Below are 72089 nucleotides of genomic sequence, written 5' to 3' on the forward strand. Positions count from 1 at the left end.
GAGGGGCAGTACCATAAGTCAACTTTTAAAGAATCCTTAAAGGTTCGTGGTTTGTTTGTGATGAAATTTCTTTAGAAAAAACAACTTTACATCCATGGGATGGGAAGAGAAGGGTCAGGACTATAAGCCAGCTCCCAAATACTCTCGAGAAACTGAGGGAAGCTATTGATGATGAGATGGAAATTATAACTCAAGTTTTCGTAAAATTATTGTTGTTAGTTCCTTCTGCAGACAACATTGCAGCTATTCGCGATTGTTTGATATAAAAGCCGTCAATTTTGATTCGCTGTCATACTCAACATTTCACGAACATCAGTGATTGTAGAATTGGATCTAGTCAATCATAACTCCTGCCTTCCCAAAAGATTATAGTTTCATTAGACAAAAATCGATTTATCCAAACAACCAGAATATGCGACAATTAGACAGATTCGTTGCAGAAAGAGGTCGATTTGAAAGGAGAATCGTGTTGTGTGGAATTATAAAAATTTAATCTATGTCGAAATGATTCCACATGGTGTAGCTATCAATTCCGGGGTATATAATGGACATTTGATGCGAATGTATGTGGTTTGATGGAAGAAATATTTGGGTTTAGTTAACCGAAAGCTGAGATCTACTCACAATTTAAAGCGTTGTAAACACATCTATGGTTGGTTCGAGAGACATTAGGCGATTTTTCGAAACGAAACGCGTAAGATAATTTTCATTGACTATATTGAAAAATAAAAAACTATCAACGAGTATTATACAAAATTATTTCAACGTTTGAGCGAAGTAATCAAGCAAAAACAGCCGCATTTGGTTAATATCCGTAGTTGTAATTGACAAAATTAACGAAATGAAGTTTGAACTGCTCTTTTTCTGAAAAAACGGCCAAAGATTTTCCTTCTTTTGATGAGCTTAATGAAGAAGAAACATTTGAGTTTATTATATTATAAATTATATTAAAAAAAGTATTATATTTGTTTTTTTTTTTTCAATTTCATCATAAGAGTAGTTGGTTTTTAATGATACATTGATTAAGCGTTTAAAAACATAAACAGTATCCTAAAACATCATACAATCTTTATTTTGATCCTGCAAATGTGCTTTAAATTTCACTTTATTGAATTTTGAAAATAGAGGGTAGTTTTTACCACTTACGATAATTTGTACGTATCGGTATGGGGTAGATTTTGAAGTAAAGTAACTTAATTTCGAAATTTCTTGCAAAACCATGTGTTTTGATGGAACTCTGAGGTGATGATGCCACGTTGAAAGTCCCTGATGCAATGAATTATTACCATAAGGTATTTCAATATTAATTTTTTTTACGTTACTAACAAAAATTCCTGCTACATGAATAACTCGGTATTTAAATTCAGTTAATAGTGAGAAAAATGAATGAAATATTTAGAAAAAAGTATAAACTTTTGACTGAAAGTGTACAGCAAAGTTAGCGTAGCGTGTATTTCTCTTTTTTATTCGTTTGCTCAATTTCAAGGACCATCCTGTGTGATAATAATAAAGCTGAAAAGCATTTCTGGAGCTCCTATAGAGCAGTGGAGTATGAGAACAATGTACTGTAGAAGACGGAAGCTAAAGCGTAACGTTGATGGCGCCAGAAAATGTTGTTTAAATTGTTATCATAATACTTCAAGGCGAAGGTAGAAAATGAGATACTTTGTTGTTATTTAAAATACTCCCGTTTATTTTATACAGAAAACTTTTTGATTATTATTCTTTGGATGGATATTCCGCTTGCTTTTTTCATCTTCTAATTAGAGTCACTCTCAAATTAAGTATTCTAATGAAAACTATTATTAGTACGGTTTTGTTTGTCGAAAAACAAAAATTGAATTAAACATGTTTGCCCACTAATAAGTAATTAGAACAATTTACTTTTGAAGTTTCCAAACGCTGAGTATCACATTGTTTTAAATCTGATTCTACGAGGGGCGATTAACAATCCAGAAGTAATTCAGTGAACGAACAAGATCAAATACTTAGCGAGTTGAAACTAAGAAGATGGTTCCAGAAGTAACTGGGTCCCAAAGAAGGCAGAGATCATCAAGAAGAAATTGTTGTTTCACCAGCTCACACATTCGTTATTACAATGGCCAAAATTGTTGAAGTAAAATTAGAATTGACGATCTTGACGATTCTTATCATAAAAAGGGTATCTACCTATGAGTTAAGTTAGTAAAAAATATCTAGAATTACACAACAATTCACGAACTAGAAAAAGAGATTCTAAAACTTGAATCAACCCACAATAAAACACATCAAGACTTGGATTAGAGGCTTTCTTATACAAGAAATTTTTTAATCGAGGCAATGAGAAAGATTTCCGAGAACCAAACAAAAAATAAGACTTTCCACAGAATTAAAAGACACCACGCGCTAAAAAACTCTTCGAAATGACAGGTAATAGTGAAATGTCTTGTCCAGGGGTTGGTATTTACAAGCTAGAGTGATTTAAGCTGTTCCCATCATAACCAAATAAATATTTGAGGTTAAAATATATCAACAGAGGGTTCAAAGCCTTTGAAATCTTCTGTTATAATTGATCAATTCATAATATCGATTTAAGCTTGGTTTGAATGAAATACAGGCTCAGATACAGGGTTATATCACTACATTAAGAGAAAAAAATCGATTAAAAATCACCAAATAATCACATGTATATAACACATAGATTAATCGCAAATTAACAATAAGGTTTAGCCAATCAAAGCTTGGGGAACGCTTAAGTTCCTCCCTATCGAGCGGTCGAGAGAGCCATAAAAGTATTTAGCTGCTGCCGCATTTTTGAACATTGCGGTTAAGTTCTTTAGACGCTGCATCTTTCTGACTGATGAATGCTGAGTTGCTTAGACCGCTTCATCAATGCGTGCAACTATTCCAAACCTGGATGGTCCAATTTCAGCTAAGTTATTTTCTTGAAAGTCTTTTTTACAACTATAAATTGGAGCGAACTTCAAAATGTAGTGCTGGAAGTTCTTACTGCTGTCTACCTTAAAGTGAGTGAGTTTTTCTAGTTACATATTTTTGTCACGTGTTTGGAAGCTTTTTGATGCCGGTATCGAAAAATTCCTTAGGCAATTTTGACAACCACGTGCGCATTAATCGCTGTACCTCATAGTTGTGTTGAATTTTTTATCCCTAGGGCTTTCTTCAGTAGTCCAAGCATTTGAAAGTCGTAGTATCTTTCACTTGCATGAGACACGGGTTATCCTACATAAGAATCACACTTTACGCTGGAATCCTTCTCCTTTTTTACCAGTAAGCTGGTTTCACGTGTGTTTTTAGGAAATTATAGTCAACATGTAGCATTCCCATCGATTTCCAGAATACAGAACTCATAATCTTGTTTGCTGACTATTTGGTAAAGATTTGTTTATGATACTGTGAATAGTGAGAAAAGATTCTATAGAATTAGTTTTATATTTAGAAATGAACATAAAAAAATGGGATCCTTACAAATCTAGCATCACAAACACTTATCAAACGGTCTAGAACGTTGGTTTTAATGCCACAGACTGTTACCTAGTTTATTTTGCGATAGTCAGCAAGCGACCCGTCCAAAATCCATAAAACACAGGCCAAGTGTTCGTATTATCCTGGCATCGGGGACTTAACTGCTGGACGTGCATCTCTACTGGAAGGACGAAGGGGTCAAGAAAAACAATAAAATATATTTTATGGTCCGTAATCTAGAAACAAATGAAAGAGAAACTTCGAAAAATGATGGTACTAAACGTTTGTATAGGATTTATTCAGCAGTTAAATATAAAGAAGATTTTATATCACTATCATCATGAATAAAACTATTTCTAATCGAAATCAAATAAAGAAAATGTAGTAGAATTAACCTATTAAAGCCTAGTTTCTTTTATGTTTGAAAAAAAATGATTATTTAAATTTTTTGACATCATTACGATTAGAGAGTTTGAGTTCCTATTAGTTTTTTGATTTTTAGTAACCTAAGGTGACACCAAACGCGTTTACAACCTACTTTTTCGAAAATTATGAAAAAAATTGCTGAAAATGTATATAAAAATGATTTTTTGTAATTACTGGGACTTAAACTTTCCTTTCCAATATTCCTTTCTTCCATAATTTTCTTAATAAACTCGAAATGGCTTTTTACGGTAAGATGGACCGTAGTGTTGATGGTTTTATTTCGATTTCGTAGGCCCGGGGCTGCGCGCTGACGTAATTCGCTCACTAATTACACTGTAAGACTTGCATAGAAAGGATACGAAAATATTTTTGAATTCTGGCGAGTCTAAACAGATATTTTGAACAAATTAATGCATCGCCATCCGTTTTCACAAATATGCCGAGTTTAAATTGAATGTAGGACAAAATGGACGTAAAAAGTCAGTTGAAAGCATACAGCGGAAAGTAATAGAAGTAGAGATACAGCAGAGGTCCTCTGTGGGCTGATTTGAGCTCAGTTACAACAGTATAATGCGTCTTTTATATTTGAAAGTTCTAATAGATATTTGAATCCACAAAGCTTCGTGGTTGCGTGTTTACTGCTTATTTTTGTTTATTTTGGTGTTGTCGAAAATATTTCCAAATATTGAGGAAAGGCACTAAACAGCCTACAGTGATGACGAACGATCGAGGGTTCAAATTGATCAAAAATTTGCATTTTAGTACTATTAATCTGAGGCAAAGTTCACGGTAAATCAGTTCAAGCAACTCCTACACAGATCCACACACTCCAAACTAAACAAGCTGTAGGTCAAAAATCATAGAAATGTTTTGTGATAATTAGTACCCTAAATCATGATGATTTAGAGTACTAATGAGATGAAATTTTTGTTTGCTTTGGTATTGTGAAGATCCCTATTGAAAAACTTTGTGAAATGTTATCAAACACATAAAAATTGTCACAAAATATTAGAAGAGGGGTCTATATATGCATTAGTAGCAGCTTGTGGTAAAAAAAATTCCAAACATGTCCTCGGAGATCCAATTTTGTGAATATTTCACCTTTAAACAGAATCTAATTGAACCAAAATATTATTAACCTAATAATGATCAATCCATGAAATTATGAAGGTGATTTGTGAAGTTCATAGTTGACAAAGAGCTGACCAAAAGCTCAGAGCATAAAACCTGATCCTGTTCTACAACGACAGATGCTCTTCCGAGCTGTCTCACCTAGAGCAGTTTTTGCACAATCTATTTAGCAGACGGACATGGCTCATGCACATTGAAATAGCCTTTTTGGAAGTGCAAGCCTGTGGAAACAGCTACCAAGACACTAACGAGCACTACAACCTGCAGAAGTTCAAATATAATAGATGCAAATCGAATCAATTTTGACATAAATATATTCAGTAAATTTTCTTGTGTAGCTTTTTATTTACTTACTTATAATATTATTTGATAATTGCCTACGTTTCTTTATTTTCTTGGTTTGAATATTTACAAAATAATTTTATCTATAAAGTTAAAAAACGGCTTCCATAATGCACAAAATCTGGTCTGGTCTGATCCTAAGTGCGTGAAATCTAAGTTTGTATCATACCTTTTGATTAGCTTAATTTTCAGAATCCGGAAAGTTTTTTAACACGCTTACATTAGACTGGGTTTTTGAGCTTGTTTCTTTAGAACTCTGCTGTGCATTAAGAGCAAGTGACTTGACAACTACACCGTTAAGGCTCGATGCAAGTTTCGACGAGATGTAAGTATATAAGCAGCAGGGCTATCATACGATAATGATTCCAATTAAGAAACTAAACGCTATTTAACATATGTATTTACGCAAATGCTTACATACCCATATGATTTGTAATTATACATAACCTATATAAAACATTTCTATCAACTCAATAACTAATTGACTATTTTTTTGTGAGATATAGTAGTTAGAGTTAAGCAACTTTTGTTAGTTTCAAGAAATTGATTGAAAATAATTTTATGTGTTGATAAATCGTAGATTTTTGGCAAAAAAATTATTTCAGCCATTGCTTGACTTCATAGGTAAAATTAACACGAGATAGAAGCACGCAACAGACGCCCCAAAAAGGTTGTAAATGACGAGAACATCGTAATGTCCACAAAACGTGAATAAAAATTAACTAAGAGACTCTAAACATATCGAAAAATCATGTTGGATATATCGTGAATTACTTGGGTATGCGTAAGCTCATAATCATCAACAATTTGATGATTCTGAGCAGTATTTGGAGCTACTTAAACGTAATTAACCAGAATTTTTCATCCTTATATGATGATGGAAGGAACAAGTCTCCATCATTTCATACCAGAGTCCAATTGATAGTTGAATCGACTGTACGTGATGAACCTTTTCCAAATGGTAGCTAGTCAGCTGAAAAGGTTCTAGCACCAGTATTTTGAATGCTCATGGTATAATATTCATCTAAAATCTTAAAAAGTGAAATATAATAAACAACAATTATTGTTTAGCGCTATTGGAGAGTTTAAACGACGCCGATATTTCGAGGCAATAGGTTAAAAATTAGGAGTTCAGAGCTCGCTTGTGCAGCTTTAACAATGCACGAATTTTCATTATTTTTACCTCGAAATAGGTCGAAAAGATCTGTTATTACTTGATAAATAAAAATAATATATATCACAAGGGCAATAAACCTTATGAATTATTCGCATTATTCGCTAGCCTACTAGCTTTTAAGCTGTTATCTATTCGTAGTTGAAGGATTGTGAAAAGTTTCTTATCAACCAATATTGAACAAGAACAAGAACAAGAAGTTTGAATTATTGGAGACAACAAGAAAGGCTTAGAAATATAAATAGAAATATATTTATGTAAGGTATCAGTTTGTATATGCCTTTTTGTGAATGTGGTAGATAGAAATTTCAGTGAAAGCTCTTCAACTAACTTCCTTTGAATTTACCAGTGTCAATTCAAATAGAAAGTCCATTTGAATTCTCATCTTATTCCTTGTGACCCCTAATCATTATTAACGGAATGAAATTTTGCATACGAATGATGGATTATTAAAACTGAAACGAAATAAAATTTGTTTTTCCAATTTGGAATATATAAATGGGCGCCTACGAGAATTTTCGAACATACGTGGAGTAAAGATGATTCAATTAGGAAAAATTTGATGCAAAAATACTCAATTACGTATTTTAAATATGAAATACGAGTAAAATTTTAACCGAGTAAACAGAAATAAAAATTATCTTGATTGCGCCATAAACGATAATATATATACGGATATAAATAAACATCAATTCGCTATAATTATGAAATGAACATCAAAATATTTATTGTTATCACTATAAAGGTCAATTTTTATTAGATTAGTTTATTATTATTCGCTGCAATATTATACACAGTGTACCGTTTGATTAGTACGATCAAAATTATAAAAAAAATTGATGAAAATGTTTATAAAAATATTTTTTTGTGATTACTGAGAATAGAACTTTCCTTTCCAATATTCTTTTATTTCATTATTTTCTCAATAAACTCGAAATGACTTTTTATGGTAAGACCGTAATGTTGATGGTTTTATCTCGACTTCGAAGCCCTAGGACTGCGCGCTTACGTAGTTCGCTCTCTAACTTTATCTGTAAGACTTAGTTTGATTAGTACGATGAAAATTATGAGAAAAATTAATGAAAATGTATATAAAAATGATTTTTTGTAATTATTGAGACTAGAACTTTCCTTTCCAATATTCCTTTCTTTCATTATTTTCTTAATAAACTCGAAATGGCTTTTTACGGTAAGATTGATTGTAGTGTTGATGGTTTTATCTCGATTTCGTAAGTCTGGGACTGCGTGCTGACGTTATTCGCTTACTAATTTCATCTGTAAGACTTACATAGAAACGATACGAAAATATTTTTTAATTCTGCCGTGTCTAATCAGATGTTATAAACGAATGAATGCAACGTCATCCGTTTTTCACAAATATGCAGAGTTCAAAATGAATTTAGGACAAAATGGACGTAAAAAGTCAGTTGAAAGCATACAGCGAAAAGTAATAGAAGTAGAGATACAGCAGAGGTCCTCTGTGGGCTGATTTGAGCTCAGTTACAACAGTATAATGCGTCTTTTATATTTGAAAGTTCTAATAGATATTTGAATCCACAAAGCTTCGTGGTTGCGTGTTTACTGCTTATTTTTGTTTATTTTGGTGTTGTCGAAAATATTTCCAAATATTGAGGAAAGGCACTAAACAGCCTACAGTGATATACGAACGATCGAGGGTTCAAATTGATCAAAAATTTGTATTTTAGTACTATTAATCTGAGGCAAAGTTCACGGTAAATCAATTCAAACAACTCCTACACGGATCGTGTCCAAACTAAACAAGCTGTAGGTCAAAAATTGATAGAAAAAGAAACACCAAGAGTGATTTCTTATATTTTATGATAATCGGTAGTAATCAATTTATTTATAAAGTTAAAAACGGCTTCCATACTGCACAGAATCTGAGAAGTCTGCAGAGCCCCTATGAAACCTAATTTATTCAATATTAAAAATCGTTTAAGTCTTAGTACATATTCATAAGTTATTAATTGTGTTTAGATGTTATCAATATCATTAATGTATGGATTTTCACTAAAAATCTAAGAAAATTCGTATTGGAAACACATTTACTAGTTAATTTTATCAACGGAACACTCTGTAATAAATTATCAAAGAAATAATTGGTATCATTGAATGATATTCATATAATCACGTGTTGATTATTCCATTGCCTCACAAGTGAATTTGAAATCAATAAAATTAAGAAAAACAAATTGGTAACAAAATAAATAACCTTGAACTACACCCTATTAATTAGTGTCCAACAAGTACAATTCGTGAAAAATGGTAAGACTTGCATACATCGTTTTTTTAATATAATTTCTTGTTATTTGATCGTGGACGCAAAATTTCTGTCCAGCGAGAGTTCTTGAGGTCTCAGAATAGGAAAAAGTCACTGGAGGTCAGATCTAGAAAATGCGGTAGATGCGGAAGGAATTTCAAGCCCGATTCATACAATCGATTTTTCACACGATGCATTGTCTTGATGAAACAACATTTTTTTTCCAAATTTCCGCGATTCGGTTCTTAAAACGATTCAATAATCGTCCCTGTTGATTATTTCGATTTATCACGTGCAGTTACTGTTCGATTTAATTCCAGTGTGAAACTATGGAGATATTTTCCACCAATTGTCACAAATCAGAAGAAAAATTTGATTTTTTTTATGCAACATCCACGATATCTTTGGGGTTTCAATTTACGATGCGTTTCATCTTCGGCGCCCGTTTATCCTCGGTCGAACGAACTAATCGTATGACGTGTCTCTTTGAGGTTAGAACTAATTGAAAATAACATGAATTCGATACTAGTTGCGCCATCTATGTGTCAGTTTATCTCATATACTTAAAAAACGTTTTGTGAACAGTAACTTGGCGTCATGGTAACCCCATGCTCTTCTTCTGTTTCTCAATTTGTATCGTAAAATATTTGTGTGCATATACATTTTGTTAGCTTGGGGAATGTTTTTCCTCCATAAGTTATTTAAGAAATATTTTGTAGAAAACAAAATCTAATGATTAGAGTGGATTCTATCATCGTCGTCGTCGTCATCTTCAATCTTATTCATAAGAATTTTCACGAAGTGGCCTCACTTATTCATCTTCAAGTCCATTGTTGACTGTTTAGGTCCATATTAAGTATTTTTATATGTTTTAATCATCACAACTTTTGTGCTTTTTTTCTATAATAATAAGATTCGATTTTCAGTTATCAAAACTAGCGGCGTACCTGTTTGTTTTGATGATACTAAGTTTAACGGAAGCAGATGGATCTAAAAACGACTTAGAAGATGAAGTTAATCGAAAAAGTGAACCTATATTTTGTTGTCTAGTTCCTCAATGTCAAGGTGCGAGGTGTATCGATTTCTACAGATGTGGAACAATTTGTGCTTCGGGAAAATATCCTAATGGCAATATAGTGAAGACCCCAGGATATAATAAGCCTTATTATGTACCATTCTTTCCGTGATACGAATTATTTTTGTATTTGAAATTTTAATAAAGACTGAACTGCGTAGTTTTAGTTTGTTTCTAAATAAAAAAATATAAACAAACATAACATCAATTTAATCGTTCAAAGTCGCTGAATAGAAATATTTGGGATAAACACGAGGTTTTATGTGACTAATGCGATGGGAATAACTTTGAGATTGCATCAACACCCAATTAATTAAAATGAGAAGATATTCTCTCATTAATCTTACATTTATTTGAGTATTTACTTACTTCATATGATCAGAACAAGATATTCATTTGGGATTCAATATTGAATAGTTAAGGCACACCAACAAATTACTAGAGCTTTGACCGGCTCCTCAGTTACAATGGAAATCGTCCGCGGCGATAAACCCCCACCTAGCTGCTGCCGTTTCACTCAGGGAGTTCCCTTCATCGTCTGCGGCGACAAACACCCACCTAGCTGCTGCCGTTTCACTCAGGGAGTTCCCTTCCTCGTCTACGGCGACAAACACCCATCTAGCTGCTGCCGTTTCACTCAGGGAGTTCCCTTCCTCGTGCGTAGCGATAAACACCCACCTAGCTGCTGCCGTTTCACTTGGGGAATTCCCTTCCTCGTCTACGGCGACAAACATCCACCTAGCTGCTGCCATTTCACTCAGGGAGTTCCCTTCCTCGTGCGTGGCGATAAACACCAATCTAGCTGCTGCCGTTTCACTCGGTGAGTTCCTTTCCTCGTCCGCGGCGATAAACCCCCACCTAGCTGCTGCCGTTTCACTCAGGGAGTTCCCTTCCTCGTGCGTGGCGATAAACACCCATCTAGCTGCTGCCGTTTCACTCAGGGAGTTCCCTTCCTCAAAGGGTTCAGGTACACACGTGTTACACGATATTTTACATCGATGACATCATTAGAATGAATCTAGGTAGCTTTTTCGGAAAGGCAATCACTTAGGCCTTGTATCTTGGCCTTGCATGACGTATTATTAATTTATACGCCGTTGAAGAGCTCACCATTTGTCTATTTCTCAATATAGTCTCCACTTTTGAAGACAACGCTGCAGCTTTGGTATTTCAAGGTCGAAGAATCTCAAAGGGTCCGTTGAGAAAGCATATGACCTCTGCTCGGACTCGTCGGTCATAAAGTATTTGTCTCCTAATTGCTTCTTTAGTAAAGAGTCGCTCTCTCCGGAGGTTCTTGATTGCTATCCGGGGTTTGGACAATGTTTCACAATATCTTTGTAAGTTTATGCACGAAATCGATAAGGAATACTCCCTTTCGATCCTAAAACAAAGTCGCCATAACCTTTCCATAAACGATCGAGTTTATTTTGAATTTCTTTGGAGGCGCTGAATCTGAATGACGCCACTGATGACATAGGCATGAAATGAATTATCTGTGGCGATAAAACTCAACAATTCCTTAAACAAACTTGGAAACACAGCCACAGCTTCTTGTGTCCTTCAATCAGGATCCGAGGAATCCAATTGGCGATAACAACAAAGTTTCTGCTGCGCCATGGAAAGATTCGGAAATGCGCTCAACAGTGACGCTCCGATCTTTGAATAGTTAGCTATTGATCTTCTAAATGGCTCGCAACAGAAAATGGCGGTTGAATTTCCGTGCGATACTTAGCAAGAGCCTTGCACTATTTGCGGATATGCTGAACCTTGACCATGAACCTTGGTTAGTTCTTGATGAATATCCAAGGGCAATAACTTATTTACGTCCAGCCGAACCTAGCGGGAGAGGTAGACCTTCCTTCCACTTCCATCTCTGGTGACTGATAAGCAAGGCGATCAGAAATCGATTAATCGAAGAATCGATTCCTCAGACAAATAAATCGTTTTTATATAAATCGATATATTGTACTCTAGTGAATCGATACATTTTTTCGTAAAAATCATAAAATCGGATCCTTGTAGACTTGACATACAGACAGTTGTTTTTAAAAACCCTAGATATCAAGCATTGGGAACTATTAGCTGTATTTTCTCAACTTTTTGATGTAACAAATAAATAATCGTCTTCTTTTATACCTAATCTGATATTTTCGAGTTCCCTGAATTAACAAATCCCTGATTTCACTGACAAGAGATCCCAGAAATTGTTTCTTACAGTATATTTTTCGTTTTTCATAAAATGGATTCATATTTAGATTGTAAATACAAACTACGAAAACAAATTTTTCTTTTAGACCTCGATTTTTTCATGAATCGATTCATCGGATTGCGATTCGAATCGATTTAAACATCGATATTTTTTGGAAAGAATCGTTATATCTACTGAGCGATTATCACATCGCGGTCAGGTGGGTTTGAACATGGATAAGAAAATTTCAACTTTTTGATTAAAATGAGACTCCCTGTAGTATATCAAATTGAAAAAAACAAGAGAAATGATGAAATAACATTAAATAAACAAAATTCGGATTCTGCGTTTTTTTTTTAATAAATAAGATACATCAAAACTGGAAAGTAATAAAAATAAATCTAAAATCGGGGATCAATAAATTCATTTGAACCAAATCGAATTAATTAGTGTGATTAAGACAATTGGCAACAAGTGAAAATGGTGAGTTTCATTTTATTAATTCCATTTTATTTTTCATCCTCGCTATTAATAGTTATTTGAAAGATCTGAGTGATATATCTCGAGATGGAATTCTGGATTTCATCTATCAAGAAAAACCCGAAGCAATCAAGAAAATTTCGTGTTGATTCATTTGGAGGAAGCTACTGCTTTTTGCATTTTTGATTATCATATAAAGCGATCACTTTTTTATCTCTAATGATGTGTTGCTATCAAGTTTGATGAGACAAACATTTGCTTCGTTGATTTTTCCAATCTGCTGCAAATGTTTTTGGATTCTGGACCAAATCTGACTAAATGTGTTGTCTGACATTAATTAGCATCTTTTTGTCTGTAATTTTTAGTCTTTCTAGTCGTAGAGATAAAAATTTGGCACCTAAGAGAGTTCTAAGTACATTACATTGTGTTTTTGGCCACAATTGTTATATTACTACCCTTATAAAACTCAAAAAATATATAATTTCGCTAGATGTTTACCCCAAATTGAACAAAAACTTCATGGTAATAATAATCTTGAAATGTTTTGACACTACTTCGAAGTATACAATGAGATTACTACGTTTCATTGCTTTTGGCAGTAAATAACGTTCTTTATTATCCAATATTTTCTTATCATGAAATATTTACAAAGATTATAATAAATAAAAATAAGTTTGAAAGGGTCCAAAAAAGGTTTAGGCCTCCTTTTATAATAATAAACAATTCCTGAGCTTATCACTATAACTGTGATGAGTGAAATGAAAAAGTTCTTTGAGCTGCGAAAAAATTTTTTCACATGAATTAACTCTATATTAGTAGAATGCAGCGCATTGCTGTAATCTTTTAAAGCAACTTTAAATCAAAATTACCAGGTGTATACAAGGAGAAAATAATGTTTTTACACAGTTCAAAGAACCCTTTCATGCATCTAATTCATATTGATTTCTGGTTATTCTTAAACATGCTTCAAATACGATTTCAAATAAATCTATTCTTTCTTTGATCTATCTGATTCGTTAGTTTCTTTTTCGTAGTCATTCTACCTGCTAAATTTGAACGCATCGTTCAAGGGGGTGTCCTAAACTTCTACAAAGTAATGGTGAGTTGTCATCATCTCTCGTCAAACCTGCTGATGTTATTTCATATTTTTTTTCACCCGGTATTCAACCGTCTTGTACCTAGCATGTTTTTCTTATGTTTTTACTTCGTTTTACATCAAGGTTCACATTTCTATTGTTGTATAAGACTTTCTCTCATGTGGATCTTATTTGTTTTTAAGAATTACGCTGGAAGATTATGTTTCTATTTTAGAATATCCATCACTTTATATTGTGAAATATTAACAATTTGCTTTATTGTCTTCGTTATCGATTCCATTATATACGCCGCAAACGGCATGAAAGTTTGGTATTTTCGTTTCTGAATACTCAGCTTTTATCTTCTGCTGAATAACTATAACGCTCATGCAAAATATGATAATGAGTGTTTATGGTACCAGCCTTGAGGCCCAAAGTTTTAATAAATGTAATAACCAATGAATGCCAACTAATCTAGTTTTGTTAAAAAAAGAAATGAAAATTTGGTGACTTAAAACAATGAAGAATGAAAAACAAAAACACAAATATATGAAAAACGGAAATTTCTGCCAAAATCCAGAATAGTGAAAATTGAGAATTCACACAAATGAAAAATGAGAACTAAAATCTGCCAGTTTTGGACAGACATGGGAATTTGGTAATCCAGAATAGTGGAAAATGAAAACTAAAAATCCATCGAATAAGAAATGGAAATTTTTTTACTAAAATCTATCGGTTTCGGACTGAAATGAAAACCTGGTAATCCAGAAAATTGAGAAATCACGCAAATTGAAAATGGAAACTATTAACTAAAATCTATTAACTAAGAATCCATCAATTGAAAAATGGAAATTTTTTTACTAAAATCTATCGGTTTCGGACTGAAGTAAACATTTGGTAATCCAGAATAGTGGAAAATGAAAACTAAAAATCCATCAAATAAGAAATGGAAATTTTTTTACTAAAATCTATCGGTTTCGGACTGAAATGAAAATCTGGTAATCCAGAAAATTGAGAAATCACGCAAATTGAAAATGGAAATTATTAACTAAAATCTATTAACTAAGAATCCATCAATTGAAAAATGGAAATTTTTTTACTAAAATCTATCGGTTTCGGACTGAAATGAAAACCTGGTAATCCAGAAAATTGAGAATTCACGCAAATTGAAAATGAAAACTATTAACTAAAATCTATTAACTAAGAAACCATCAATTGAAAAATGGAAATTTTTTTACTAAAATCTATCGGTTTCGGACTGAAGTAAAAATTTGGTAATCCAGAATAGTGGAAAATGAAAACTAAAAATCCATCAAATAAGAAATGGAAATTTTTTTACTAAAATCTATCGGTTTCGGACTGAAATGAAAATCTGGTAATCCAGAAAATTGAGAAATCACGCAAATTGAAAATGGAAACTATTAACTAAAATCTATTAACTAAGAATCCATCAATTGAAAAATGGAAATTTTTTTACTAAAATCTATCGGTTTCGGACTGAAATGAAAACCTGGTAATCCAGAAAATTGAAAAATCACGCAAATTGAAAATGAAAACTATTAACTAAAATCTATTAACTAAGAAACCATCAATTGAAAAATGGAAATTTTTTTACTAAAATCTATCGGTTTCGGACTGAAATAAGAATCTGGTAATCCAAAATATTGAAAAATGAAAATTGAGAATTCACACAAATGAAAAATGAGAACTTTTCACTAAAATCTGCCAGTTTTGGACAGAAATGAGAATCTTGTATTCCAAAATAGTGAAAATTGAAAATTGAGAATTCACACAAATGAAAAATGAGAACTTTTCACTAAAATCTGCCACTTTTGGACAGAAATGGGAATTTGGTAATCCAGAATAGTGGAAAATGAAAACTAAAAATCCATCAAATGAGAAATGGAAATTTTTTTACTAAAATATATCGGTTTTGGACTGAAATAAGAATCTGGTAATCCAAAATAGTGAAAAATGAAAATATAGAATTCACGCAAATTAAAAATGCAAACTATTAAATAAAATCTGCCAGTTTTGGACAGAAATGAGAATCTGGTAATTCAAAATATTGAAAAATGAAAATTGAGAATTCACACAAATGAAAAATGAGAACTTTTCACTAAAATCTGCCAGTTTTGGACAGAAATGAGAATCTGGTAATCCAAAATATTGAAAATTGAAAATTGAGAATTCATACAAATGAAAAATGAGAACTTTTCACTAAAATCTGCCAGTTTTGGACAGAAATGAGAATCTGGTAATCCAAAATATTGAAAAATGAAAATTGAGAATTCACACAAATGAAAAATGAGAACTTTTCACTAAAATCTGCCAGTTTTGGACAGAAATGGGAATTTGGTAATCCAGAATAGTGGAAAATGAAAACTAAAAATCCATCAAATGAGAAATGGAATTTTTTTTACTTAAATATATCGGTTTTGGACTGAAATAAGAATCTGGTAATCCAAAATATTGAAAAATGAAAATTGAGAATTCACACAAATGAAAAATGAGAACTTTTCACTAAAATCTGCCAGTTTTGGACAGAAATGGGAATTTGGTAATCCAGAATAGTGGAAAATGAAAACTAAAAATCCATCAAATGAGAAATGGAAATTTATGGAAATTTTTTTACTAAAATATATCGGTTTTGGACTGAAATAAGAATCTGGTAATCCAAAATATTGAAAAATGAAAATTGAGAATTCACACAAATGAAAAATGAGAACTTTTCACTAAAATCTGCCAGTTTTGGACAGAAATGGGAATTTGGTAATCCAGAATAATGGAAAATGAAAACTAAAAATCCATCAAATGAGAAATGGAATTTTTTTTACTAAAATATATCGGTTTTGGACTGAAATAAGAATCTGGTAATCCAAAATAGTGAAAAATTAAAATTGAGAATCCACGCAAATTAAAAATGTAAACTATTAAATAAAATCTGCCAGTTTTGGACAGAAATGGGAATTTGGTAATCCAGAATAGTGGAAAATGAAAACTAAAAATCCATTAATTGAAAAATGGAAATTTATTAACTAAAATCTATCGGTTTTGGACTGAAATGAAAATTTGGTAATCCATAATAGTGGAAAATGAGAATTCATGCAAATTAAAAATGAAAACTATTGACTAAAATCTGCCAGTTTTACACAGAAATAAAAATTTTTTATAGTAATGGTAATTTCATTGTATTATTCAACTGTCATTATTATTCAACCTTTCATTTCATCAATAATCACTTGCTTTTAGGTCAGTAGAAGACTTCAGCTTGAACTTCATTTCCTTCACATTTATTTTTAATTTTTTCAATATGGTTTGTTTATTATAAATCATTTTGAATAGATTTTTTGTTTCAGATTCCCAAACTTCTGAGTGTTTTTCTTATTCTAATACTATTTAATATCACAGACGCTAAAAATAACGTACAATTCGACATCAATGGAGACTATAAGCATAACGAATACCACAAGTACACCCCAGATTGTTGTCTTATAACGTCATGCGATCGTGGAGGATGTTTAAATTCTATAAAATGTGGACATATTTGCTCTACGGCGAATTATCCTAAAGCCGTTGTCGATAGGACACCGGGATATGTCAAAAAATCTTATTATACCACTTATGAATGTCATTTTGGAGAATGTAACCATTTTCAAATATCCTGTGATCATTGTCCGGATCCCAACGAAAGTGATTTTAGTATTTATACTATTAGAACGGACTGTATTGAATGTTATCAATAAAGTTTTTTTACAGACCGTACATTTTGTTCTTGAATAGTTTAGTTAACTACCAGATACATATAGAATATCACCTAAAGAAAAAAAAAAACCAAAGGAAATAGCATTAAGTTTGAAGAAATTGGTGTTTATTTATCATTAGATTGGCGATTGATTTCTGGACGCCCTGTATGAAATAATATCTCAAACCTTGTAGAAAGTATGATACTTGAAATGAAGTTTTCGATTTCCTCAATTTCCTGCAAATAACATCATAATTTATTATCTGTTGCCTTCGTTTTCCAATATCTGCTATTTGTTCATTCCATCTTTTTCTTGATCTGTCCCTTCTCCTTCTTTTCCTTTAGTTAATCATCCTTATTAAATGTCCAAACCAGAAGATTCTATCTATCTTAGTCTTTCTTTCTTATTGAACACTGTTTGCTTTTTTAATTGTATTTGTAACCTCCTCTTATATTTTGGCGATCTTCTTTTTCTAAAAATTCCTCCCTATTTTGTCACTTTTTCCATCATAAAACCTGAGATTTGTCCATTCAGATATACTATATATATACTATATCAAGTTAATTTGGATTGAGTCGAATGCTATTCTCAGATCTATGAACGTTAAGTGCAGGGTTTCTCCTCAGGTCTTCTCCTTTTCTGAACGCTGCTTCTTCTCTTAGTCTTCGTTTCTTCTTCTTTCTCATGGATTTGAACTGGCTTCCTTAATCATCTCGCATGAACATGTCTTAGTTTTTCTCCCAGATATTTGACCATTTCTGGATTTATCTTAATTGTTCCGCTCGCTTTTAAACGTATTGAAAATATAGGTTATATTCAATGAGGAGTTTAAAAGTGAAAATAAAATTAAATAATGTTATTTAGAACAAAATTTTTGAAACAGATAATGTTTATAAACATAGTTTTCAATAATGAAAACAAAATGTTTTCGTTTCTTGAGATAAATACATTTAATTCTGAAAAAAATACTCACGCACTCAGGTCAAAGATAATTATTGTCTACAAGCGTATAAACAACAAATTATTAATCAATTCTCTTGTAATAAATTCTTGTTATAACAATTCTAGTGTTCAAAATGGTGAGTTATATAATTTAGTATCAATTCATCTCTGAAAAATTTTAAAAATATATAGAACTATAGGATTCCAGTTTTCATTTTTTATTCAATTTCTTACTAGTTTTGTGTTCAGTGCCCTAATTGTGTCAGTACAGTTTGCTGCCGATAAACCTTGTATCAAAAAAAATATTGAAAATAAAAAACTAGTGCTAGTTATAATCCTTCAAATATCAATTGTTGATTGACTAATATGAATATTTCGAGTAAATAACTCAAATAGCACACATTCCGAGTATGTTCATAACTAAAAATGTCAAACTCCATTATGACATATGTCAGATTTGATATATTCACAACAGTGTTGCCAAAGTACAAGTACAAAAGTAAACATGCTCAAATTGTGTCACATAACCTCTATTTAAGGTTAATATATTTATGATATAATAAGTCGAGGATTTCACCCACAAAGTAAGGTGTATTTGATCGCCTACACTGTTTAATTTGTATAGCAGAGCTATACTGAGGAACTTCCTGGTTTTCGTAAACAGGAAAAAGCGGGAGAGAGGTCTAACAACAACTAGAATCAAAATAGTGCTATCATTCAAGTTAAAAATGGTGTCAAACCTCAAAATTCTTTATTACAGCTCCGATTTTCCTGAAAATTGAGAATTGAGCTCATCGTACTCTCCTCATCAAGATTTACATAGCCGCAAGGTGTACAAATTGTTTTTAAGGTGTGAAAATAACCCCTTATCTAAAAATACCAATATTATAGTTTTTCCTATTCTTTTTCAATTCAAATGTTTTCTATTTATGCAGCATAAATATCTTAACATATTGTATAATAGAAAATTCATATATTTTGAAGTATCAACCCTTAAAAATCTTTAAAAACTACCCTTCTGATGATGATAATATAGGAAAGAATCTTTTAACGATATAAAACATTGCAATTTCATTTTTACTGTGAAAAATTCATAGCATTTTAATAAAATTCAATTGGTTATTAATTTTTATTATTTAACCTTTAAAAACTACCCCTTTGCAGAGATCGAAATGCTAATAAATCTAATAACAACTTTTAGATTTTGCATTATTTTTGGTATTAAAGTTTCTTGTCTCTACTTGAAGTAATTTTCAATTTTTTATACCCTGTCAACCCTTAAGAACTATCCCTTTGATAAAAAAAGGAAAAAAATTCAATTTAATGACTGTTAATGTTTTGATTTTGAAATCTTTCGGTATTCAAGTGTATTTTCCAAATACGAAGTGATTTTTTATTCTCTACACACTGACACCCCTTAAGAACCACCCCTTTAACAAGATTATAAGTATATCATCTCTTGGTACTCTCAAATGTATCTACAGGCAACTCAGCATCAACAGAAAAAATCCGTGCGCCAAAATTTGAAAATTTTTCATAACCTATAATTCACAAAAAAATTTCAAATTTTTATTTCTTATGTAACTCCATTAACTTTGAAGCTATCACATCTTGCAAAAAACCATTTTAAAGGTAATTTTCAGGGCTATGAGCCTATGTATGTTAAAAGGGTTTGAGATCCTACACATTTTATTAATAAAGGGTCAAAGGGCTGTGGATAAGCAATTCTTGCAATATAGTGACGGAATAGTTTGGTTATAACTCCGTCAATTTTTATACTAAAAAAAGAATAAAAAAACAAAATAATTGTTATAAAAATGCTTAAATTTGATTGTTGTTTGTTTTTGTATTAATATAGTTATGAAGAAAAAATGAGCAAATAATTTTTTGGAAAAATAGAAAAAAAGTATTATTTAATGTTGTTTTTCCTCAAAATTATGCATCTCTAATCATTTAAACTTTCAGATGTCATGAATAACATCCAAATAAATTATTTAGCATAAGAAATAAGTTTAATTTTGATTTTCAATGAAATAGCATTAGTTTTAGTGCAATTTTTTTAGCTTTAATTATTTTACATCATATCTCACTGAAATTCCAGTCGAAACGACTTTTAACAGAAATCATTCGAAAGGTCTCTTCAAGCTCTTGAAAAAGTATCCTATGACTTTTTGTCGAAAAATGTACCCTTTTCCCGTTATTTGAGGTTAAAAATACTCAATTACGTAAAACAAATTCAAGTATCTATAACTTGCTTTAGGTAGAACATTAAGATCTTTAAATATATATTAATTTCTTTGTTTTTTTATAAGCTTAATTTTTGTTCTTTACACTTTTTTCGATAAAATGCATCATTACAGAGTTATACGTAAAAAACTATTGAAAAGTTTTTTTGACGAAAAATCGTACTTCCCAATTGCGAATAACTCAAAAACTATTGATCTGGCGAAAAAACTTTATACGACATTTTTTACTTTAAATTTGCTGGTCTTTCGATATCTGGGGTTATTTTGGGTGAAAAATTTTCCACTCCCGAAAAGGGGTGGCGTTGCACATTTCGGCACCATATAGATCTCGCTTACCAATCATCTGTCGAAATTTCTAATAAATCGGTACTGCATTAAATAATTCTGAGAGGAAATGCTTCAATACCTGGCCTAAAACAAACATAAGCGTCAAACCCATCAACTTGACGATCTCGAAAGGGAAAGCAGTTTTAAATGGAGTCAAGAATAAGCAACATGAAATTCCGAATCCTCTCATATATCTTCGACTAAAATAAAGAGTAAAGAACTAACCTCCCTGAAGCAGCCTCTATTAATACTCTGTACTGATCCAAAGCTCAGCTATTTCATGAGTACGATGTCAGATAAATCCCAGAATAAATAGAAATATTTATGCTAGAAAACTCTTACTGATCTCATCTCATCACCTTACTCCCAAATACAGAAAGTTGATCAGATTCTGAAGATGGAATGATCCCTTTCCACTGAATTCTTATGAAATTACGTGGGATATAACTACTTCAAGGACAAGTTGATCAACATAAAAATTTCTGATACTAAAAAGTGTTTATTAGATGAAACTGTTGGTATAGGTTCGTAAACTACATATCCCCGGCTCAGATGTGATTGAGCAAGATCTTGTATAAATCAGAACAACATGAGAAAACCCAGAACAAGCGTTTTGTTTTCATTCTATAATATAATTTTAATAAATTCCAGATTACCCACCAAATTCTCCTTCTCCAAATATGTCTGGTGATGGTGGCATTGGGAGCGCCCCTGATAGATTCAGATATTAAATCAAACACAACATCATGTTGTACTATATCTCGTTGTAAAGAAATTCCAATGAGTGACGAAAATCACGATATCTTCCAATGTTATAAAAAAGAAGTTTGCGGTGAAGAATGTACGGATTACAAGAAAAGACCTCTACCTCCAGTTCCTCAATACCAAAGAAAAAATTACTACCTAAAAAAAATATGCAACATGTACGGATGCTATGACTACGCTTTCGACTGTAGGATATGTTTAGATCCAAAACGAGGCGATTTCAATCCGTATAACATCAACGAGAATTGTATGAATTGTTACTATTAGAAAATATATTGTAAAATTTATGTTTCTGAGTTTTTTATAGTTACCACATAGCACCCTTCTTCAATTTTGTACAAACTTAAGAAGAAAGCCATAAAAATATAAAAATTGAATGAAAATAGCTATATCTAGTCTCTAAAAAGGACAAGATTTGTATTACAAATTACTGAAAACTATTCCATGTACTAAGCGAAGAAGCCTACTTATATCTATATCCTTCTATAATTCCCAATTCCCTTCCAGATCATCCTGGAGAAGAATGCAGTTGAACAATACATGGATTTGACTTTCCTCCTTACCATTGTAGTTGTTCCAGATTTTGTCCCAGATGACCAGTTCAAAGTTCGAGACACAACTCAGTTTTAGTTATGAGAACCGTATTGGAAGAACCCCAATACCAAGAAGAGTAAAGAACTGTATAACTTACAGGAAAAAAGATCTCTTTTGGAAGGCTAGGTTTGGTAGGTTTCTTAAAGCCTGTTTGGATACTCTATCCCATTCGAGAACAGTTTCTTCCAACGTTGCTAACTGATTAAATAACTTGATTGAATATGTCAAGTCAGTAGGTCTAATAAGGTTTCCATATCAAAGTGATTTCGGTAATTAACATTGTCTCTAAAAGGACAAATTAAGATTTGGACCACAAATTAATGAAACCTATTCCATGTGCTAAGCGAAGAAGCCTACTTATATCTATATCCTTCCATAATTCACAATTCCCTTTCAAAATATCCTGGAGAAGAACTCAGTTCAACCATACGTGGATTTGTCTTTCCTCCTTCCATTGTAGTTGTTCCAGATTTTGTCCCAGATGACCAGTTCAAAGTTCGAGACACAACTCAGTTTTAGTTATGAGAACCGTATTGGAAGAACCCCAATACCAAGAAGAGTAAAGAACTGTATAACTTACAGGAAAAAAGATCTCTTTTGGAAGGCTAGGTTTGGTAGGTTTCTTAAAGCCTGTTTGGATACTCTATCCCATTCGAGAACAGTTTCTTCCAACGTTGCTAACTGATTAAATAACTTGATTGAATATGTCAAGTCAGTAGGTCTAATAAGGTTTCCATATCAAAGTGATTTCGGTAATTAACATTGTCTCTAAAAGGACAAATTAAGATTTGGACCACAAATTAATGAAACCTATTCCATGTGCTAAGCGAAGAAGCCTACTTATATCTATATCCTTCCATAATTCACAATTCCCTTTCAAAATATCCTGGAGAAGAACTCAGTTCAACCATACGTGGATTTGTCTTTCCTCCTTCCATTGTAGTTGTTCCAGATTTTGTCCCAGATGACCAGTTCAAAGTTCGAGACACAACTCAGTTTTAGTTATGAGAACCGTATTGGAAGAACCCCAATACCAAGAAGAGTAAAGAACTGTATAACTTACAGGAAAAAAGATCTCTTTTGGAAGGCTAGGTTTGGTAGGTTTCTTAAAGCCTGTTTGGATACTCTATCCCATTCGAGAACAGTTTCTTCCAACGTTGCTAACTGATTAAATAACTTGATTGAATATGTCAAGTCAGTAGGTCTAATAAGGTTTCCATATCAAAGTGATTTCGGTAATTAACATTGTCTCTAAAAGGACAAATTAAGATTTGGACCACAAATTAATGAAACCTATTCCATGTGCTAAGCGAAGAAGCCTACTTATATCTATATCCTTCCATAATTCACAATTCCCTTTCAAAATATCCTGGAGAAGAACTCAGTTCAACCATACGTGGATTTGTCTTTCCTCCTTCCATTGTAGTTGTTCCAGATTTTGTCCCAGATGACCAGTTCAAAGTTCGAGACAAAACTCAGTTTTAGTCATGAGAACCGTATTGGAAGAACCCCAATACCAAGAAGTGTAGAAAACTGTAAAAATTACAGCAAACAACATCATTTCTGGTAGGTTGGGTTAGGTAGGTTTTTTAAAGCCTGTTTGGATACTCTATCTCATTCGAGAACAGTTTCTTCCAACGTTGCCAGCTGATTAAATAACTTGATTGAATATGTCAACTCATTAGGTCTAATAAGGTTTCCATATCAAAGTGATTTCGGTAAATAACATTATCTCTAAAAGGACAAAAAAATTAAGATTTGGAGTACAAATTAATGAAACCTATTCCATGTGCTAAGCGAAGAAGCCTACTTATATCTATATCCTTTCATAATTCACAATTCCCTTTCAAAATATCCTGGAGAAAAACTCAGTTCAACCATACTTGGATTTGTCTTTCCTCCTTACCATTGTAGTTGTTCCAGATTTTGTCCCAGATGACCAATTCAAAGTTTGTACCTTGAAGCAAGAGATACAACTCAGTTTTAGTCATGAGAACCGTATTGGAAGAACCCCAATACCAAGAAGTGTTAAAAACTGTGAAAATTACAGCAAACAACATCATTTCTGCTAGGTTGGGTTAGGTAGGTTTTTCAAAGCCTGTTTGGATAATCTATCTCATTCGAGAACAGCTTCTTCCAACGTTGCCAGCTGATTAAATAACTTGATTGAATATGTCAAGTCATTAGGTCTAATAAGGTTTCCATATCAAAGTGATTTCGTTAATTAGTATTGTCTCTAAAAGGACAAAAAAAATAAGATTTGGAGTACAAATTAATGAAACCTATTCCATGTGCTCAGCGAAGAAGCCTACTTATATCTATATCCTTCCATAATTCACAATTCCCTTTCAAAATATCCTGGAGAAGAACTCAGTTCAACCATACGTGGATTTGTCTTTCCTCCTTCCATTGTAGTTGTTCCAGATTTTGTCCCAGATGACCACCTCAAAGTTTGTACCTTGAAGCAAGAGATACAACTCAGTTTTAGTTATGAGAACCGTATTGGAAGAACCCCAATACCAAGAATTGTTGAAAACTGTGAAAATTACAGCAAACAACATCATTTCTGGTAGGTTGGGTTAGGTAGGTTTTTTAAAGCCTGTTTGGATACTCTATCTCATTCGAGAACAGTTTCTTCCAGCGTTGCCAGCTGATTAAATAACTTGATTGAATATGTCAAGTCAGTAGGTCTAATAAGGTTTCCATATCAAAGTGATTAGTATTATCAAATATAGAGAAGTCGAATTTTGAGCTAATTTTGAAAAGTTCTGACATAACCATCATAAAATTTTGCTATTTGATTTGTTTACAGTTGCTTTGAACATTCACCAACAGGTTAAAAAATGAAATTAATTCTTGCGATGATTTCCTATGACTCTCGATGTGGATTAAACCAACAGCAATGTCTTGTATAACTAGTATCGACTTTTGGTGATGAAGCACCGTCTGAAACTACTCGGTTTTTCCAAATTCAATCATGGCTGCACCTCGATACAGACGAATTTCGTCCAAAATCAGCTGCGAGATTGCATCAACATTTGGTTGTCAAAAAGATTTTTTCCAGTTGGATACAGATTATTTAACAATGTTCGTATCGATTGGTGCAACGGTATTTCGAAAGAACGAGCTTAAAACTACATTCGACGATATGTTTCTTTCAAGATGAGCCAACTCCAACAAAAGTTGTTTCAACACGAAGCAAATGGTTACCTGTTTTTCCCTGTCAGTAATATATATTTTGGACTTTGTTGTCTCATTTATCTCATATTAATTTTTTGAATCTTTCTAAGTGAAAAAAATATAGATTTACTCCAAAACAAAATTTTCTAAACCTCGTTTCTAATTGAATACGTTACGATTCATGTTTTTAGTAGCTTCATCTTTATGTTTAACGTTTATTTTATAAACTCCTAATGCACTAAAAACTTTATAACGTATATCTATGATGTACTGTATGTTTTAAAATTCGTCTACCGTTATTTACATGGTAAATATATTATAGAAAATAAGGTTGTTTTGGTTATTAAAACTGATTACAATATTGTGTCGAAAATTATTTATCTAAGACAGTAAATATGCATTTCTATGCAATTAATGGTTAACTGATAAGAGTACAAGCTAGCTGCAAAATTTCTATGATAAAGATTGTTAATAATTTTGTTAAGTAAGTTGTTGTACGTGATAATTATGGTAAGTATTTAATTAAATATTTGTTGCAGTATTATAATAGACTCTAGATAAATAAAGGTATATATAGAATGTTTTGTTGGATTGTATGTACAGCATTCTATAAATATATGGAGAATTAGGTACTGAAAAATATAAAAAACAAGTTTTAAAGGTCACCTGTTCGGAATATTACCAACTACCCTTACTTTAAGATTACAATGTTTAAAAGTTGATAGCTAAAAACAATAATCACACAATGGTAAAAAGTGATGCAAAAAATCCATCTTTGTAATGGCATGGAATACGCCTCAATATGAAAAATATTCAGGCTCAATTAGAATTTTGATTTTAAGTTTTATTTTGAAAAAAATCATTCAAAAATAATAGGTGGAAATTTAGACATGATACTCTCCGTTTAAAGTTTTCCTAATGAGATTATCAACATCTAGAACAGCTCTTGTTCCATTTTCCTCAATTCCTCACCTCCACTGCTCCAATATCTTCAGTTGTTGCCCCCAGCATACTTTAGGTCGACCTCTTAACTGTCCTATGGTTGACGAAAGTCCTTCCGTATCAGGACTTTCTAATCTCTTCTTCATTTATACAAAAACTATTCCACCCCTTGCATTTTTTTCACTATATCACCCTCGTCTTTTATTTCATGTTTCAATAACCTTCTTAGGAATCCTCTATTAGTTTCAACCAATCCCAGTATCTTCCTGAGGATTTTTCACTCCAATATTTGAAGATTATCTTCCTTCTTCCCTGATAGATACGTCATTTTGACTCTATATCTAGTGACTGATCCATATCCTGTTCTGTATATTCTCAAATGAGTGTCCTCCACTTTTTGGAAACTTTAAATACCTTCAGTACAATCTAGGTTTCTTTAGAAGTGACAGAGTCACTTAGAAGGCATGTTAAACATCTTTTTCTATTAGAATTTCTTTTGTTAGCTCGTCCTACGTCAAAATTTTGGCCGTAAAGTTAATCACTTTGAGGTGATTCAATTTTTTCTTCTCAATTATTCCCAGCGTTTCCTGTTAACTGCATCACATGCTTTTTTAAGTCTGCAAACATCACATGCAGAAATAAACTAACCCTTTGTATAAAATAATACCCTTCAAAGAGATACAGAGTGTCCTCTATCAATGTTAATTTTGATCTTTGTAACGTTAATATGAACCCTTTCAACCTAAACTATTTATTAGCAAAGTCAATCCAGATTTCTGACAGAAATATTTTAATGGATGCTGATTATTCAACTTTGCACTTTCTTATATAATATAATTCATGATATGTTAAAATTTAATACGTTGCATGTTTGAGGTTAGAAACTGTAATGGTGTTTTGTCGTGCCATCTATTGAGTTTAATTCACAACGAGAGGACACGTGCTGCACCACTACAATAATCAAGTGAATAATAGACAAGTTTGACGTCACGACTGTCATATTTTAAGGTTATATTTCCTTTTCCAAACAAAGTTTGTGAGGTAGTGTGTTTAAAGTTATTGAAACAGTGTTTTGTACTAGAAGGTAATTTGTTGTAAAATTTATTTAAGGAAATCACTACGATCGTTAACGCAGTTAAAACTTTGGAGAATAATCCCTGACCTGCGGTAAAAATGGCGGTGTGTGACGTCAGTACTCCCGCAGTCTATTATAGATGTCATGTTGGATGTCTAGCTCAACCAATTTACTCATATTATATCTCAAATGAAAATGCTTGATATCGTATAGAACAGCCATTAGATTCATATAATTTTTTTCAATATATGTATAGATATTAACTTAATATGATATTTAATTCACGTATCGACCTTATTACATTAAACTATAATTAATAGACCTGCTTTCGACATTTTCAAATTAGAGTATGAATTATTATAGAGCGTTCAAATTTGACATTTGACGTTTGGTTAGGTAGTTCGTTCCTCTATTTGTATGTCTAGTTCGTTACTCATTTGTCTACAAGTAGTTAGAGTTTGAGCAACGTCGGAAATGTTGTTTCAATATAAATTGTTAGTAATCGTTCTATATGGTTTTGTTGCTTGAACCATTCATCAAAATCCCACTCTAAACTAGAGCTATAACACATTTATTGACAAAATTTTCATATAATTCCCATTGTTTCTTTTTCAGAAGATTAAAAATAATGTAATCATTATTATATTATCAACTATGGTGATATTTTATGTATCCATATCGGTAGTTGATTCTGGATCGGTTTTTTTGAAAAAAATAACGGTTAGAGCGAAAAGAGAACTCATAAAAGAACCATGTTGCGTCATGCCGTTATGTACCAGCAGTTTTCGTTGTTTTCAAACCATAAGCTGCGGACATCTCTGCAACAAACAAGATTTTTTTGATAAAATGTAAGTAGAATCAAATTTGGAGAAAATAAAACGTTGTACTTGTCTTATTGTGTCATGATTCATATCAAAAGAAAGTCATGGTCAAAATACTTAATTGATGAATGTTAGTGTTAGTAATCACATGTCACATGTATTCATTTTTTTCAAAAACCACTGTCACTGATACTTCAAAATGTTCCATTCAATGTGAGGTGAATAATCACAAGATGGTGGTCAAGTTTATCATAATTTGATAGTTGATATGTTTAGGCTTCTAAATCTTCTTGATTTTAATTTACTTCTGATTCAGAATTATTTTCATTTATAGTTGTTCAGACAGATGAAAATTTAACAACTGTCACTGTTGTTACTTCAAAATGTTCCATTCAATGTGAGGTTGATAATCACAAGATGGTGGTCAAGTTTATCATAATTTCTTTCTTATTTCTTAGACCTTTTGACATGTTTATGATTTTAAATCTTCTTGATTTTAGGTCTCTTCTGATTTGGAATCAATTTCTTCTACAATTTTTCAAAGACAGATGGAAATTTGACATCTGTCACTGTTACTTCAAAATGTTCCATTCAATGTGAGGTGAATAATCACAAGATGGTGGTCAAGTTTATCATAATTTCTTTCTTATTTCTTAGACCTTTCGACATGTTTATGATTTTAAATCTTCTTGATTTTAGGTCTCTTCTGATTTGGAATCAATTTCTTCTACAATTTTTCAAAGACAGATGGAAATTTGACATCTGTCACTGTTACTTCAAAATGTTCCATTCAATGTGAGGTGAATAATCACAAGATGGTGGTCAAGTTTATCATAATGTCTTCTTATTTCTTAGACCTCTTGATATGTTTAGGCTTCTAAATCTTCTTGATTTTAGGTCACTTCTGATTTACAATTAGTTTGTTTTATAATTTTTCAAAGACAGATGAAAATTTGAAAACTGTAATTAGTACTTCAAAATGTTCCATTCAATGTGAGGTGAATAATCACAAGATGGTGGTCAAGCTAAAGGCTGAGGTACCTCGAAGAAGTAGACTAAAACTAGGAACTAAATAGTCTTCGTTGCATGTATAACAAAGAAATAAGGAATCATACCAATCAGATGGCTTCTTCAGGTGTTGACTTCGTAGTTTATTCTTGATCCGCGGAAATAAGAAGAAATCTTTGCCAAACGACGAATGACTCATCAATTGACAATACTGTTGTCAATAAAATGTTTTTTTTTTTTATTTTAAGGCCTGAAGATATGAAAACTCCTGGGTATAGAATAAGAGTAAGTTATCGAAGATGGGACTGCCGCTTGGAAAATTGTTTTGAACTAAACTTTTCATGCAACGATTGTCCTGATCCAGACGACATCGACTTTAAAATAAATTCAGTCTCTACATTATGTAAACCTTGTTATTATAACTAACTTATATAATTTATTATAATAAAATTGTATAATACAAAATGGGGGGATAAACTTATTTGAATCACGGAACTTGAAACAATTTTTATACAAAACAAGACTTCCATTGCAGGGAAAGAGACGTGAACCAAATTATGATACTACACGAATTTGGCGGGCTCACATACTTCTCCATTTCACGAGTATCTCGTAGTTTTTCAGGTTTATTCAAGGTTGACAAGTTTGAGTTGGCATTCAACAGCTAATATTTGCTTTGACTTTAGTTTTGTTGTACAAACTCACAAGATTTTATGAAAAAATATTGTCTTGAAGCCTACAAAATTAAATTTGTAGAGAAATTAAGCCATATAAACATAGTATGCGGTGCTTATTCGGCATAAATTTATTTCCCGACTATCTCGTCGTTTTTCCAGTTTATTCAAGGTTGACAAGTTTGAGTTGGCATTCAACAGCTAATATTTGCTTTGACTTTAGTTTTGTTGTACAAACTCACAAGATTTTATGAAAAAATATTGTCTTGAAGCCAACAAAATTAAATTTGTAGAGAAATTAAGCCATATAAACATAGTATGCGGTGCTTATTCGGCATAAATTTATTTCCCGACTATCTCGTCGTTTTTCCAGTTTATTCAAGGTTGACAAGTTTGAGTTGGCATTCAACAGCTAATATTTGCTTTGACTTTAGTTTTGTTGTACAAACTCACAAGATTTTATGAAAAAATATTGTCTTGAAGCCTACAAAATTAAATTTGTAGAGAAATTAAGCCATATAAACATAGTATGCGGTGCTTATTCGGCATAAATTTATTTCCCGACTATCTCGTCGTTTTTCCAGTTTATTCAAGGTTGACAAGTTTGAGTTGGCATTCAACAGCTAATATTTGCTTTGACTTTAGTTTTGTTGTACAAACTCACAAGATTTTATGAAAAAATATTGTCTTGAAGCCAACAAAATTAAATTTGTAGAGAAATTAAGCCATATAAACATAGTATGCGGTGCTTATTCGGCATAAATTTATTTCCCGACTATCTCGTCGTTTTTCCAGTTTATTCAAGGTTGACAAGTTTGAGTTGGCATTCAACAGCTAATATTTGCTTTGACTTTAGTTTTGTTGTACAAACTCACAAGATTTTATGAAAAAATATTGTCTTGAAGCCTACAAAATTAAATTTGTAGAGAAATTAAGCCATATAAACATAGTATGCGGTGCTTATTCGGCATAAATTTATTTCCCGACTATCTCGTCGTTTTTCCAGTTTATTCAAGGTTGACAAGTTTGAGTTGGCATTCAACAGCTAATATTTGCTTTGACTTTAGTTTTGTTGTACAAACTCACAAGATTTTATGAAAAAATATTGTCTTGAAGCCTACAAAATTAAATTTGTAGAGAAATTAAGCCATATAAACATAGTATGCGGTGCTTATTCGGCATAAATTTATTTCCCGACTATCTCGTCGTTTTTCCAGTTTATTCAAGGTTGACAAGTTTGAGTTGGCATTCAACAGCTAATATTTGCTTTGACTTTGGTTTTCTTGCACAAATTTACAAGATTTTATGAAACAATATTGTCTTGAAGCTTACAAAATCAAACTTGTACAGAAATTAAGCCAAATAAACCTAGTATACGGTGCCTATTCGGCATAAATTTATTTCCCGACTATCTCGTCGTTTTTCCAGTTTATTCAAGGTTGACAAGTTTGAGTTGGCATTCAACAGCTAATATTTGCTTTGACTTTGGTTTTGTTGTACAAACTCACAAGATTTTATGGGAAAATATTGTCTTGAAGCCTACAAAATTAAATTTGTAGAGAAATTGAAGCCAAATAAACATAGTATGCGGTGCTTATTTGGCATAAATTTATTTCATGAATATCTCGTCGTTTTCCAGTTTATTCCAGTTTATTCAAGGCTTACAAGTTTGAGTTGGCATTCAACAGCTAATATTTGCTTCTACTTTGGTTTTGTTGTACAAACTTACCATTATATGGAAAAAAAATTGTCTTGAAGCCTACAAAATTAAATTTCTAGAGAAATTGAAGCCAAATAAACATAGTATACGGTGCCTGTTCGGCATAAATTTATTTCACGAATATCTCGTAGCTTTTCCAGTTTATTCAATGTTGACAAGTTTGAGTTGGCATTCAACAGCTAATATTTGCTTTGACTTTGGTTTTGTTGTACAAACTCACAAGATTTTATGGAAAAATATTGTCTTGAAGCCTACAAAATTAAATTTGTAGAGAAATTGAAGCCAAATAAACATAGTATGCGGTGCTTATTTGGCATAAATTTATTTCATGAATATCTCGTCGTTTTCCAGTTTATTCCAGTTTATTCAAGGCTTACAAGTTTGAGTTGGCATTCAACAGCTAATATTTGCTTCTACTTTGGTTTTGTTGTACAAACTTACCATTATATGGAAAAAAAATTGTCTTGAAGCCTACAAAATTAAATTTCTAGAGAAATTGAAGCCAAATAAACATAGTATACGGTGCCTGTTCGGCATAAATTTATTTCACGAATATCTCGTAGCTTTTCCAGTTTATTCAATGTTGACAAGTTTGAGTTGGCATTCAACAGCTAATATTTGCTTCTACTTTGGTTTTGTTGTACAAACTTACCAGATTTTATGGAAAAATATTGTCTTGAAGCCTACAAAATTAAATTTCTAGAGAAATTGAAGCCAAATAAACATAGTATACGGTGCCTATTCGGCATAAATTTATTTCCCGACTATCTCGTCGTTTTTCCAGTTTATTCAAGGCTTACAAGTTTGAATTGGCATTCAACAGCTAATATTTGCTTCGACTTTGGTTTTGTTGTACAAACTCACAAGATTTTATGAAAAAATATTATCTTGAAGCCTACAAAATTAAATTTGTAGAGAAATTGAAGCCAAATAAACATAGTATGCGGTGCTTATTCGGCATAAATTTATTTCATGAATATCTCGTCGTTTTTCCAGTTTATTCCAGTTTATTCAAGGCTTACAAGTTTGAGTTGGCATTCAACAGCTAATATTTGCTTCTACTTTGGTTTTGTTGTACAAACTTACCATTATATGGAAAAAAAATTGTCTTGAAGCTTACAAAATTAAACTTGTACAGAAATTAAGCCAAATAAACATAGTATACGGTGCCTATTCGGCATAAATTTATTTCACGAATATCTCGTCGTTTTTCCAGTTTATTCAAGGTTGACAAGTTTGAGTTGGCATTCGACTTTGGTTTTGTTGTACAAACTTACCAGATTTTATGGAAAAATATTGTCTTGAAGCCTACAAAATTAAATTTGTAGAGAAATTGAAGCCAAATAAACATAGTATACGGTGCCTATTCAACACAAATTTATTTCACGAATATCTCGGATTTCCACTGAATTGATTTCCACTTAAAATTTAGTTACGCTACGATGATACTAATTTTTAGTCATATAGGTAAAAAAATAAGAAAAGTTTTTTAGTGAGGATAATTCAACAATCTTTCCAGTGTTTTATAAGGAGAAACGATCACAAACAGTTTTATAGTTTTTATCTAGTTTATCTATTCTATTCTCCAAAACTAATTTGTTTAATAACGAATTTGATGTATCTTCCCATCGAAGTTATAAAATGTGCTAAATACCATAATCTACGAATGTATTTCATATTTTGTAATAGAGTTGAGTTGATACGAGGCTTCGAATGATGGAACCGCATTAATAAAATCCTGTCAGATATAGCCGTTTAACTGAAATCCGGAAAATGGATCAAACGTATATCGAGACCGATACGAAAAAGAGAAAAATTTAACTCCGTATCGAAAAACACGAAATAATTTTTTAATCATCAATATAAGTGATTGGAAATTGATAATTTTTTGACATTTTACATTTTTGACAACTCATTTTAATAATTTTAGCACGACTGAGAAGATGAGAAAGCGATTTAAAGAATAGTGACTGTTTAGAGGTATTTTTCTAACTTATATTGTGATGGACGTACCAATGTAGTTAGAGATTTAGTTTTAGCTCTAAAAGATGAAATAAATGAAGATGCAGATGTTTGTGAGGTACATGACCTCATTTAGAATAATCTTCACGCGTGTATGAAAAGTTTGAAGCAGTTTCATAATAAAAGAACACACAAACAATGGACTGAAAAAAGAGAACCGCCTCCAAAGAAGGCAAAGACCGTTCCAGCTTCAGGCACGGTCATTATTTCAAAGTTTTGGTTAAGAAGAAATTGTTGTTTCATCAAGACAATGCATCACCTTACATATCCGTGATTAGAATGGCCAAAATTGACGAATTAAAGTTTTTTAATTGCTACCTCAAGCTTCCTTTTTGCTAGATTTAGCCCGCTCGGACTATTTTCTTTTCCCAGAATTAAAAAAATATCTCGGTGGTCAAAGATTTTTCAACAACGGAGAGGTGATGTTAACAATTAATGGCTTTTTTGAGGAGCTTATCGATTCTTATTGTGTATGGAGCTAAAATGAAATTACGAAAACCAAAATGGAGGCTGTTTGCGTTGACTTGTGTCCATCATTTTGAACAATTGAACATTGGTCCAAACTGGAACTAGATTCATTAGAAAATTATCCAATTGCGGAAGGTCCTGAGACGATGACTGCTCCATAAAGCATTAAAATAGTGGAAGGAATTGGTCTAAGTGAATTAAAAACGAATTAAATCAAAGCACAGAACTGTATTTCTGAAACAAGTGTTTCAAGGTTCTTCATAAGGACTTAAAAATAATAAAAATTAGTGCAAAGTGGATGCAGAATCAACGTCAAGTGAAATGTTTTTAGAGCTTTGTCATGAGGATCAAGAAAGTGTTATCAGCTCAATTATAACGGGTAATGAAAATATGGTTCTTTGCTAAGATCCGACATCCAAAAGAGAATCGATGGAGTGGCATCAGAAAGGAGAGTCCTTTCCAGAAAATCAAAGGTCACGAAAAGTACCAAAATAGTAATGGGTACAATATTTTGCATCTGCGAGGTTATACTTTTGATTGACTTAAAGGAATCGATTACAACCATCAACGTGGCATATTACTCTGTGTAGTTGCGTCGAAGAATAAATAAAAAAAGAGCGGTAAAGTCATGTAAGACGCGCGCTTACTTCTTGATAATGCTTCAGCCCATACTGCCCAGCTTTCCAATGCTACTGTACCAGAATATGGTTTAACAAAGATTGAACACCCACCTTATAGCTCTGATCTAGTTCCGTTCGACTATTTTTTGTTTGAAAAGCTGTAGATCAAGTTACGGGGTGAAATATTTAACAACATTTAATATTTTGATTGTAAAGATGTATCACATTTTTATAGTGGTAATGCAGACGTTCTTAATAGGGTAAAAATGAGAGTTTGATGAAAAATAAACACAGTTTTTTTTTATTTACGTCTTTAACTTTCTATGTTAAGAAAAACGGATATATTCAATATCCTTTAGCATATCTCAGATCTCTATAATTGCTAATCATACCGCTGAAATCAGCTCTACGTTGCAAAAACTATAATTATTTTTCGTTTAGCAGTGAAAATTTTTTTAATTGAATCCCTTTTCCATAGTTTCACTTGCAGTTTCTTTTAATTTCTCACTTCTTAGACCTTTTTTATATCTTGACGTTTCCACCTACTCATTATTTATAAATCTGTTTAAATAAAAATAGATTTAATCATGATTTACAAGTACCTACGTACATTTGGTATTATTTTTTTTTGGAAAAGCTCTCAAAATTACTTTTACAGAGAATCGTCTAGTTAGAAATAGAAAAAAGCTCGTTACACCAGTCCGTTTCATTTTCTATGTTATGTGCTATCTCAACGTTGATGGTAGTGGAAGCAATCAGCAGATACATCACGTCATTTAGTTAATGGTTTCGGAAATGCTAATCCCGCTTCAGTTAACCCTCGATCACTAATATGGGTTTTATCTGGAAGTCACTACCTACAAACTTGTAAAGATACGGGGAAATTCCGGCACTAATGATTTTATAATGAAACAATTTATCAAAACAATCCATTTACTTGAAATAGATAATCCATCGGAAAATCTGGAGTGGAGATTAGAATAATATTAACAAAATCTACCAGTTATTGATAAATATTTATTTCTAGCTGCTAATTTTGATACATTCTCATTTTATCATTTAGTTAAAAGGTTTTACAGTATAAAAATGCAACCAATATATCAAAACAACGTTGTCAGATTTATAAAAAAATATAGAAATCAATGAAATATGATATTCAACTTTCTAGTTGAATGTTTAGAATATAGAATAATTCGTTATCGATCTCGATGATGAGACATTCTGTATATTATTATCTATCGTACCATATAAAAGGATTATTGAAGCTTTCGTGTATAAAGGAAACCTATTTTTGTGGCTTGATGCTAATGGTTGTATCAAATAACACATCCTTTATAGATTCTGTTTCACTCGAATCAGGAAGTAGCACGGAATATATCTTTCCGTTTAGTATAAAGGATAAGTAGAAAGAGTTTAAAGGATCCTTTATACAAGGTATCTCAAGAATACAAATCATAATGTGGTTTTCTCCTCGATATCTCATCGTTACTTTTTGTTATTTATTGAAACCACATTCAGATCAACTAAAATTTGTGGTTAACAGTTTTCGAAAAAAAAAATCAACTAAACAAACTTCCAATTAAAATTCGATTGATTGTGAGTGGATATCAAAAAAGTAACTTCACTTTTTTAAATCTAGAGTGACGCACAGCATTATAACCAATCAATTCTCACAAATTTTATTTAGAAAACTTCCCATTCGTTGTCCTATGAGTTGCCAGTATTTGAATCGGTTTTTTTAAACGGGCGTAATCAGGTTTTAGTGGTTTTGTAGTCTAAATATCAGAATACATCGATTTTCGTTACGATTTCAATTTTTTTATTTGTTTTAAAAGGGCGCAAGTCCACTATGGTTTCCGTTGTTTGGTTTCTGGATTTTCGTCTATTATCTGCAGTCAGCTGTTACTAATCATTTTTGTTTATAGTTTATTATAACCTCCAAATATTACATGAGATAATTGTCAGTTAATTGATTTGAAATACACAATCTTAAGATCACAACATTATTCTTGTACCACGCGGGTATAGCACGAAAAATCCTTATGAGGTTCGCTGAATAACTGAGCTTCGACTGTTTAGTGGTAACTGTTCACGCCAAAACAAAAACCAAGCCATGTCAAGGCCACAAGGTCACCCAGTATTTCCTGTTCCTGACAGGGATTTCGGAAAAACATTAAAGGCTTTCAAGAAACATGACAGCATTTTTGATGTTGTTGAAGCTTTAACAACAATAATTTTTTCGCACTCAAATATATCGAACTTTGTTCCTGAAAAAGTGTTTTTGCGGGGAATTCTTCTTCATTACTTTAATATGAACAAAAATGCTGCCGAAAGTCATCGTAATTTGGTGGAAGTTTATGATGAACAATGCTCTATCTGAGTGAACGTGCCAAAAGTTTACGTGCACGATTTAAAAGTGGTGATTTTGGTTTGGAAGACAATGAACGTCCTGGGCAGCGAAAAAAGTTTGAAGATGAAGAACTGGAAGCATTACTCGATGTAGTCAAACACAAAAAGAGCTCGCAGAATCTTTGGGTGTCACCCAAGCAGCCATTTCAAAACGTTTCAAAGCAGCTGGATATATTCAAAAGCAAAGAAATTGGGTTCCACATGAACTCAAGCCGAGAGCTGCTGGAACGCCACAGAAGAAAGTCATTTTTGCATAGGATTGTTACTGGTGATGAAAATGGATCCATTACGACAACCCCAAGCGGAAAAAATCATATGTGAAATCCGGCTAAACAGCCAATTCAACGACAAAGCCGAATATTCATGTCTCGAAGGAATGCTCTCTCTTTGGTGGGATCAGAAAGGTGTGCTGTATTATGAGCTGCTAAATCCGGGTGGAACAATAAATGGAGAACGCTACCGAATACAATTGGTCCGTTTGAAGAGAGCAGTAGCCGAAAAACACCCGGAATATGCGACCAGACACGAGGAAATAATTTTCCATCATTACAACGCTCGGCTCTAAGTTACTATTCCGGTTAAAAACTATTTGGAAAACAGTGGATGGGAAGTTTCACTTCGCACGCCTTAACGCCCAGACCTTGCTTTTTCTGACTACCATTTGTTCCGGTGCAGAACGCCCTCACTGGAAAACGGCTTACATCAGAGCGAGGTATCAAAAATTGGCTTGATTCTTTCTTGGCTGCCAAGCTGGAGCAGTTCTTTTGGGATGATATCGACAAATTGCCAGAAAGATGGGAAAAGGTCATATCTTCAGATGGACAATACTATTGTACATGTTTCTCTTAAATAAACGATCAAATTTTGAAAAAAAAACCACACGAATTGAGTTATAGACCACAAGGTTGTACAAAAAATCGTGTATGTCACAAGAAACGAAATGAAAAAACACAGATAAGAAGGATGAATGTACTTTAAGATTAGTATTCTACAATAGATGGTATTATTCATTACTGGCTAAGATACTCTCTCCCCACCTTCGGTAAGGCTTACCAAGTGCCAATCAAAGCTGCAAAAATTGGAGATATTAAAAAAACTGAGAGCATCGGGGATTTTTCGAAGAAATTTGTGACTCGGATCTTAAAAGATTACCAGCGATTTTGAGGTTGAAAAAATCAACGATGAACTATAAATCAGAAAATTCTTTAATTTTTTAGACCTTTTGATATGTTTATGTTTCTAAATGTACTTGATTTTAGGTCTCTTCCGATTCAAAATTAGTTTTTTTAATAATTTTTAAAAGATAGATAGAAATTGACGTTTTGTCTTTATCAAAATATGTTATTGACACAGACAATGTGCATATTTATATTGATCAAAAAATCACCTTCACCATGGATATCAAAATAAGAATAAAATCAAACTAGTAAGTTGTCTTATCGTTTAATAATTTCATTATTTTATTATTATAATTTTCTGATTTCATGATAACTGTTTCATTAGATTTATCTGCTTTCAAAATTTTGAGATTTCTATATTCATTTATGAATTCTTTGGCTTTAATTATATTTTGAGGTTTGATTTGACTCTGTTATTTGTTTTTCAATTTATAAATTGTATCTATCTTTTAAAAATTATTAAAAAGACTAATTTTAAAACAGAAGAGACCTAAAATCAAGAAAATAAATCAAAAATATGACCTCAAATCTACATCTTTGATTTTTTTTCTCTTTTAAACTCATTTAAGTAATTTCACTTAGCGCGTTTAAAAAAACCCAATTCGGTTATTCAATTATATAAAATTTTACACTATTATTCATTATTATTACAACAGTCGTAATATGATAAAAATTACACCAAGATAACTTCTACAATGGTAATTTCAAAAAATATAATTTTAATAAGAGGGATGTACTTGAAGGATCCACAGCAAATTATCAATAATTAGCTTGAGTTCTCCAAGGTATAAACGCAAATCTCTCCGTTTGGTGATATTCAATCTGTTCCTTATTTTTTTTATAACTTTTGTAACTTTTTTCGACAAAATATGATGAGAAAAACGCGATCAAAAGCTTTGTAATATCATATCAGTTTCATCAAATGGATTTATGATCAATGATCATCATTTAGGGCAATCAAATTTTGAACGTATGTTTGGATATATTCATCAAGGCATTATACCTGCGATGAAATTTGTAAAAATTCTCGCCGACCACTATTTTTCTTCATAAATTTCATTCCACCAAGAATTACAATCTTCGTTTTTATTAAATTGAGGCTGTTCATTTGTAATTGGGAGTTTAGGTCTTTAAAATTGAATAAGTTTTTGTAACAGCAATCGTTGGAAGTCTCCATCATTTTCATCTCACAAATAAACGCATATTCAATGTATTGCCTCTTATTTTGTTAACTTCATTAATCATAAATTTTGCGATTGGTGCAATTTAACTCTCAAAATTTTCGCTACTGAATGTTGTCGGTGGAAAACACAATTACCTCTAGTGTAATTCTTTCAAAGTGGCTTATAAGCCCACGAAATCGCCCGACCATGGGGAACTCCATCTCTTACTACCGAAATAAAATTAATAAACATAATAGAGCTCAAGAAGTTTTTGCAAGCTTATAATCCCTCTGTCCAAACTAGCAACTAATCTTGATAAGAAACAATTACCAAAACAGAGAAAACGAAGTGAATTAATGGGAAAAATCCTTCATGGTACTTACCCGAAATGTAATAATATTTATCCCACCATTTTCAGAGAAGATTCGTTGACCTGAGAAACATCGATACTGTGACTGTTTCAACTCCAGAAACAGTGACCAAAATCAACCAAATTGTGCTTGCAGAGCATCCGGATGATTGCCGAGGCTGTAAACATCTATAAAGAAATAGTTGGAAAAATTTTACACATGACAAAAGTTTATGCGAAGTTGGTGCAAAGAAATCTGACTCCCGACCAAAAGCTCTTGCATCAACGGGTCTGCTCCTAACCTAGAAAGATTAGAAAAAGATCTGCTTTGAAATGGACCCGATTCGAGTCTATGGAAGCGATAAAGAAACAAATAGCAGAGCTCCTAAAGCTATATCACCAAAGAAGACTTCCAGCACTGCTTCGATCAATGGAAAAAACGTATGGAAAGATGTGTAGCGAGGGGAGGTGGTATATTGAAGGGAAGCATTCGAATATAGAATAATTTTCATAATAAAACCTTTTTTCGTAACCAATCTCGTTATTTAATATCCAGATCACGTATACGAGTGTATAAGATGGATTATATTGTTGATAAAACGTAACAGAGGTAGCTAAATCCGGACCTGGATTATTGTTTAACCGCCTGACACTGTATGATTTGTTAGTTGTGCATTGTTCGTAATAAAGTAATTGATAGAAACTTTACGAGTAAGCAATTTTTACACCCGCCGAGCACTGTTCAATTAATAAATAAATAATCCGATGATCCATAATATTATTTACATTTTATAGATTTATAGACTCGGTTGCTCTATTAATTGGTAACCCTGTAACAGGACCGGCTCGGTTTATAAAAGTTTCTTTATATATATATAACTTGTTGATTATCATTTAGATCATGGATTATATTGGTAGCTTCGGAGCTACCACCAAAAGTATCTGAGTAATCTTTATACTAGATGTCGTGCAGCGACTTTTTCCTGTTCTCTAACCTCAAAGTTTCACTTGCAGCTTTCGTATACTTATGTTTTCATCATCGGGGAATTAGTTTATTGAGAGTTGTGGTGTCTTGAAATATTTTCTTTAAAATTTTTCAATATTCGAATTGACACGTGACATAAATATGGATTTTGTTGATTCAACAAACAGATTGCACAGTAACGGTGTTTTTAGCAGATATTCAAGCAGTTGTTTCATGTAATTTGATAGAAACATTAACCTAAAACTTGTTCTATTCCTGCGAGGTTTCTTAGGTTAATCCACCTCGCAGTTTCCCAATTAGGTAGGAATATGCCTCGATGTAGTAACTATACTTTGAAGAATCGACTTCTATCACCTCCAACCTCCTCGATATCTTCTTTCAATGCTCTTTCATTATAAATTTTCAAGTAATGGCCTGTACTGATCCCTGGAATTTTGTTTTTCTCATTCATTACTACTAGTGTGCTTAATTATTCGAAGTAACGCTGTTTTTGGCTTACAGTGACATTCTTTTTGATCCCTGGATGACTATGTAAAATTAGTTATACAGCTTAAGTGAAAATAGATGACGTGATGTGTCAGATAGATAAATTTTTTCAATTATATGCATCATACAGTATAGAAATGACTTGAAAGCCGGTCCTGTACATCTGAAAACGTTGTGATGAGTGCCGGTGGAGTACGGGAGGAAATGCAAAGCGTAGCCGTAGCCACAAGTGGCTATAGAGAGCTACGAGAACGTTGCGGAGACACGACCTCTTCTGTATGGAGATGCTAGAAAAGTAAGATATGTGAAGGGATACTTCAATTGGCAATTTAGATTCCCTCTGAAGTACAAAATGCTTATTCAGGAAATAAGATCGAAAATTCAGTTTTGCATATTTCGGCGAGGAGAAAATTTCAAGTACCTATTACATACTTTGTAATTCAGTCACGGCGGATTGAATTTTCGTTAAAATCAATTTGAAATTTTGAATAGGTTATTTTTATTTTGTTACTGAAAATTTACATAATAATTATTCAATTTATTTCGTTTGAATATTAGTTAGATAGGTTAAATTATTTTAAATAAAATCAAGTTTTCAAAAGTACATATTAACTTTCCACGTTTACATTTTATCATAAAAAAATTATAATGAATTAAAATATTCATTTTTATACAAAATTTGTGAACTATACTAGAAACTAGCAGCTGAGAACACGTGAACAGTATGCACGTAAAACGTTGCCAAACCTAGTAAAATTTCTTGATTTAATATAATTTATTTTCCATGAAATTAATGGAAAGAAAAATGAATTATTATCACCAAAACTGAAGCAAACAATGAACAACTGAATATGGAAAGTTTTTTAACAAATTCTCGTAATATTAAGAGATAATTTTTTACGAATTTGATGTATATAATTTTTCTGTACGAGCAAAATTGAAAGAGATATTTCCCTGAAAAGCTCAACGTCAATTACCTTAAGATTTATTTGAAAGCTGCGTGGTAAGTTTCAATGGAATTTATTAGAAATTCCAGGAAAATCATTTGGGGTTTGTATATTTCAAATTAAAAACGTATCATCCTGTCTTTGGGGTAGAATATATCCAGGACTAATATGAATATCGACAAGTTACTAGACTTTTTAATGTGTGTAATTGTTCAAATGTAACCGGAATTCTGAACGAGCTTATTGATCAGAAACTAACATCCAACCGAATTTGGTTAACTAAACTAATCAAGCTCTTGGTCGTTGAATAATTATAGATAGACACGGTCTAGTTGTATGGTACTAAATCAATTTGTATTCATCATAATTTAAACAATTTCACATGTAGGGTGTTTCGAAAAAAGGGTTCCCGTCTATAGGATAGATAGAAAATGAAAAATATTTGGGGTTTGTTCATCAAATCAAAATATTTCGAAAATCGTACGCAGTATCGAATTGTATTAACAGTACTTTTTTGCTGTAAGATTCAATAATGTTTAAGTTCATTTGAAATTTTGCTTAATAAATATTATATTGAAAAATATTTCGCGTTTGCTCAGTAAAAAATTTCGTAACGCCAATCGTATTCAAGATAAAAAGCGTTGAAGATTTTTTACGATTTTGCCGCAACTACTGGCAACATTGCATTGAAATTTTATACGAATACGTTTTGGAAGCTGATACATTCAATGAGTTAGTTTCTATCCGACTCTCATAGGAGGCAATAGTGGTTATTACTTCATAATTTTCAAATCAAAATATTTCGAAAATCGTACGCAGTATCGAATTGTATTAACAGTTCTTTTTTGCTGTAAGATTTAATAATGTTTAAGTTCATTTGAAATTTTGCATAATAAATCTTATATTGAAAAATATTTCGCGTTTGCTCAGTAAAAAATTTCGTAACGCCAATCGTATTCAAGATAAAAATCGTTGAAGATTTTTTACGATTTTGCCGCAACTACTGGCAACATTGCATTGAAATTTTATACGAATACGTTTTGGAAGCTGATACATTCAATGAGTTAGTTTCTATCCGACTCTCATAGGAGGCAATAGTGGTTATTACTTCATAATTTTCAAATCAAAATATTTCGAAAATCGTACGCAGTATCGAGTTGTATCAACAGTACTTTTTTGCTGTAAGATTTAATAATGTTTAAGTTCATTTGAAATTTTGCTTAATAAATATTATATTGAAAAATATTTCGCGTTTGCTCAGTAAAAAATTTCGTAACGCCAATCGTATTCAAGATAAAAATCGTTGAAGATTTTTTACGATTTTGCCGCAACTACTGGCAACATTGCATTGAAATTTTATACGAATACGTTTTGGAAGCTGATACATTCAATGAGTTAGTTTCTATCCGACTCTCATAGGAGGCAATAGTGGTTATTACTTCATAATTTTCAAATCAAAATATTTCGAAAATCATACACAGTATGATGTTTAAGTCCATTCGAAATTTTACTTAATAAATCTAATATTGAAACTGTTATTTTCAGTACTACTTAGTACGAACCTTGTAACCTCCTATGAGAGTCAGACATAAAAACAAAATCATTGGATGTATCAACATCCAAAACATATTCGTATAGAATTCAAATCCAATGTTGCCAATAGTTGCGGTAAAATCGTGAGAAATGTTCATAATTTTTGGTGTTACTCGAGACGGAATCACCTTGTATAAATTTCCAAGCATTTTATAACAATTTCTACGTTAAAATTTGAGCCAGTTGTTTACTAATTAATTACAAAGGATTTGTTAAAGAGATAACGGAAGTAGAAGAGCAGCTTGTGTGTATATTTCATATTTTAATAAGCACGGTATGGTACACGAGCATAACAAAATTCGAGAGAGGGCTGTGACCCCCAAGCACAATTTCGAACTTGTTGCTATATCATGGTAGGGTGAGACGGCATTCAGCTGTTTCGATGTATTAACACCTGGTGGAATCAACAGCTGACCCAGAGATACAACAGACATCTGTCTACGTCACGGCTGACACGATTTAAACAATGTTTTAGTTTGTACACACCATCGGCAATTGTTAATATAGGAATTGAAAATTCACGAAAAACAAACTGTGATGTACAGGGTCCTTCACGAAGAGCTAAATCGATATTTATATGGGAAAGTACTGCGACTAGTATTCTGAAAATTTGCTTGCATGAGTTTTCCAAAATGCTCGTTTCAGCTAAAATAATTTCAGTTTTCTGAAACTTCCGGTTATACCGGAAGTGGACTCAAACTCTATTATTTTAAGCGGAATGCTCTAGTATCAATATAACTTTATATAAGACTTTATATGCCTAAAGTCCACCATTTTTTAATTATTTCACATTTTCGAAATTTTTGGGCACATATTTCTAAGTTTAAGCTAGTCAGGTTTAATATTTTTGTGATTTTGCAGCTTTCAAAATCTGTTAAAACCTTGACAAACATTTATATAAGGTATTTAGAAATTGGTGCCGAATTTCGCTATCTGAAAACTTCGAAAACTTAATTTTTTCAATTGGAAACCCCCATTTTTCTCTTTACCATTGGATTCTACGCTTCAAATTGAAGGAACTTCGTTTAAAAAATTCATATATTCCAAATTAACGGTTTATGTAGAAACTGAAAGCTTCATGGTTTTTAATAAGCTAGTTGTCAAAATTTGGAAATAAGTTTAATAAAACGGAAATTATTTTAGTTGAAACGAGCATTTCGGAAAACCCATTCAAGCAAATTTTCAGAACACTAATCGCAGTATTTTCCCATATACATATCAATTCAGCTCGTCGTGTAGGGCCATGTATATAGGAAGTTTCAAAAAAAGATCTAGGATAGGTAAAGAACTGAATAATAATCAAAGTTTGCTAATAGTGTATTTTTTATGAATGAAAGGACTAAAAGAATGAAGCATTAAGTTATTTATTTATTCAACATTGATATCAAACGTTCGACATTTTTAATGGTGAACGTAGATAATTGAAACATTCATCTTTCGACGTAGATCAAAGTGTAGATCAACTCGACTTAAAGTACCATCTTCAGCTTCCGTGTTTTGCTGGTTTTCCTAATTCAATCGTGGTCGCACTTCACTACAGGATGAATTTCGTGAAGGTAGTCCAAAATCGTCGGAAAACATCGATATTACACCGATATTACAAAATCATCATCTACATCAGCGTTGTCCAACTGGCGGCCCGCGGGCCGCATCCGATGCCAATCGTTGTGGGCCGCGAAATGTTTTACGGAGAGGATTATATTTTCTTTATCCTTTCATACCTTACAACATGAAAAATGCCGTGTCGCTTGAGCGAGCAAAGGCAAAAAAACCTTTTACTGATGGCAATTTAATTAAAAAGTGTGCCTTTGAAATGTCCAAAGCTTTTGAAGATTCTAAAATGGCGGAGAAATTTCAATCGGTGCCACTTTCACATCAAACCATACAAAGAAGGATAGTTGCTATGGGTGAGAGAGTAGAAAAGTCTATGCTGAGCCTAGTTAAAAAAAGTTCATATTTCTCACTTTGTCTGGATGAAAGCACTGATCAATCAGATGTTAGTCAGATCCTAATATTTGTGCGTACTACTTTTGACGATTTTACCAGTAAAGAGGAGTTATTTGATATCTGCCGTCTTTGTGGAACGACTAGAGGAAAAGAAATCTATGAGGCTGTAAAGAAAGCAGTTGATAGAATTGGAGGTTTCGATAAATGTTCAGCAATAGCAACAGACGGGGCCCCATCAATGACAGGTAAAAAAACTGGATTAGTGGGTCTACTTCGAGAGAATGGTGTTACTTGTCCTGCAATCCATTGTATTATACATCAGGGAGCTTTATGTGGAAAATCAGTCAAGCAAAATCAAGTTTTTCAAACCGTAAGTAAGATTATAAATAGAGGTGGAAATCGATCCCTTCTATTCAGGTAATTTAGGCAGTTTTTAGTGGAAACGGAGGCTGTGTATGGAGACTTGCCAATGTACAACCATGTAAGGTGGCTGAGTGCAAGAAAGTGCATGGAACGGTTTTTTGCCATAAGGACGGAAATCCCTGCATTCCTCATCGGACACAACTGAACTGGAAAGAAAGCTTAAGAATCCAGAATTCTTAAGACAGTTAGTTTTATTAACAGATCTGACCAATCATCTTAACAGTTTATACTTGAGTCTTCAAGGAAGAAACCAGACGGTTTCAGATTTAATCGGAAAAATAAACGGATTTCGGAATAAGCTGAGCGTGTTTAAACATGCTTTGGAAAAGAACAACCTGACATACTTCCCTAGCTGTCTGCAACTAGCAGAAGAATTCAATAGTGAGGAAAATATTGAGTTTTCATGCTGCAGTTCACAAATTCAACAAGTTATTGATGAATTCAATACAAGATTTGAAGAAATCGAAAGTCTCAAAAGTAGTTTACTGCTTTATAATAATCCTTTTGGAGCACTCATTGAAGATCAACCACCCGACTTACAAATTGAGTTATGTGACCTTCAAGCTGACATGTTCCTAATCAGCAGACAAGAAAGGGGACCTGAACTTTTCAAATTACTGTCTAAAGAGAAATTTCCAAATCTGCGAGATTTTGGACTGAAGATTACATCAATGTTCGGAGGCACATATAGATGTGAAAGTGCCTTTTCCTCCATGAAGTACATTAAAAACCACAACAGAAGCAACCTCACCGATTCTTCCTTACGTCATCTCGTGAGACTTTCTACAACTGAAATGGAGGTGGACATTTCCTCATTGGTGGATGAAGAGCCGATCGACCACAGTCTTCATATTAGATATAACTTTTTATTACTATGGCCCGCAACCACATCAAAGGTTTTAGTTTTGGCCCTTGGTGCCTTGCAAGTTGGACACCCCTGATCTACATATAGTCGAGATAGAGGCATCGGTTCCACTGGCATACATTCAATATGCACGTGAAATAGATTTGTTCGCTTTGGGTACCGCATAATTTGACAATTTGATAACATATGAACTCAACAACTGTATGTGTCTTCCAAGTGTCAATTCTGAATGTACACTCGCCAGAAATGTTCAAAAAAATTGAGGAAACTAATTGCAGAAACACACCAGTACAAATCAAAACGTTTATGAATAGTCATAAGAACGAATTGATGCTCCGTTTGGAACCCAATGATTTCTTATTTTTCCTGAACATCAAAAATAAATAACGAGGTTAACGTTTTTCTACACCTGAAGAAGCGGTCATGTTTTGTTGGTACCTCAATCGGAATGGGAAATTGGTTCAAACGCATGCATTCGTTGATCTTTATGAAGAATATTTCGAAAAACAGTCATATCTCAAAATTTAAATAGCAACTCTTGTATTTAAAATATTTGAAAGAAGTTTCTAATATTTAAATAATCTATTAAACTTGGATAGTTCGCATAGAGATTCGATAGTATCAATTTTAAAATAAATTCCTGTAAAAATCGTTTCTACGTAATTTCTAGAAAAAAAAACATGGTCTACAAATTGTTTTCCTTTATTTTTACGCGTCTCCCAAAGTATCTATATCTACTTGGAAATAATGTTGGATTTACAAGAAAAAAAACTGCTAATCAATAAATTCCTCAGGTGTTTTCAATTCTAGCGAGCTAAGATTTCCAAACGACGATGTAGATTGAATGAGAATAGGAAAAAAAGCGTCAATCGACTCGAGATAGTGTTTCTTTTTTATTTATTCATACATAAATTCCATTTATTTCACTACCAAGTCTCAAATAAGTATTCTATTATTTTATAACGACAGTGAAAAAACGTTCAAACATTTCATTTTTAGTATTTACATATACTTATTAATACCAGCCGATTTCCCGTGGAAATTTGATAAACAAGGTTGATTTACTCGAAAATTATTATGAAGGTAGTATTTATAACCTGTGCCGGAGGGTGCTTTTGCCCTGGGGGTGAAAGCCATCTCTTCTTGGTGATAAAAATTTATTTATTCCATAAATTGACTAATATGGGGTAACTTTTATCTTTTTTTTTCTAAAGTTGGTACTTTTAGAGTTATTTAAGATTGAAACTGCTCATTTTTCAATGAACAAACGCAGTTTTTCATGAAAAACTCAAAAAGTTTTCATTGTATCAGCAAAATTATATAAAATATAAATTTAGGTTTAAGGTCCTCTATAAATTCAATAATAACTGAGTTATTGCTCGTTGAAGGATGGCTATTTTTGGGGAACCCCGAAATTGAAAACTTTCAACCTCAAATAACTTGAAATTGATGAAATTTTTGGAAAAAACTCAAGAAATATTTTTTAGAGCACATGAAAAAACCTTTGTAATGAGCACTGTCAAAAGTTTTTTGCATAAGACTTGATTGATTTGTAACAAAAATATTGTTTCTTCTTTAAAAAAAATGTATGTATCATGTGATTTGACCTGTTTTGAATGCTTATTTTGGAAAAAATAATTGATTAAATTGAAAACTGCATTCCCATAATCCTGAAAAGAAATTAATTTTCCTCAAATTAACCAAAAACTATTCATTTTATCAGAAAATATTTCAAATATTAATTATAGGGTTTTTCTTGATAAAAACTTTGAGCTTTTTTAAATCTGTGTATTATAAAAATTGAAGGAGATACATTCGTTCAATTCATATAACGTTGAAGTACTTGAAATCCTATACAAAATAATCCATTAAAAAAGTTTTTAGCTTGAAAATTGAGCGAGTTATTGTTGAAAAACCCAACTTTTTTCAAAATTTTGGAATATTGGAGAAACGTGAAGAAATAGCTACCATGAAGGAGAAAAGGAAAAAGATATTAGTGATGATAAAATATAATGATTCAAATTTGTTTTTCATATTATTTTCCTAATTAAAAATTTTGTAAATAGTTTAATTTTTATTTTTTTATTATTTCTAAAAAAAATCTGTAATTTTGAAATTTTTGGTCATCGACACAAGGGTTAAAATTTTTAAAAAGCTCTTTTTCAAAGAAATACTGACGAAATATTCTCAATTCAATATCAATACACTTTTTATATGATTAGGGGGTGATTTGGGAGGGCTTGTATGGATCTGATTGATTATAAACGTGTTTAATAATGTCAATGGTTTCACAAATACTACATTTGAACTCAATTACACCCGAAACATAGATAAAATTTGAGATTTCAATTTTTTGCAATAAGGGGTAGTTTAAACCCACTAAAATATAAGAATCCCGATTCGGCACATGGAAGTTTTCATAGAATATTGTAAGTAGAGGGTAAATTCAAATTTTCATGAAAATCTAGAATGTAATGAGTGTATTTAAAAGAAATTTCCAATATTATTACCCTCAGAGTCTTTGTAGGGGTTGCTTGAGTTCGATAAATCAAACTTGTTTAAGAATATCAACATATTCACGGATAATTCATTTAAATTTTAATTTTATCCAAAAAACATGCTTAAATCGAGTATTTTCGAATTTTTCACGATAAGGGTTAGTTTTCATTCTCAAAAAAAATCAAAATCACCTTTCGGTACAGAGAAGATTTTGAATAAGTAGAGATTAAATTCATATTTTAATAAAAATCGACGTTGATTAACAAAATTCCACAGTTTAAACACACAGTTTTTTAGGACTAATTCCTGTCCTAGTTAATTATCTCATTGGTCATATATATTTTTATTTTTTTATTATTTCTCTAAGAAATCTGTAATTTTGATATTATTGGTCATTGAAGGAGGGTTTCACAAGGGTTGAAACATTCTCAATTCAATATAAATACATTTTTGAATAAATTTTAATTATAAAAGAATCGTTGAGATTATTTTTCAACTTTTCATATAATTAGGGGATGATTTGGGAGGGGTTGCATGGATCTGATTGATCGTAAACAGGTTTAATAATGTCGACGGTTTCACTAATAATACATTTGAACTCAATTACACCCGAAACATAGATGAAAGTTTAGATTTCAAAGAGATTTTCAAATTATTTACGATAAGGGATGGTTTTTATCCTCAAAAAAAAAAAGTTTCCCTCCGGTACAGAGTAGATTTTGAATAAGTGGAGTTTAAATTCATATTTTAATAAAAATCTACGTTTATTAACAAAATTCCACAGTTTAAACACACAGTTTTTTAGGGCTAATTCCTGTCCTAGTTAATTATCTCATTGGTCATATATATTTTTATTTTTTTATTATTTCTCTGAGAAATCTGTAATTTTGATATTATTGGTCGTTGAAGGAGGGTTTCACAAGGGTTGAGACATTCTCAATTCAATATAAATACATTTTTGAATAATTTTTAATTATAAAAGAATCGTTGAGATTATTTTTCAACTTTTCATATAATTAGGGGATGATTTGGGAGGGATTGCATGGATCTGATGGATTGTAAACAGGTTTAATAATGTCAACGGTTTCACAAATAATAGATTTGAACTCGATTACAACCGAAACATAGAAAAAATTTTAGATTTCTAAGGGATTTTCAAATTATTTACGATAAGGGATGGTTTTTACCCTCAAAAAAGTGAACATTTCCCTCCGGTACAGAGTAGATTTTGAATAAGTAGAGTTTAAATCATATTTTAATAAAAATCGACGTTGATTAACAAAATTCCACAGTTTAAACACACAGTTTTTTAGGGCTAATTCCTGTCCTAGTTAATTATCTCATTGGTCATATATATTTTTATTTTTTTATTATTTCTCTAAGAAATCTGTAATTTTGATATTATTGGTCATTGAAGGAGGGTTTCACAAGGGTTGAAACATTCTCAATTCAATATAAATACATTCTTGAGTAATTTTTAATTATAAAAGAATCGTTGAGATTATTTTTCAATTTTTTATATAATTAGGGGACGATTTGGGAGGGGTTGCATGGATCTGATGGATTGTAAACAGGTTTAATAATGTCGACGGTTTCACTAATAATACATTTGAACTCAATTACACCCGAAACATAGATGAAAGTTTAGATTTCAAAGGGATTTTCAAATTATTTACGATAAGGGATGGTTTTTACCCTCAATAAAATAAAAATTACCATCGGTACAGAGTAGATTTTGAATAAATAGAGTTTAAATCATATTTTAATAAAAATCTACGTTTATTAACAAAATTCCACAGTTTAAACACACAGTTTTTTAGGGCTAATTCCTGTCCTAGTTAATTATCTCATTGGTCATATATATTTTTATTTTTTTATTATTTCTCTGAGAAATCTGTAATTTTGATATTATTGGTCGTTGAAGGAGGGTTTCACAAGGGTTGAGACATTCTCAATTCAATATAAATACATTTTTGAATAATTTTTAATTATAAAAGAATCGTTGAGATTATTTTTCAACTTTTCATATAATTAGGGGATGATTTGGGAGGGGTTGCATGGATCTGATGGATTGTAAACAGGTTTAATAATGTCAACGGTTTCACAAATAATAGATTTGAACTCGATTACAACCGAAACATAGAAAAAATTTTAGATTTCTAAGGGATTTTCAAATTATTTACGATAAGGGATGGTTTTTACCCTCAAAAAAGTGAACATTTCCCTCCGGTACAGAGTAGATTTTGAATAAGTAGAGTTTAAATCATATTTTAATAAAAATCGACGTTGATTAACAAAATTCCACAGTTTAAACACACAGTTTTTTAGGGCTAATTCCTGTCCTAGTTAATTATCTCATTGGTCATATATATTTTTATTTTTTTATTATTTTTCTAAGAAATCTGTAATTTTGATATTATTGGTCGTTGAAGGAGGGTTTCACAAGGGTTGAAATATTCTCAATGCAATATAAATACATTCTTGAATAATTTTTAATTATAAAAGAATCGTTGAGATTATTTTTCAATTTTTTATATAACTAGGGGATGATTTGGGAGGGGTTGCATGGATCTGATTGGTCGTAAACAGGTTTAATAATGTCGACGGTTTCACAAATAATACATTTGAACTCAATTACACCCCAAACATAGATGAAGGTTTAGATTTCAAAGGGATTTTCAAATTATTTACGATAAGGGATGGTTTTTACCCTCAAAAAAATAAAAATTTCCCTCCGGTACAGAGTAGATTTTGAATAAGTAGAGGTTAAATTCATATTTTAATAAAAATCTACGTTTATTAACAAAATTCCACAGTTTAAACACACAGTTTTTTAGGGCTGATTCCTGTTCTAGTTAATTATTTAATTGGTCATATATATTCCTTCCCCGTGTTTCTCAACAGCTGTCTAACACACTCTGTTATAAATATATATGTACTATATCACATACTACTTCGTGATGCATCGTTCCGTTTTTTTTTAAAATAATTTTCTATTTAAATATGGTCGGCAATTCCAGACTTCAATTGTATTGTGAGTATAGGGCAAAATTGCTGTTGAATTATGTACATCCAATTAGTACGCTGTGATGGGAAGAGTTGGTTTTTCGTTGGTTCCAATAATATGAATAAATCAGATTTGGCCATTGTATGCCGCGTACAAATGAGGTTTGCCCCTAGTTTGTATATGTAATGTGGGTTTGAAAGGTTGCCTTACATTTTAAAAAAATTTATTTACACGAAAATAAAATTGTCCCGATGACGTTTCTATGGGATTATTCTCGTTATTTATACATATTTTTGGTACTGAATTAATTGGTGATGTTAATGAAGTCTAATATAACAAATTAACACTAATAATCCAGTCAACAACTGTGAAAAAAACTGAATAATTCGCTTGTCCACTCTATCAAACTATTACTTTCCATTACTGTTTATATAGAAAACTATGTTTTTTTAAGAAATATTTCCATTTTTCATGCAAGATTTGGCATTATGTATGAACTTTCTCAGTGTTATTGGACATAGTAATAAATTTTATTTAGAGATCCCAAGAAAACAATTTTTCGTATAATGTCGTTGTTTATCTATACTATTAAACGATTCACTGATTCTGCAAAATTGAATATCGTAATGTGGATAAAACATAGACAATTTGTTCACCATTTAATTTGCAGTGGGGTGTCTCTTATCTCTTTTTGTAGTGATAAGATTTTAGATATTTGATGACTGGTATTATTTAAACTATACTATATCTAATTTTGTAAAACAAATAATTTTCGACAGCTTCAAAAACCGTTGAATCGGCTTTATAAACGAATAATCAAGATCCCTTGGACCCCCTTTGGTAACAAATGAAGAAATCATTAGAAGAATTAAACAATAAACGCGAAGTTTCTGATGGTAACCATAAAAATACGCTAACCATAGTATTTCGTCCATATAATGGGAAACGTATCCAGATTTGCTTTGCTCCAAACCATTCTGCAAGGTAAAATATTTGAACAAATATATCCAGGAAGAAGACTAACAACCTGGTTTAAGAACCTCAGAACTTGGTTCATTGAAACCTCTTCTGAATTAATTCGCATTGCAACTGACAAAGTAAAGATTGCCATGATCTGCAACATTCGTCAAGTACAAAAAGAAGCCTAATGATGAAATATATGCAGCTATATAAGAAAAACATGCTGATAAGAGGCAGAAGCTATAAAAGAAGAAACTATCCAATCATTGATAGTTTCAAGAGAATGATATATATGAAGCTATATAAAAAAAACGTGCTCAGATGAGACTCTCCGACGATTGGTAGTTCCAAGAGAGTGAAATATTTGAAGCAATATAGGAAAAAAACATGCTCAGAAGAGACAGAAGCCATAAGAGAAGAAGCGTGATCAAAGGAAAACTATCCAATCATTGATAGTTTCAAGAGGGTGATCTATTTGAAGCTATATGAGAAAAAAACGTGGTCAGAGGAGACTCTCCGACGAATGATAGTCCTAAGAGAGTGGAATATATGAAGCTATATAAGAAAAAACATGCTCAGAAGAGACAAAAGCCATAAGAGAAGAAGCGTGCTCAAAGGAAACTATCCAATCATTGGTAGTTCCAAGAGGGTGATATATATGAAGCTATATGAGAAAAAAACGTGCTCAGAGGAGACTCTCCGACGAATGGTAGTCCTAAGAGAGTGGAATATATGAAGCTATATAAGAAAAAACATGCTCAGAAGAGACAAAAGCCATAAGAGAAGAAGCGTGCTCAAAGGAAACTATCCAATCATTGGTAGTTCCAAGAGGGTGATATATATGAAGCTATATGAGAAAAAAACGTGCTCAGAGGAGACTCTCCGACGAATGGTACTTCCAAGAGGATGAAAGATTTGAAGCTATATAGGAAAAAAATATGCTCAGAAGAGGCAGAAGCTATAAGAGAAGAAGCGTGATCAAAGGAAACTATCCAATCATTGGTAGTTCCAAGAGGGTGATCTATTTGAAGCTATATGAGAAAAAACGTGCTCAGAAAAGACTCTCCGACGAATGGTAGTCCTAAGAGAGTGAAATATATGAAGTTATATAAGAAAAAACATGCTCAGAAGAGACAAAAGCCATAAGAGAAGAAGCGTGCTCAAAGGAAACTATCCAATCATTGGTAGTTCCAAGAGGGTGATATATATGAAGCTATATGAGAAAAAAACGTGCTCAAAGGAGACTCTCCGACGAATGGTACTTCCAAGAGGATGAAAGATTTGAAGCTATATAGGAAAAAAATATGCTCAGAAGAGGCAGAAGCTATAAAAGAAGAAGCGTGATCAAAGGAAACTATCCAATCATTGGTAGTTCCAAGAGGGTGATCTATTTGAAGCTATATGAGAAAAAAACGTGGTCAGAGGAGACTCTCCGACGAATGGTAGTCCTAAGAGAGTGAAATATATGAAGTTATATAAGAAAAAACATGCTCAGAAGAGACAAAAGCCATAAGAGAAGAAGCGTGCTCAAAGGAAACTATCCAATCATTGGTAGTTCCAAGAGGGTGATATATATGAAGCTATATGAGAAAAAAACGTGCTCAAAGGAGACTCTCCGACGAATGGTACTTCCAAGAGGATGAAAGATTTGAAGCTATATAGGAAAAAAATATGCTCAGAAGAGGCAGAAGCTATAAAAGAAGAAGCGTGATCGAAGGAAACTATCCAATCATTGGTAGTTCCAAGAGGGTGATCTATTTGAAGCTATATGAGAAAAAAACGTGGTCAGAGGAGACTCTCCGACGAATGGTAGTCCTAAGAGAGTGAAATATATGAAGTTATATAAGAAAAAACATGCTCAGAAGAGACAAAAGCCATAAGAGAAGAAGCGTGCTCAAAGGAAACTATCCAATCATTGGTAGTTCCAAGAGGGTGATATATATGAAGCTATATGAGAAAAAAACGTGCTCAAAGGAGACTCTCCGACGAATGGTACTTCCAAGAGGATGAAAGATTTGAAGCTATATAGGAAAAAAATATGCTCAGAAGAGGCAGAAGCTATAAAAGAAGAAGCGTGATCAAAGGAAACTATCCAATCATTGGTAGTTCCAAGAGGGTGATCTATTTGAAGCCAGTTTCAGCTACAAGATGGTTGTACGAGGGTTAGACGCGCGTTTAGTCTTCGAAATTTAGTAGTGTACCCAAATCGCATCTGTGGTGAATATTCGGTTCAATCAATTTTTTCCTTTCTCTGCATACCACTGCAGGAGACGCGGTTAAGCAGCACGTCTGCTTAACATTCAGAAGTCCTGGCATCCATATCGCTTACAGTACTGCATCGGTCTTACAAACTATAGAAGAGAACTCAGAATTTCTGAATAAACTACCGCTTGTTTTCATTTTTTTATCGATTTCACTCAAGTCCCCTAGGAAAAGTTCGAATTTACCGTGAAATTACGTTCGAAAAACATATTTTTACACCAAACGACCTTTGGAATTCTCTTATAGCACGTTCCGTTGGGAAAAATTTCATTAAACCAATTAGCGGCACAGTCGTTTACCAACGTGAAACTACATCTACTGATTGCTCGCAATGAATTGGGATTTCCAGTGAGGTTTTCTTATTTATTTGGCGTCTTTCTTTTCACACGACACACTCGGTCTAATATCGGACTTAATACGAAGGTCGATTAGGACATAAACTGTTACAAGTTAAAATTAGTCCGTGATGTTCGCTACTTTGTTTTTATCTGAAAATTGGAGCTGCTTCTATCACTCTAATCGTCTAATCAAAACTGAACTAGAATCTTGAGTTAATACCATTCCTCTGTTCACGTATTGTGGCCTAGTAGTCACTTCTATTTTTCAGTTTTTTAAGAAATTAATTTGTTGTCGTCCTCGTATGGCGATTATTACTAAAAAAGTTCGATTGAATCGATTCGAATCGCAACCTAATGAATCAATTCATAATAAAATCGATACGAACTTATGTGAAAACTATTATACAAAATTTGTTTAAAACAAAAGGATACACTGATAAAGATAACTGGAATCTCGTAAGCACTATCATAGAAAAATCAAAGTTAAAAAGAAAAGAAAAATTTTATTGAAATTTACTTTGATTTAAACACTTTTAGAGTATAGATAGTTAGAGGACGATTCAGAATACATATTGAGATACTGAGGTCGATAACAAATTAATTACTTCAAAAACTGGAATTATAGATGTTAAAATTAAAATGGAAGTGACTACTAAGCCACAATAAGTGAAAAGAGGAATATCCAAAATATTAAAAAAAAAAACTTACCAAGCCGAATGGCATGTCACGAATTTTTCAGTATAAAGGTTAATACAAGCTAGTATTCCAATTTCATAACATTTATCAACTCAAAATCTAACTTAGAGTAGTTATTTTTGAACTAATTCAATACAATTCATAATAAAAATTGAAACATAAGGTATTTATTGATTTCGAGTTCTACATATCTACTATGTTATTAAAATTGACCCTAAATGTACAACAAAAAACATTTTTACCTATTTGAATAAAACTTTTCACTATTGTCGACACAATAAGTTTTTTTCGAACCAATACAACCTTACAAACGCTGAATCAGATTTCCCATACGCTTGTTGAAGTATATGGGCCAATAAATTTAAATTATGGGAATTGATAAAACCATCTCGTGTGAAACCAGCTTCATCAGTGAACAATCAAATATACTCCGTAGACTCCGTGTATAGAAGAGCCCACGAAATTTTTTTACCGTCCAATTTTTTCCTTATGTGACGATGTTCGACAATATGCAGCTCAATTAGATACGTTTGATTATGTTTTAATAATTATTACTGTAAGTATTTTCAATAAATGATTATAATTTATGATAATTTTCCTCAGAATGTTTCTTTATGGTGAACAGTTTCTTTCTTTGGCAACGATCTAAACATCTACATATCTCCCAAACCATAAATTTTATCGAGTTGAACAAAGAGAACTCTTTGTTGATAAATCTATTGAAAAATTCGTTTTTGTTTTCTTGAGATCGTACAGGTTGTCCCTGTAAAAGCTAAGGATTGTTTACCATTTGGCACGAGCATCTGTTGACATACTACAAAGTCATATGGAATCATCAATTAAAAATTCTGATTTCTCAACTATAAAGGCCTATAATTCGGAAACGGGGGGTCGTATGAGAAATTTTTTTCATGTCACTGCATTATTTTAACTCTCGGAACACCCTATAATCATTATAATTATTTCTTTTTTTTTTTTTACAATGTTCTATACAATTATTTTTTATTTTCTCTTTAGTTTTATGTTTGGTAAACTTAAATAATTATTTTTCACGAGGATAAAAAAAACCAAGTAAAAATCACGTGAATATTATTGTTAAAGTACAAAATATTTTGCATAAAAGATTAAATATGAAAAATTTATCTGTAAGGAAGGTGTCGCCTTTACTTAATGCTGATGAAAATCTCGCATTCAAATCTATGTTTCCATAACATTATCTTTTTTTCGTACAAATGAACAAAAAGCTGTATAATGGCGTGTTTATTGAATATGAATATGAATAAAAGAAACTACATAAAATAATTAATCATGAACATAAATTCGCAGTAACCAAATAGAAACTTGTTTGTACACAACTTTATTGACATGTTACTTTGTCAGTAAACAAAATTAACTACAATTCTCGTTTGTATACCAGATTAACAATGTATCACATTAGGACGCACAATGATGATTTATTAGATTTACACATATATGATGTAAATGACGTGTCTAAATAGAATTTATCACTTTAAGAAGCTCAATTAGGGAACAATAATAAACGGCGGCGGCGTGTCATTACCTAACATATCCATATTATACAATAATATTGTAATGGAATAAGATATATGTTATCCACCATTTCCATGGCTTTTAACAAATACAAAGTGTTGGTTTTTCGAAAAAAAAAATATCAGTTTTGGTCTCTATGTACTGCTACTAGATCTATTACATTTTTTGTAATAAAGTTGGTAACCATGCCAGCAAGCGTTTCATTAATATATCGACATCATTGATCGAACTTTGATGAATTAATGATGTTTCTAAAAAATCTGTAAGAATCTTCAGAAGCATCTTTCAACGTATTATTTGACAATTTAGGCCATGACGTTTTTATCTTGTCTTACTGTCAAGGCACATCTCCAAAGCTAACGAAGAGCCAACACATAACCAGTATTATTTCTTGCACTATTTTAATCCTTAACCTTCTAAAAGCCTATCTCCTGCTGTTGAACCACCACCAAAATCTTCTGCATACAACGATTTGTCATCATAGAAGCCTCTACCATTTCCAATACATACATAATCAATTTTTTGTTATCTTTTATAATGTTTAAACTCAATTATAAAAAATATGATAATAAATTGTCTTCAGTTTCAATTGAAATACGACATTGGTCTCTTTTCTGATCTAGAGATGACCCAAGCTGCTTGAAAAGCTAGAAAGTACACAATCTAAAGAGCGTGTGTTTCAAGTTTGAAGACACCACGTTGTTTTGTATTTGGTTGGTAGCCATCAATAGTGAATCTGTAATTTGATACAATACTTTTATTTGAGAAGCCTTATTCTACTCTAGAGGAGAATAATCCTTCGTTATTAACAGGTGGGTAGTAGAGTTTAAACGAGGTCGTACTACCTGCGAGGACCAGCATCACTGTGGTCGAGCAAATGAGGTGACGACTCCAGATATGTTGTAGAAAATCCACCAAGTGATACTGGATGATCGCCCACAGAAAATGCGCGACCTAGTTTATCAACTGAATATTTGAACATCAGAAAGCTGTGTGCAATCTGAGTACCGCGTTTTTTCGAAATTAGTGTCGTGATGTTTCTATCGAATGTTTAGCAATGTTTTACAGAAACGATGCGTTGTTTTATAACCATGGATGAAACGTGGGTCCAGCACTTCACAACCGAAGTGAAAGAACAATCAAAACAATGGATTGAAAAGGGAGAATCGGCTCCAACTAAGACAAAGACCATTAACCATCTCATGACTATTTCAAAAAAGGAAAAAGCATTTGGCTAATGAGAAAGTGTTGTTTCATGGAAATAATGCACTTGGTCTCATCAATCAGACACGACAGATATTTCTGAAACTTGTTTTTACCTGTTACGACTTGGATTCTAACCTACAGGATTCATCAAATGCTACGTCTGGTGGACGCTTCTCTACGATATTAACCGTTGGATATTGAGATAAAATTAATAAATTTGAGACTTTCGAAATGTGGGAATATAGCGTATCCTGGACAGCTAGACTAACAAATGAAAAGATACTGAGACATCGAGAAATTATTTTAAAAAACGGAATATCAATTGATGCAAGTTTTAATTGAGGCCGGAGAGGGATTGGGAAAAGGAAAATGTCTTTGCTGCGAAATATCATACAACGGACTTCACTTCAAAATTGTACTACGGCGGCAGCTTCAAATTGATTTTCACTGAATAAGTGGCTGTGAGAATAAAACAGACAACCAATCAGATTATTAGTCACTACGAAGTAAATGTCATTGGCGGAATATGATGCGTTCTATGGTTTGGCATCCATTGATTGTATGAATGAATGAAAGAACTTAATGACCATCAAAAAAAATAACATAACTATGATGAATAAAGTTTCCAAAATATTTTTGTTTGATTAAAAACAATAAGAGTAAAAACTATGGCAAATGGACTTTGCAGTTATTGAAAAATCGATTACATAAAAGTAGGATTTGTTCTTATATTTCAAGTCCCGAAGATGACATTAATTTTAGCTCTACAATAAATGTACCAAACGAGGAAGGTTTCAAGTAGAGGTAATGCAAATGAAATTAAAATAAAACCAGAACCCAGCAATATAAAATAATAATAATTTCAGGATTGTGAGGATGGTTGAGGGCATAAAATAACCAGAGGTTTCAGGCGCATACATTCTAACCTCAAAATAGTGCGTTTACAATTATTTTTGGCGGTTGATGTGGTCGTAAAAAATCACTATTACCATCCCGCATCAATGGGATTTCTGTAACTGACAAAATCAATGTTTGGGAAAAAAAGTCAAATCAAAATGGAATATCGATAGAGTAGTGCTACAATTTTTTGCATCTAAGTCCATAGAATTGTTCTAACAAGGTCTCAAACAGCTTGTTGATCTTCAGATTGAAACCATAGAATAATGAAAAGTCCAGCACGAGACACTCTTTATATTGATTGAAAATATGTTTTGGTTAAAAAGTGTTTCTAATTGCGACTTGAATGTGAAACTAGATAAAGATTTAAAAACCGTTAATCGGTTTGTTTATTGCGAATGAAAAATTAACGTAAATCTATTTTTAGTAATATTCCTTTCGTACAGATACAAGATAACAGTTAATAAATGGACCATTAGCGGCAAAATGTTCAGGTAATATACCGATACAAACATAAAATTAGGCTATTTGAATTAAATGCTTTATTAGTATATGAGCTGCAAAGCTAAATTTATGGGAAATGAAGATGCTATGAGTGGTTATAAATTTTACAACCCTCATATTGTTAAGAATTTATTAGCTTTTATACGCGATTCTAATCCTTTTGATCGCGAATGTTTGTTATCGATTATTGGAATTCTTATAAGAGTACTACGTCCATATAACGCCAAATTGAACGAAAATTAAAAATTTTTTGACAAAATTCTCGTTTTTGGACCGAAAATGAAACATCAAAAAGCACAGCATAGCCGAAAGTAACTATATGGGCAGCAATCTCAAGCAAAGTAATCATTGGTCGTTTCTTGTTTGACGATTCTCGAGGACGAAACGTCACCGTTAACACCGACCGCTATGTTGCGATATTTGACTCCAGAACTTGCGATATCAAAAATAGCGAATACGAGAACTTTATTCCAACAAATCGGAGCGAAAAATCCTACATTAAATGACTCTATTGCGGCTGTGAGACAGATATTTCCCGCAAGACTAATTTCCAAAAGAAGTGGCTTCCACGTAGCCCTGACTTGACGCCTCTTGATTTTTTTTGTGGAGACACCTCAAACATAAAGTCTACATGAACAATCAGAGGGAAATCAGTCAGCTAAAGGAAAATATCCGCCAGGAAATGGCACCAACCACCCAACCAAGTGTTCGCGTTTAAAGGAGTGCCGTCTTCGAGATGGCCGTCATTTAGATGATGTTATTTTTTGTTGCGCCACCCTGTATCTTATAAAACAGGTCAAAATTATTCGAGAGTTTATTCTTCATCGCTAATATCATCCATACAAGGCTCGGGAGCTCTTTTATCTGAAGTTTCAAGAGACGGTAGATTTTTTTACCACTTCTGGACTTCCACGTCTTCCACGATTTGATGAGCTATTAATATCGAATGCCTTGTAATCGTCGAGTTTTAACCAATTCACATTGTTTTTTATTTCTCGGGACCTTAGAACTTAGATTTTATAAATCTAATAAATCAGTATACTTTAGCTCAAAGAATTTATAAGGTGCAGTATTTTTTCTCATCCTGGCTTCTCCAAATATTCGTTTTAAATCATTTATGATAAATATCTTCTGGTTTTCCATATTCCTTTCCATGTAAGAATGGCCGGATTCTAGAAATTCCACAACGGTTGAAAGAAGAGCAGCGACAACTTGCTTGTTGCGATTTAGTCCTGAGCAGGTATCAGAAAATAAGATTTCCTTTATTTCAGAGAATATCATGGGTATAAATTCCATTTAAATAGTTCCTATTTCATTAGAGCCTCTTTTCCTATTCATTTCATTCCAAAAGGAACAACTTCCCTCTATGTTTTTCCTTTCAAAGAACGTCTAGTTATACACCCAAATTTTTCTGGTATAATAAAATTGGGAAAGCGCAGATCATGATCACTTTTCGCAGACCAAATGTAAAGGTTTGATAGCTGCTATGGTGAAATTCACCAAGTGCTCTAACCTTCACAAGTAATGGAATGATAAAACTCATCAAGTGACTATGATGAACTTTCTCAGATAGTTAAATTGTGAATTTTCACTTTCTGTGATATGCATTTATAGCATTTATATTCACTTGGTGACTTTTTATACTTATGGGAAATCATGATACATACATACATCGTATAATGACTTTTTCGCGAATTTGGAAAAAATTATACTTAGTGATTTCTACCTCCAAGCCAACGATATATGAAATGAACTAGCATAATGTGAAGAAATTTCAATTTTTTTCGTACTGGAGGCTCTAACAAATCTGAGATCACTACAACAATCCATTTCCCGATTTCTCACCCAATTTATCAAATGTTTCATCCTCATTATTTTTCTTTTTAATTTATTTTCACCAATTTAATCGTTTATTGTTTCTATTATTGTTTAGTTATACTTTTATGTTTCATTATATCAAATTTTTGTAATTGTCTTTTTCTCTTTTCTGTTCTAAAATATATTTGAGTCTACTCAGTCAAAAATTTCCCTAAAACGGCCGCATTTGTCTAAGGAGAAAGTGTTGTTTCATAAAAACAATACACCTGGTCACAAATGCGTTATTGCAATCACCAAAATTAATAAATTAAATGTTGATTAGCTACCTCTCGAACCCTATTCGCCAGATTTAGCCCCCTTGGATCATTATCTGTTCCTCTACTAGCAAAAGCGGTCAAAGTGATCAAAGACTTTCCAATAATGAAGTGATGATGTCGGGAGTTGAATTTAAATGCGTCAAATCAAGATACACTCATTGAGAAATATGAAAAAGAAAGTTTTTTTCGTGTTTTCTAAAAATACTAAATAATGTGTGAAACTATCCACTCTCTTTTTGCGTTAACTGAATGTATTTTCTTCCATGGTTTCATCTTAACTGAAGAACCATGGCCGTAGACTAAATCAGCATCAATGCTTCGAATTTGGTGCGTTGCAGGTTTTCTGCGATTTCCCTGCAGCTTGGTGAACCGGTTCTCCAGCCAAATGGCCGAATAATGCAGCCGCAGCTGTACGCACCCGCCCCCTTTCAAATTTAAAATAAACAAATAAAAAAAAAATATCAAAATCTCCGTTTCCGTTTTCTTCTAGCCAAAATCTCTCTTCAGAAATGGTTATGTTTGTCTAACCCTACGTAACCACCACAACCCCAGCCCTGTAGAGGAGCTAATCCTATATCAGGGCCTACTCCAACAAACCTCGCTCCTTATAAAAATCCTCCTTATTCTACCAAACTCCAAGCAATCTCTCTGTCTGTCGAACTTCGCGATGACTAATTTTTAAGATCTACGAGAATGGATATAAAACAAATAAATGAAATGTCTCATCAAACAGACGCGACAGACATTTCTGGAAATTGTTTTCTTCTCTTTTTTGTTCTAAACTTGTTGCCATATTTTCTTGGTATCTACCTCTACAGGCCGTCCTCTTCGTTCTCTTCTTGTTTATTATTGATTATGTCATCTCAAATTGTTTCTCTAACTCCTTTTTTTATCTACATTTATCTACACCTATAAACATTTATTGTTTTTCGAAATATTGTATGCACTTTCAAAACATATAATTTGAACCGCTTCTTCAGGTGTATAAAAACGTTGACCTCGCAATTCAATTTTGATATGCGGAAAGAAGAAGAAATCATTGATTAGGATAGGATGTGAAAAAAACTTGGAATATTGCAACAGATTTGTTCTTACGTAACCTTTGAAATCTAGATTGAAAACGACACAAAACAACAAGTTAAATGTCACATGGTACAACACATTTGTAAAATATTTCGTACATCGTAACATGGGTGTTATGACGAATTTTAAATTCAAAAACTTTGCCAAGTCTTTTGTTTTGAAATACTGCTTTTATACAATAGATAAATATCTAAGGCAACTGAGAATATGTTGTATGTAAACATTATATTAGTTATAACATTATTTTGTGAATTATATATTACAATAAGGGGTCAATAAACTATCTATCTATCTAGGTCAAGTTAGGTTATGTTAGGTTATGTTAGTGAAATAAAATAACTGTAAATGAATTTGTGTAGCAGCTCTCTTATAGAAACAATATATAATGTTTTTTTATGTATTTTTTATATGTTTAGAATAAAAAATATTTTCACTGAAATACACTGTTTTTTATTTTATATTTAAAATCCCGAGCTGCATAATCTTTCGTCACGAGTTGTCTAATCTTCATAACAACCAAGATCACGAGATGGCATATTGTAAAGTTGAAATTTTTGATATTAAAATCACGAGTTGGCGCACATCCGTTGAAAGAGTTTTTCGAAAAGTGGGAGGAAGACAAAAAAAGTTAAAAAACACGGAATAATGGAGAGAAAATAGTGGAAGATTTCGAAGCTAGCTTTCCCGTGAACAAATAAGGGAACAGATAAATAAAAATGATCATTTCAATGTTTTCTATTCTATTTATTATGAAAATATAATACAAAACTTACTATATACTATTACATTATAATAATAAGTATAATAATATGGTCATTAGTGGACTGCAAGTGTACAGATTCTGAAAGCATAGCTCCGGCCAAAGTTGAAAATTAATTAACAAACATGCATTTAATTTACATTGTTCTTTGGCAAGGCTGCTACTCTTTATTTATTTATTATTTTTTCTATCACGCCATAGGTCTACTCTTCGATAAATTTTACTGGAAAAAATTAACGTTAAACGAGTTTCTAAAGGTACTTTTCACTTTTTTCTACAATTATAGCACAATTTCCAATGTGTTTTCATTATTTTCAACCGGAAAGTTGCAGTATACAGATCAATTTAATGTATGCTAAACAGAATTAAAATTTGAAACAATTTTTATAACTAATATATTGTTTTTTCAAAATATTTAAAATGTAGTTGGTTTCGTGTGTCTTTCCACCTTTCTAAGTTGAATATATCATTTGAAATTATTAGAAATGATAATAAATTTGTGACGTATAACCTCAAAAATCAAATCAAATCAAAAAATAACGAAAAATAGATTGATATTGATACAGAACTAGGAGACTAAAGTATCATTTAGCATAAAATTATTGTAGATATTGATATGGGGAAAGTTGACACCATATTTTAGGTGTTTAGAAACCTTTATTTGAGGAATACATAGACCCATATCATCATGGATAAAAGTAGGAAAATTAAAACAAAATATGGAATTAAAATTAGAGAAGACGCGAAAAAGGTCATTATAAATATGCATCCAATAAAGAAAAAATCCAATAAACAGTGAAAGACAGAAATAGGAAAACCAGCTACAAGAAGAAGCAGGAAACTATACAGGGTGTCCTACGTTAAAACTATCTGTATATATGGCAAAATACTTATAGTAAAATCGGATACAATCTTTTTGACTGGAGTATTTTCAAAGACGGCCGACTTCCGGTAAAACCGAAAGTCGATTGTAACTTTGTTATTTTAAATATAACACCCTGTATATCAGTACATTTTTGAAATATATGTGAAATTTTAGTTTACTTTTGTCTAAGAACTTTATTCGAAAAATGCATAGTTTTTGAGTTATTAATTTTTTTGTAAAAAATTTGACCGTTTCAGACCCTTACAAGTTATTTTTTTACGAAAATACCCTTAAAGACATGAAAATGGTTTTTGATCGGTTGTTTTCAGCAAGGTTAGACGTATTTGAATCTATGTTTAAAAACTGCTCATTTTATACAGGGTGTGTATAAAACGTATTCAAAATTTAACTTCATAAATATCAAATTTCCTCATATTCTTAAGTGAAACCACCCGGTTTATTCTATTTTAATACATTCAGGGGTAAAAAATAATGCAAATTCGTATTTCCTATATCTGAATCTCACTGTTATCTACATATTAAATGTTTTCTGTAAATTTTCTATTTTAGATAATAAAGAAATTTGATATTATGAAGTTAAAATTTGGATACTTTTTATATACACCCTGTATAGAATGAAAAATTTTCCAGCATAGATTCAAATACGTCTGACATTGCTTAAACCAACCGAACAGAAACCATTTTCATATCTTTAAGGGTATCATCGTAAAAAAATAATTTATAAGGGTTTTTACAAAATAATTAATAACTCAAAAAGTATGCATTTTTCGAAAAAAAATTTTGTATAAAACTATACTAAAATTTTACATAAATTTCAAAAATATATTAATATACACAGTTCTATTTAGAATAACAAAGTTACAGCCTATCTTTGAAAATATTTTAGTTAAAAAGATCGTATCCGAAAATCCAAACGTAGAAATTTTCATGATTTTACTACAAGTATTTTGCCATATACAGAGAGCTTTAACTCGTCGTGTGACACCCTGTATTAATTATATATTTATGTAAATTACTCACACTTAACAGCAATTGAACAATATTAAGTAATTCACATCTTTGATCTAATTAACAACCATCGTTCCCATTTCTACTATAAATATTGATCTAGGATCGAAGTCGAATCTTGTGTCTTTTTTTTACCCAAAATCAAATATATCATAAGACAAAACCGGCTAAGTAAACTAGAAGACTGATGCGATTGAATTTTCATCTAGAATTTGCTTCATCGCAAAAAATCAGAAAGAAAAATCCCTGTTAATAATATTACAGATAGACGTAAAAGAAGTAAAACAGCCAAAGCGAGAACAGTTTTATTAAATTCGAAAAAAGCATAATCATTTATAAACCTCAACTCTGATTTAAGTAGAATGATGCCAAGATGTTGTATATTCCTTGTGCTAGTAGCTCAAGAGTTTGAGTAAATTATTCATCGCCGTATTTTAAAGATAGATTGGGTCTATGGAGTTTCAAATGCCGAGGCTCTTTAGCGTAAAAACCAATTATCTATGAAGATGCACAACCCTGTAAAATACGATCTTCTTAGATGGTAATTTACGACAAAATTCTGAGCAGAAGAACCATCAGAACTTGCACAACATCATGGAAAGGCGCACTAGACAAAAACAGTTAAAGGCTAAACTTAAAAATCGTTTCCATAGTTTTCGTACAATTTTAATGATCTGGCAACGTTTATTTAATGGCGTACATAAAATAGAAACGATGGATGTCTTCCATCACGATTTATCGAACACAAGACCAATTACAAGACAAATGTCAGTTTTTTCGAATACAGTAGTAATTATAAAAAGAGACAGCGATATAATTGACGTAACGTGAATATCTGACCGTACTAATAGTTGAATTTGAAGTGAGCTTTGCTTACTGTGTTGTTTTTGGATGTTATTTAATTTTACATGAGTAAGTACGTAATTCTAAATGATGGACTCATTTTTGAAAATTCGTATTCATTAAAGTACAAATTCTACATGCCTCCACCTAATGCACGGGAAACATCTACGCGTTATTTGTGTGTGTGTGTGTGTCATCCTTCATTCATTCCAGACGCTTCTCTTTGTGATTAGAGTTGAGATACTGCACGAGCTCTAAACGGTATGGTTAGTACAACATACGCCGTCTTAGAACTTTCCAAATAGTTGGTTAAGTAATTCCAAGTTCTCTACTTGCTCTATTGGTACTTGAGCTGTGAACAAAACTGTCTTCTATCCGTCTGACATCATCTCTTCACACACGCGGTCGTCCTGTACTTTCTCTTATACACAAACTTCCAGTCTTTTTAAATTGATTGAACCAACGAGTTATGCTTTTTCTAGTTGGTGGTTTAATACCAAATTCAACACGATGCACTACAACTTGCGAACACTTTGTGCTCCACAGTCGCCATCTCACTCACAACTGGCAGTGACAGAAAATGGCGGCCTATCGATGCCAGAACTCTAGCGGCCACTTCTGGAACCATCACCGCCTGTCTACACTTGTAATTCATAAAAAAAACTTGAAAAATTATTCATGTAGTGTTTGTACTTTGATAAATATGAATTTTTAAAATTTATAATTATTAACTTTCCGTAATTGAGAAATATTACAATGCTTATGATACTAATTATTAGTAGTAAATAGTGTACAGTCTCTAAATCACTGTAGAATTTTCAAAATATCATCAAACAAGTGCCCGATCATATTAACCAACGGTTATTACCACAAAATGGCTGAAGCGAAGCTCAATTCACAAACTCGTAATTTTGTTATAAATCTAATCGAATATATAGAGATGGAAAAAACAGCGGCGGATCTTTCCAATCTCTTTCAGCCTTTGAAGAGGTACTAAGATGAAAATATCTGCAAAACTAGGGCTGGAAATATTAATAGAAATGTATATGTCATCGATTAATTGAACTTGAAGTCTCAAGGCTACCAACCTAACTTTGCTAATTAACCGGAAGACATATTATTGAGGATATGTGGATAGTATGTGAAAAGGGCTATTGCAAAATTGTAGTGCAAATGATTTGTTAGTCATATTAAAAAAATAATTGAAGATTGGTTTACTCGACAACGAAATTTGTTAAAAATAGATATTGAACCAGAGATAATGAATAATGGTTAAGATAGTTCAGATTCCAAATGAGATTTTCTGCTACAAATCCACACTTTTAACCAAATATTTTGCTGTCAACGATACACGTATGTGAATCTCCAATCGCTCCTAATATAAAACAGTTTATAATCTGTAATAACCATTTAAATAGGATACAAACACTTGAAAAACTGAAATTTCTCTTTTAATTACAAATTCATAAAAGATCGACCTTTGGAATATTAGTCAGAGCCAATGATTGTTGATTATATTCGCATGAATATTGTTGCTCTGAAGTATAAGTCACGTGATAGACGACTTCCAGTGTTTCCACTACATTTTTTTTAATAACGAAATACCCATATACTGTCCGGTTGATATTGAATATTGAATTATAAATCAATTGACAAATTTTGATTGACGTAATACAGTGTTGCAGCATTATTTTGGAAATCGTTTTAATCTAGCAGTATAAAATATGTGGGCTTTGCTAAAATTTCACTAGATATTCTACTATATCATATTGCTTTTTTGATTATATTATTAATATATAAACTATTGCTGATACTATATTGCTATATATTAAATAGGCAGGGCTCTAATTATATTTATCGGTAAAAGTACTCTAACAAATTAATTGCTCTAATATTGACTAAAGACCATCAAACATTAAGACGTAAATCGCTGTTAGATATGGAACAAGATGCAATAGAACACTCCGATATATATATCAAAATTATGGTGTCACTTGAATGTCTGTTACTGGTTTGAATTAACAAAGATACAAAAAAGAAGAAGAGTTTGAATTTTACATTAAAAAGTCTTGATAATTGACTAAATTTGAAAAAGTAGTTTCACCGAAACGCTCTAAGAACGCTTATGAACAAATTTATTTAAAACTAAATCGAAGTTAAAATATAATTTAGGAAATTTTTTATTTTGATCGTTTTAAAAAGAATTTCGAAATGTACATTTTCTACAACTCTTTTTTACAATAATAACTTCACCTAATTCTAATATAGTTTCTTTTAAAAACGATCCAAAAAAATGTATTTTCATCCCATATCAAGGAATTTTTGTTTTGGTTGTTTACTACACCGAAAATTCTAACTCTGAGGATGATAACTTTGTTATCAAAACGTGTAGTATAAAAATATTTTAACTTCGATGATATTTAGTACATTTTAAAATATTCGTTATATTTATATTGCTATGGTTTCAGAGAAACGGTCCTTCTGACCAATCTACTCGTTTATTGCTTTTGAATACCCGGCACTCCGGGGGTCACCCAAAATATCCGCCATTTTTAATATATTTCTTCTAACAAATCTTTGTTTCGCGATGTGCATACGTATATCTCAATATAAATAAATATTTAGAACAATAACATCAAATATAGTATCTAAATAGAAATATTTGATTTTGAAATTATAACACGCCATTAGGCTTAATACGTTTTTCTTCGAACATATTTTTTTCTTCACGTATTGTGGCATAGTAGTCACTACTGGATAGGTAGAGATCGATTTAGAAGACATTCCGAGGTTTCATTGAAAAACGTAACAAGCCTAATGGTACGTTGTATCTTATAGAAAGATTTATAAGTAATGTACTGCTTTTAAAATTGACCGTACTAACACAAATTGATAACGAATTAATGTAAAATAAATTATGGGGAATAAACCATCGATAGTGAAATATATTTAATATATAAAGCATAAAACTAGTTATCCATTATTATAATGTACAGAACCTATTTAGAAACAAAACTGTATAATTTGACTGTACTAATGAATGTAACTAAAATTTTCGGAAAATATAACACAGTTTTTTATTGTAATTTATGTTTGATTCCAATTTTTTTTTCCATTAGTTAGGTTCAGTTTAGTTGGACGGTGGTCAAAAACTTGACATGTTGAAAGCGGAAAATTTCACTTTCGATCATTAAAAAACAATAAGTGAATATGAACGAGTAATACCATGTTCAAACCTTCCGAAAATTGATCGGCAAATACAGTCAAATAGAGTGCAAAAAACAAATTAGAAACATTAACTCAAAGAGCAAGAAGTTAAACATCGGAAGAGAAAAGAATGTCCAAAATGAACTGAAGATCAGTTGTGTACTTCACAGATAACAGACTGATGATTAATGATGATGAATGATGAAAAATATTTCACCCTATCACATTAAAAAATTAACGATAATGAGGAAATTGCCTTCGAGTATGAATTATTAACTTTATTTCGTTATTTTAAAATTCCAGTGATATTTTTGCCGAAAATTTTTATCAACAATCATTTTAGCATCAATAATTTTGGTTATAGATGACAGGCACGTATTTTCCTACACATAAAAGTCAAAATTACGTGTACAATACATCAAACTGTATCTTCTAATATGTAACCATGTTTTCGATGCCATTTTTATCTTTGATAACGAAGATAACAACACCAGATGTCACTACTTGCACCAAATCTATTTATTGTAGTTTCCATTTATATCTTATGATTTAATTCTTAATGCCGATTTATGATATTGTGGAAATGATTATTTCAAATATTAAAAATTGAAAAATTAAATAATGCTGCATATCTTTGTACTTAATGGCATGTATTCGATGAGAATTGTACCATATTTTTAAGAAAAACTATACCCAAATTTATCAAATCACATTTTGGATAACAAACAATCGATTACTGAATAATCAACTACATTTTTTTGAAGTTTCAACTCGAGTGGAAATCTCGAAAGGAGCCGTTTTTAAAGAAGCAAAAGTCAGACCTGCCCTGGCTCGCTAGTGAACAGTGTGTTAGATCGGTCTACATAAAACCCAAGAAAAATTAGTGAAAAGTGAAAAATAAATTATAAAAATAGTGTACAACCTTCGAGGATTGAAACATCATAACAGTAAGTCAGTTTTAATTAGTTATTTATCAGTGGATTGACCGATAAAATAATAAAAGTAAAGTAAATTTATAATCCATTAAAATTCAGCAAGTAATAATTGTTAACATCAGAAAAAAAAGAAGCAAAAGATAAGCGAAAACCAGTTGCTATCGCATCTACTATTCCAATAG

At 32.0% G+C, this 72089-nt stretch overlaps 1 protein-coding gene and 3 long non-coding RNA genes across 4 annotated transcripts; all 4 read left to right on the top strand.

Moving 5' to 3' along the window:
* Positions 1-8683: 8683 nt before the first annotated feature.
* Positions 8684-10057, top strand: LOC130447062 (uncharacterized). The gene is made up of 2 exons (XR_008910207.1): positions 8684-8821; positions 9743-10057. It is a non-coding gene; the product is annotated as an uncharacterized LOC130447062 (long non-coding RNA).
* A 2248-nt stretch (positions 10058-12305) lies between these two features.
* Positions 12306-21898, top strand: LOC130446505 (uncharacterized). The gene is made up of 3 exons (XR_008910158.1): positions 12306-12562; positions 16995-18460; positions 21548-21898. It is a non-coding gene; the product is annotated as an uncharacterized LOC130446505 (long non-coding RNA).
* A 3926-nt stretch (positions 21899-25824) lies between these two features.
* LOC130446522 (uncharacterized) lies at positions 25825-29776 on the top strand. The gene is made up of 3 exons (XR_008910159.1): positions 25825-25945; positions 28068-28300; positions 29530-29776. It is a non-coding gene; the product is annotated as an uncharacterized LOC130446522 (long non-coding RNA).
* Positions 29777-45624: 15848 nt separating this feature from the next.
* LOC130447097 (SCAN domain-containing protein 3-like) lies at positions 45625-47206 on the top strand. Its single transcript, XM_056783755.1, has 2 exons — positions 45625-46259; positions 46678-47206. The coding sequence occupies exons 1-2, from the start codon at positions 45625-45627 to the stop codon at positions 47204-47206; spliced, it is 1164 nt and encodes a 387-aa protein (XP_056639733.1).
* The last annotated feature ends 24883 nt before the right edge of the window (positions 47207-72089 follow it).

The sequence above is a fragment of the Diorhabda sublineata genome, chromosome 7, assembly GCF_026230105.1.
Source record: "Diorhabda sublineata isolate icDioSubl1.1 chromosome 7, icDioSubl1.1, whole genome shotgun sequence".
NCBI lineage: Eukaryota > Metazoa > Arthropoda > Insecta > Coleoptera > Chrysomelidae > Diorhabda > Diorhabda sublineata.

Bases quoted from the DNA above. Each gene is read 5' to 3' on its own strand.
- LOC130447097 (XM_056783755.1), top strand. From the start codon at position 45,625: ATGAAAAATGCCGTGTCGCTTGAGCGAGCAAAGGCAAAAAAACCTTTT. The intron at 46,260-46,677 runs GTAATTTAGGCA...TTCATGCTGCAG, and splicing joins AATCGATCCCTTCTATTCAG to TTCACAAATTCAACAAGTTA.